The 58,755-nt window shown below is 42.1% G+C and overlaps 1 protein-coding gene across 1 annotated transcript; it reads right to left on the bottom strand.

The window, feature by feature from the left end:
* Nucleotides 1-17,425: 17,425 nt before the first annotated feature.
* Nucleotides 17,426-55,838, bottom strand: CILP2 (cartilage intermediate layer protein 2). Its single transcript, XM_058163336.1, has 9 exons — nt 55,348-55,838; nt 43,648-43,749; nt 41,858-42,121; nt 38,839-39,030; nt 34,010-34,168; nt 28,594-28,908; nt 25,438-25,546; nt 21,760-21,917; nt 17,426-20,864 (listed from the first exon to the last, which is right to left on the bottom strand). Exons 1-9 carry the CDS (start codon nt 55,409-55,411, stop codon nt 18,475-18,477), a joined length of 3,753 nt encoding a protein of 1,250 aa, XP_058019319.1. The 5' UTR covers nt 55,412-55,838; the 3' UTR covers nt 17,426-18,474.
* Between the last annotated feature and the right edge of the window lie 2,917 nt (nt 55,839-58,755).

Raw genomic sequence — 58,755 nt, 5'->3', positions numbered from 1 at the left:
TTTTTATACCGCCCTATCTCCCGAAGGACTCAGGGCGGTTTACAGCCCGATAAAAATACAAATATAATACAAGATAAAACACTAAATTAAAAAAACTTATTTAAATAGGCCAAAATTTAAAATTACAATTAAAATGATAAAAACCCCATTAAAATTAAATTTAAAATTAAAATTCTAGTCCAGAATTCTAATAGGGTTGGAGGTTTTCCAATCCAATACCCTGTTCAGGGAGACTATATCATTCTGGACAAATGACTGTCCAATTTATTCATGAAAACCTCCAGTGGTGGAGCATCTACAACAACTGGAAGTAAGCTATTCCATAGATTAATAGTTCTCACTGTCAGGAGATTTCTCCTTAATTCTAGGTTGGATCTCTCTTTAAAGATCTTCCTTCCATCCATTGCTTCTTGTTCTGCCTTCAGGTGCTTTGAAGTCTTATCCCCTAGGGACGACTTCCGGTATCCGGCGGCAACGGACATCTGGAGGTGCCTCTCCTGCCTCCAGTGTCCGAATCCGGCCGCCTCCGAGGCCCTTAGGGGCCAGGTGTTCCGAAAAGGACACCTGCCGCACGGACGGCTCGCCAGGGGTCTCCCAGCCGACATACAGGACTGGGGGGACCGATGCTGGCGAGTCCTAGGCTCGGAGGGGTTCGGAGGCCTCAGGCCGCGGCCATTATTTTGGTCGTCGCCTGGGCCGCTGTGCCCGGTGACACCGGGGCTTTGGATTTATAATTGCAGCAGCCTGGTGGCGAACAGGGAACGGAGAAGAATTGAGGAAGGAGAAGGAAGGAGATATCGGCAAATGTGAGTGGAGTGCTCCGGTGCGGGGGTTTCTCTCCTGCGACTGGAAGGAGCACGAATCACTGGAGAGAGGAGAACTTAAAATAACAAGATTACCGGTTTTGTGGAGCTCTGGAGAGAAGAGGTGATGGAGAAATTTAGGAGGGAGGGTTTGAGGCCCCCTCCTCTGGGGAACAATGGTGGCGTCCAGCTTCCGCCTTCACTATGAGAATCTTGATGACATCACTTCCTTCGGCTTCCTGGTTGACTAACTGTACTCTGGACTCGTTGCTCCTGTGAGTGCCCCTGGTGGATCCGGAGGAAATTACAAGGATACTGTGCTTGCCTGAGGATTTTAAAAATTTTTAAATGGCAAAGGTCAGAGACCAACTGCTGGAGAAATGGAGAATTTTGGAAAAGTTATCTAATATGGACAAGAAACTGGATGAAATAAGAGCAGAAATTGTGACTATCCAAAAGGATTTAAAGGACACTCAACAAGTCTCAGCAGAAAACAAGCAGAAAGTGGAAGGTCTGGAGGGAGAGATGCGGGCAGTGCAGAAAAGAGAGGAGACGACAGGCAATGCTGTGCTTGGACTACAGATGGATAAAATGTCTTATTTCCTTAGGTTTCAAAATCTGGAAGAAGTGGACCAAGAAGATTTGAGAGATGTTGTGACTAAACTGTTGGGAGAATTTCTTGGGAGAGGTGTTGACTTTATGAATTGGGATGTGGATCGAGCTTATAGAGTTAATTCAAAATATGCACGCACGCATGCAGTTCCTAGAGAGGTTCATGTCAAATTTGTGAGAAGAGGCGAGATGAAATTCTTAGAAAACATAGGAGTGGGGCACTGACTTATAGGGGCAGGGAGATAGCCATTCTGAGGCAGATTCCCAGACAGGTACGTGAAATGAGAAAGAAATATTACTTTTTGTCAAGCAAATTGTACCAGAAGGGAGTAGGCTTCAGATGGCTGATGCCAGAGGGATTGATGATTTTCCGGGAGGGCATTACGAAAAAAATTAGTACAATTGCGGAGGCTGCGGCCTACGTGGAGGAACACAAAGCCCTCCTGGAATTAGATGACCCAGGAGTTGAAGAAGGGGAGGTTATAGACCATGGGGAGGAGGCGGCTGCCGCTGTTGCGGCCCTGGAGTTGGGTCAGGCTGAACCCAGAGTTCTGAGATCCAAAACTAGGAAGTGACAATGATATTTGGTATTGTGTTGGTTTTCCTTATTCTCCTTTGTATGATATTCTGATTATTCTTGACCCTTCTTTATTGCGTATGTAAGATTGATAAACTTAGCTACTTCGTATCACCTGCTTGCCATATGGCTGTTGTATGTGTTTAAAATTTTGAGTAAAATTCTTATCTTGTATAAGAAAAATGAAAATTTACCATACCTGATATGTATTTGTATAAACCTTTTTTGACCAATAAAAACTTTTTGGATAAAAAAAAAAAAAAAAAAGAAGTCTTATCCCCTGTTCTCTGTGACAGCCCCTCAAATAGTGGAAGACTGTTATCCATTGTCCTTTTTTTCATTAGACTGGACATATCTAATTTCCTCAATCGTTCATTGTATGGTTTAGACTCCAGACCCCTTATCTTAATTGAAGTCTCATCAATCAATCAACCAATCAATCATAGAACTGGAAGGGACCTTGAAGGCCTTCTAGTCCAGCCTCCTGCACGTTGCAGTTCATATCTCGTGGCTGAACTAATCCAGTTTTTTTGAACTTGCACAGTATATTTAACTCTGTGTCAGTCAAAGATGCAGTTTGTATGACACCCTAAGCCACAAATAAAGTGACCAAGTTTAACGTGTTGAACAAAGGCAGGTAGCTAACACAGAATGCTTACCCAGGTCAAAGATCTTGCAATTGCAAGCTTGGTTAATGTTAACCATATAGTGCAGGTGATCTGTAACTTACCTTGAGTCAAACATCTCTATTGCTAAGCAAGGCAGTTGTTAATTTTGCTCCATTTTATAACCTTTCTTACCACAGTTGTTAAGTGAACTACTACAGTTGTTAATTGAGTAACATGGTTGTTAAGTGACTGGCTTCTCTATTGACTTTGCTTGTCAGAAGGTTGCAAAAGGTGATTGCATGACACCGCCGCCCAGTGCACTGCAACCAGCATAAATACATGCCAGTTTGCCAAGCATCCGAATTTTCATCACATGACTATGAGGATGCTTAAACGTATCATAAGTGTAAAAAATGGTCTTGAGTCAATTTTTTCAGTACTGTTTAACTTCAAAGGATCTCTAAACGAATTATTGTAAGTTGAGAACTATCTGTAGTTGAGATTTTTTTTACATCTTAGCATGCTATTCTAGCCTGGTTTGCAAATCCCTGCAAATATTATCTTAAAAGGACATTCATTCACTTCATTTATATAAATAACCTCTTCATAAAATTATTTAATAGCAGATATTGAAAAGGATTGCCCTGGCAGTTTCACAGTTTCCCTTTTTTTGGCAATGTAATCCGTATAAAACTGCCCCCCACCCACCATCACTTTCCCATACAGTACTATATTGTTAAAATAGGATTTGTATGCTGTAGTTGGGCTGCAAAATCACATTGTCCACTAGATGGCAGCCACAACATAATATTCTGCTATGTGTCTCTGGCCATCTAGTGGTCAGCTGGAGTTTTGCAGGAAGCATTAACCCTCTTTTAGAATGAGTTAAGCACTTTCTTTCTTTATTGGAGTTTTTTACTCTCTAGTGTGAGCTGAATTTGTCAAAAGAAACGCTGCAGGAGAGCCCATGTTAATCTGGGGTAACATTAGAAGAAGTTTCATCATACCTTTTCTGACTAACAGATTATATTAAACTGCATAAGCTTTTGTGAAGCGTAACATTGGATGAAGTGATTCCCCTGAATCTTTGGCATATAAAGTAGGGGCTCGGTTGGTTATTCCCCTCTTAGCAACTTCTACCTTCTTCTGGAACAATCCAACCAACGTTGTGCCAAAATAACGGCAACACAAATAGGCTTTAAATCACTTTGCTGATGGTTGGGTGATGCTACAAAAACACCAGCAAGTTTCTCTTAAGTCTAAATCCCTTCCTAGGAGAAACAAAGAAGGAAGAATGCAGAAGAAATATTTCTAAGCTCACTGGAGAAATATGCCTTCGTTCTTCATACTCAGTAATATTTTAGCCAGAGATGGACTTCACATCTGTTCAAATCAAAATACCAGCCTCAGGTTTATATTCCTGATTTTGCAATTTTCTGTGGGTGCATCGAAGGTCACTGAGGCGAGATGGAAGAGTTGCTTTTGGGAGCTAAAATGTCTTGCTGGTTCCTTCTGGAAAACTGCGATTGGATACAAAATTGATGATTCTGTCCCTATTTATATTAAGAATCTGATCTCTGGCTGATCTAACCAATGGTGGAATGAAAACAGTGTTATTTTTTTATTGAAGGACTAGAGAATGGAAGCGCCAACCTGAAATTCTGGAATAAATCATGACATTTTATTGTAATTCATTATTGTTGCTGTCTTGAATAAAATGTATTAAGCCATCTGCACTGACACATGTACAATGTCAACCCTGAAGCGAACCTGGCCGAGGCCCTCTTTGTGGCTTCAGGGTTGCCACAAGACAGGGAGGGGGGAATAGTTAGCTGGGATTATGCCGTCAAAACAAAAAGTTTTCCTATGGGAACCAAGATCATTCCAACAGGTGGCTGGGAAGAGGAAGAGTGGAGTAACCAAGCAACTGGCCAGCACCTCTATTGGACGATGTGACTGATGACTTGGGGAAGGGGGAAATTTTACTTTTTAATTACCGTATTTTTCGGAGTATAAGACGGACCGGAGTATAAGACACACCTTAGTTTTTGGGCAGGAAAATAAGAAAAAAGTCGATTGGCAGATGGATTGGCCTCCCGGAATACCCCAATCAGCTGTTCCCAAAGGTGAATTTTAGCAACAGGTTCCTTGGTTGTGAGCTCTGTGCCTTGCTTTTTTTGGCTTTTTTTTTCCTGCCTCTGAAACTTCTGAAACTCTGTTCCAGAAAAAACTTTTTTCTGCCTCTGAAAGCCTCCGAAACAGCTTCAGAAAAAAAGCCTCTGAAACTCCGTTTGGGAGCTTCTTTTCTGAAGCTTCATTTCTGATGCTTTTTTCAGCCTCTGAAACCTCCATTTGAGAAGCTGGGCAGGGCTACATTCGGAGTATAAGACGCACCCAGGTTTTCACCCTCTTTTTTGGGGGGAAAAGGTGTGTTTTATACTCAGAAAAATACGGTAGGTGAAAACCGTGGGGACCTTCAGAGTCGGTTTTTACCAGTTGTGCCAATATGAAGTATCCAATAAATTGTTCTTCGATGAATCTACCTGCCTCAGAGTTCTGTTCCTAATGGGTGCATTACTAGGAATGCTGACATACAGGTAGTCCTTGACTTACAACCACAATTGAGCCCAAAATTTCTGTTGTGAAGTGAGATATTCGTTAAGTGAGTTTTGCCCCATTTTACCACCTTTCTTGCTACAGTTGTTAAGTGAATCACTGCAGTCGATAAATTAGTAACCCGATTTTTAAAGTGAATCTGGCTTTCCAATTGACTTTGCTTGTCAGAAGACCTTGATGGAGATAGAGTAGGACTGTTTCCTAGACCAGGGGTCCCCAACCTTGGCAACTTTAAGCCTGGAGGACATCAACTCCCAGAATACCCCAGCCAGCTTTGCTGGCTGGGGAATTCTGGGAGTTGAAGTCCACCAGGCTTAAAGTTGCCAAGGTTAAAGACCCCTGTCCTAGACCAAAGGTGCTGAAGCATTTTTAAGTCCAGAACTATGCAATAATATTCAGAAGCAACTCAAGCAAATACCTCCCTGATTCACTGGGTTTTAAGAAGGAGGGGAAGGCACAATCAGAAGGGGAGGCTTGCAAGATTCGGTAATTATAGTTTTATCACAATAAAAGCAGTTTTGACCTTCTGTGGGTTGATTTCTTGGTCTGGTCTGGCCTAACTAAGGGATTGACATTATGTACTTAGACTGAGTAGCCGTTAGAATTCGTTGGTTATTTCGAATTCCTCTCTATAGAGAATTAATAGTATTGTCACAGAAAAGAACAGCATTGTGGGAGTAAAACATATAGTACATAAATCAGAAGCAAATGTCACTGGTTTCCTACCCCTGAACATCAAACAAAAAATGTACTTGAAGCTCTTTCCTTCCCTTGAAGCCCAATTCTTTAAGAAAACATCTGGAGAACCTGAAAGTTTACAAATGGCTGACCTGCTAACAACAAAGCGTTTTTGAAAGCAATGCCATTTTTAGTATTTATTATTCAAATATTGGGATGGTTAAAGATGCCAGGGAATCTTGAAAAAAATCAAGATAAGTCCTCTTTTCCTGGAACCAGACTTGTGGTTGTAAAATGATACACCCCCAGAGGGGTAATATGAGGCAGCCTGATTTATACACATCTTGAAAAGAACATCTAAAAACCAACTGTGAGAGGAATTTGCGCAGCCTTTTCTGCCTTGGTTGTCCTTGGAACAAGTCAGAATCAATTTTGGAACCTGAAGGGTGTTTGAGGCATGCCCAGTTGTTATTGTTAGAGTTGGGGGAGAAATTAGGTTTTCATTTTTAACACACACCCTGTTTCTCATTTTCCCCGAAGACGTAGATCGAAATGTAGCTATATTTCAAAATCAACATTTTTCTACATTTAATTGTTTCTCCAGTCCACTGAATATGCACCAGAGATATAAGAAAACATGTATACCCATGTGCAAATGAGCATATGTTAGGGAAAGTTCAAAGAAAATGTTATAAAAATAGGATAAATGTGAAGGAAAAAAAATGTATATGAATTTTGACAAGGATATTTAAATACAAGTAGTCCTCAAATTACAACCACAATTGAGCCCAAAATTTATGATGCTAAGTGAGACATTTGTTAAGCGAGTTTTGTCCCATTTTATGACCTTTCTTGCCATAGTTGTTAAGTGAATCAATGCAGTTGTTAAGTGAATGTGGCTTCCCATATTGACTCTGCTTGTCAGAAGGTCACAAAAAGTGACCCTGGGACACTGCAACCGTCATAAATATGAACCAGTTCCCAAGCATCTGAATTTTGATCATGTGACTATGGGGATACTGAAATAGTTGTAAGTGTGAAAAATGGTCAGAAGTCACTTTTTTCAGTGTCATCGTCACTAAATGAACTGTTGTATGTCGAGGACTGCCTGTACCTGCAAAGTGTTGCTCAAATGAAACTATTGTTTCCTGGGGTCTTTGAATTTTGTTTTACTGTCAAAACACTAGAGATTGAATAACATCAGTGACCAGATTTTCTATCCTTAAACTGAATTTTTTTAAAAAAGAGAGATTTTGTTTTGTCTATCCTGACTAATCTGATTTTCAGGGAAATGAGGGGGAATCTTGTCCTATGAATTCTCTTTATACTATATAGCAGGGGTCTCCAACCTTGGCAACTTTAAGCCTGGCGGACTTCGACTCCCAGAATTCCCCAGACAACTTTGCTTTAAGCCTGGCGAACTTCAACTCCCAGAATTCCCCAAACAGCTTTGCTTTAAGCCTGGTGGACTTCAACTCCCAGAATTCCCCAGACAACTTTGCTTTAAGCCTGGCGAACTTCAACTCCCAGAATTCCCCAGACAGCTTTGCTTTAAGCCTGGCGGACTTCAACTCCCAGAATTCCCCAGACAGCAAAGCTGGATGCAGAATTCTGGGAATTGAAGTCCGCCAGGCTTAAAGTTGCCAAGGTTGGAGACCCCTGCTGTATAGGACTCCTTTATAGGGGATTAAAAGCTCAGCATCTCCAGCAAGGCAGGCTAAATTTCAGAGTTGCCCCACCCCAATTTTAATAAAAATCCAGATCTACACAAGAAGAAACTTCACCTGAAGTAGACTTTTTCCAGTACTTTCCTGTACTTGTAAATCCTGAAGACTGCATCAACACTGCACCTATGAGACTTTTTCACCTCAGGAAGAAATGGGTAAGAAGAAAATTCTTCATAGGCTGACCCAGGACTGGTCCAAGAAGTCAAGATGGCAACCAGGCCCAAGGTTGACTCAGCCTTCCATCCTTCATAAGGTAGGTAAAATGAGGACCCAGATTGTTGGGGGGGGGCAATAAAAGTTGACTTTGTATATAATATACAAATGGATGAAGACTATTGCTTAACACTGTGTAAGCCGCCCTGAGTCTTCGGAGAAGGGCGGGATATAAATGCAAATTAAAAAAAAAACACAACAGTGTGACTGAAACTACAACTGTTTTAACGGGCAACTTAGTCTGTTTCCAGGCTCATATTAAAATAAGGGGAGGGGAGGGCTTAGATTATTATTCCACTATCTGATTGTTTTTTCACATCTTCCTGTGGATGCCTAACTGTGTCTCATTTGACCAATTGTTAGTTAAATGGGAGTGTATTTAAGAAGCAAAATCTTCTCTTTCTCCTCCTTCTCTTTCCCTTCTTTGTATTTAAGAGGAAAAAGGCCGCCACCTCTTCCTGATTTCTTCTCTTCAATATGAAATTTAAACAGAAGTGAGGCTTTTCAATCATATATTTCTTAAGAAATCTGGACTTCTGCTTCAAATACTTCAAATGGATGTGTTCTTGCTGATGGCCAGCTGGCCGTAGACCGTACTCCACATCCAAGACAATTATATTACAAGCTATTTTCTCTTTGACAGGATCTTCTGCTACCGAATTTTCCAGTGTTCTTCCACCACTCTGAATTTGATCAGGAGTATCTCCTCTAACAAAGCCGCTGCTGAATTCAGTCTTCCAGTAATGAGTACGGTAGCTGGAGAAATAATTGGAGATTCTGTGACTAATTGGATAACTGGACCATGAATTTCATAAACAGAGGGCAGGGGTTAGAGATGGTTTGGAAAATTCGAAAAGTTACACTCCTGATTGGAGGAAACAAGTCATTTAATTCAACTCCATTCCAAGCTTGGCAGCAAAGTAGATTGGTAGCCAGGGCTGGAAAAGGCATCTCTCCCCTAAAATTTATGAGACTCATTTTCAATTAAACCAGAGAACATTACACCAACTTGGAAAGACCAATCATCTGATGTAACCTTCCCCAGCGTACGGTATCCAGGTAGTTCTTGACTTAAAACCACAATTTTTTTAAAAAATTTACATTTATATCCCGCCCTTCTCCGAAGACTCAGGGCGGCTTACAGTGTGTAAGGCAATAGTCTCATTCTATTTGTATATTTACAAAGTCAACTTATTGCCCCCTCAACAATCTGGGTCCTCATTTTACCTACCTTATAAAGGATGGAAGGATGGAAGGCTGAGTCAACCTTGGGCCTGGTGGGACTAGAACCTGCAGTAATTGCAGGCAGCTGTGTTTTAATTACAGGCTATCTTACAGCCTGAGCCACCACGGTTGGCTTGGTTCCAGAACTTCAATTCCTAAGTGAGATGATCATTAAGAGATTTTATAAACTTGTTTTGCAATGGTTGTTAAGGGAATCACATGGTGTTCAGTAAATCTGGCTTCTCCCATCTGTCAGCTGGGAAATGGCAAATGGCAATCGCATTAGGTTGTGCTGTTGTGCAGTCAGGGATGTTGCCACCATCATAAACGTATGCTGATTGCCAAGCACCCAAATTCTGATAACATCACTGCAGGGATGCTGCAACCATTGTAAGTTGCACCTGAAGGCAGAAGAAGAACCAATAGATGGAAATGAATCAAGGAAAGACCCAATTTAGAACTAAGGAGAGATTTCGAACTACCTCCAACGTTGCGCCAACTCTCTGACCTCCGAACCTTCCGGCGTGAGCTGAAGACTCTTTTATTTCATCGAGCAGGATTAGCCTAATAGTTTTTTAAATAGTTTTAATCAGTTTTTAATGGGATTTAGCAAATTTTTACAATTTCGGCCAATTTAAAATTAGTTTTTTAAAATTATTCTTAACTTTTGTATTGTGGTTTTTTACTTGGCTGTAAACCACCCTGAGTCCTTCGGGAGAAGGGCGGTATAAAAGTCGAAATAATAAATAAATAAATAAATAAATAAATAAACAAACAAACAAACAAATAAATAAATAAATAATTTCCTGACAGTAAGAACAATTAATCAGTGGAATGGCTGGCCTCCAGAAATCGTGGAGGCTCCATCACTGGAGGTTTTTAAAAAGAGATTGGACAGCCATTTGTCTGAAATGACATAGGGTCTCCCACTTGGACTAGAAGACCTCCAAGGTCCCTTCCAGCTTCGTTTTTCTGTTAGTCTGTAACTGCAAGGACCAGTCATAAGTCACTGTTTTTGGTGCTATCGTAACTTTGAACACATACTAAACAAATGGTCGTAAATCGAGGACGACCTGTACAAAGCCACCAGATCAGGAAAGATACACAATTATAAGAAAAGACCAACATTGTTTTAAAGCCAAGTGATATGAGCCTTCTTTTTTGGCCATGTATGAATTGCTTCTCTTGGTCAGCGTTTTTCAACTTTGGCAACTTTAATAATAATAATAATAATAATAATAATATTTTAATTTGTATACCGCCCTTCTCCCGAAGGACTCAGGGCGGTGAACAGGCAGATAAAATATAAATACACACAATAATTTAAAAACAACCCTTAAAAAACTAATTTAAATGCCCAAAACGTTAAAAAACTTTAAGATACGTGGACTTCAGTTCCCAGAATTTCCCAGCCAGCAGGCAGACTAGGAAATTCTGGGAGTTGAAATCTACACAACTTAAAAATGCCAAGGTTGAGAAACATTGCTGTATGCCAGGGTGTCAAACTTGCAGTGTGTGGGCCAGATGCGTTATGCGCTAGCCATGCCCACCCCTGTTTTAGCGAAGGGGGGAAAGTCGCGATACATGACGTGATGACAATGTGACGCCGCGAGTTTGACATCCCTGCTCTATGCTATCCAGAAACGTTTTAGATTAAAGGAGAAATGCATTTGGTTGTTTCCTAGAGTTTTTAAAAGCCTCTTGACTAGATGAGGCCAGGATATTCGTTCGTACTCTGAAACTTTCTTCTAGTTTCCGTTTCTTTCCATTTAATTTTCTCTTGGGTTTTTCATCGTTAAATCAGAAATCCAGGAAATGGGAGTGCATGAAAAAAACACAATATCCTTTGACTCCAATGGCAATGTGTTTTCTCATATATTTTTTTCCTTCATTGAAACCCCTGGTCCAGGAAACCCAAATGTTTAAATAAATATTGAGATTCTGTTCCCACTGATTTGTTTTACTGCCTTGTTCTGATCCATGTAATCATTGCAACTGCAGAAACCTACTTCAGAAGGACTACACACACACACACACACACACACACACACACACACACAGACATACACACAGAGTGCCCGGACCAATTGCTTCCCCCCACACCCCCTGGGCCTGTTCTCTTCCCCCAAGGTCTTCCTCTTCTATTAAAAAGAAGCTGAATCACAAACTGAAATATCAGCGTGTCTGCACACCCATCCATTTAAACTCAAATCACGTCCCCCCGGGAGAAGAGAGAATGTTCAACGTTTCCCAGTTCATTTCATCCTGAAGGGCTTCTTTGTCTTTCGTTATGCCATCTTTTGTCCAGAGGTCAGAGATGGGTGTTTTACTGTCAGGCTTTGGCCAGACAACCACATGGAATTCACACGAAGCAGAGCAAAGGGTCTGCTGGGTCTATTTTAATGGTTGACTGGGGAAAGCAATGCATTCCCGAGGCAGGGTGATACAGCCCCATTCCAAATCTCCAGAGTAGCCTTCTCACTTCTGTTTGTTTTTATGTAATCTGGCTTTATTAAAATTAAAAATTAATCAAGGCGGCCAGAGAGAGAGTGATTGGCTCAAAGACACCCCGCCGATTTTCATCCCTAAGGCAGGACTAGGATTTGCAATCTGCTTTTGATTGACCCAAAGTCACCTAGTCTGCTTTCATGCTTAAGGCAGGACTAGAATTCACAATCTCCTGGTTTCTAGCCTGGTGCCTTAACCACGGGACCAAATCGGCTCTACCAAAAGTTCTATCAAGATTAAACCATGACAACACTGCATCCCAGAACATGGGGGAATTAAGGAAAGAAAGACAAACAATTCTGGAGGAACTTTTTGTGACAGGGCCTTCTGGAAATATCTGCTTTCAGGATAATGTGGTTTGTCTGAGCTTGGTTCAGTATTGGGTGAACATAGCCACTGTGGTATAATATGAATCATAATGCATGCCTTATTTATATTGATTCCTAAAGTTGCCCACCCACCTGCAACTATGGCCAGCTTATAAAGAAAAATCATAATATTTTTTGTGTGTTTGTGCCTTTGAGTTCAGTGTTGAATTTTACAGGACTCCCATAAGTCTTCAGATTGAAATCTTTCTCGGTGCTGGAGGTAATATGCAGTATTATATGAAGAACGGTTGCAGGAACTGGGTATGTCTAGTTTAATGGAAAGAAGGACTAGGGGAGACATGATAGCAGTGTTCCAATATCTCAGAGGCTGCCACAAAGAAGAGGGAGTCAAGCTATTCTCCAAAGCACCTGAGGACAAAACAATATATTCTCAATCAGAAAAATGTGGCTCCTTGTGCTGCCCATAATTAGCTGTGAATTGTGAGGCAAAGGGACACCATTATGTATTTACTGAGAAGGAAACAAGGGAGATGGTGGATGTACAGTTGTCTGCAGATGACAGCTGCCAAAGGAAATTGAATTGGGAATGAAGCAGCTTGCCTGGTGAATTTAACCCTTTCTGTCCAAACTTAAACCAGGTTTTTTTCTCTCTCTGCATTCCTTCCATTCATCTCTTCCGTCTCCATCCAATCAATCCTTTCATTTGCCAATGTAAATCCTGCTCTCTCTCTCTCTTTTTGCTGTTTCTCTTGGAAGGAAATTTGTATTTCAGCCTATAAGAATGGTTTTGTGTATGAGAAAGGGATCAATATGCTGTTGGTGAGGGAGGGGAAATTGGTGCTATAAAATGGATATTTTCATTTTCAGATAATTAGCACTAATGTATCACTATTAATTAAGTCAGCAGAATTTTGCCTTATCCTGGTCCTTCCACAGCTTTTGGGAGACTGTACGTGTGCATGTATGTACACACATACACCAGTGTGTCACTTGTATACATTTCTTCAATTTTGTGGGGGAAATTTCTAGAACTAGTTTCAGTTGTAGCTGGCCGTCGTTGATTGTGTTTTTATAATTTTATTTTTAGCATTTTTATTTTGAACTGGCTTATGACTGCATAAACTTTATCTGTGGAAGAAGATGAGCATTGCATGGGATTGTTACTGAGATAATAGTCGCCATCTGCTCACCACACTTCCCTGTTTACTGCTTCTTACATGATCTTGGAACATAATGTTTTGCTGGTAGCAGAATGTATTTGGAAGACTCTTCAAATAAACAGACAGTCCTCAACTTATGACCATAGTTCCATCGCTAAACAAGGCAGTTGTTACGGGAACGGTACCCAATTTTACAACCTGTTTTGCCACAGTTAAGAAAATCACTGCAGTTGTTAAGTGAATAGGTGGTCCTTAAACAAACCTGATTTCCCCCACCCACCCCTATTGATTTTGCTTGTCGGAAGCCAGCTGGGAAGGTCACAAATGGCAATCATGTGATCCAGGATGCCACAACTGTTGTGTACAAAGTTAGCAGTCACCCCTCTCCTAGAAGACTGAAATATTTTGAGAAATATTTTTTAAAAAGGCAGACTGTTATATTTCCCTAAAGGAGAAACATACTCTTGGAAAGCAGCCCCCACCTTTCTTAACAGCCCCAGTAGGACTGGGCCAGCCTATCTACAAGACAAAAGACCTTCAGCTCCAGAGTGATGGAATTAAGACATGACCCTCCAGGACATAATAGGATTATCTAGCAGCAGGGCTTACTGCATTACAAAATCTCCTAAGGACATTGCATCAGCCCAAGCTTCAACCAAACGTATCCCAGACAAAGTCCTAGGATTTGCATATGGCCCCATGGGAGTCTGACAACAGTCAATAGAGTACATGTTTTTATTTATTTATTTATTTATTTATTTTTGTCACAACAGTATACACAAACGTCATAGATAAAAGGAAACAATAGGACAGGAACGGTAGGCACATTTGTGCTCTTATGCACGCCCCTTATAGTCCTCTCAGGAATGGGGTGAGGTCAATAGTAGACAGTTTTTGGTTGAAGATTTTGGGATTTTGAGTAGAGACTATGGAGTCAGGTAATGAGTTCCAAGCATTAACAACTCTGTTACAGAAGTCATATTTTCTGCAATCAAGTTTGAAGCGATTGACATGTAGCTTGAATCTATTTTTTGCTCTTGTAATATTGCGATTGAAGCTGAAGTAGTCTTTTTTATATGTTCTTGCCCAGAAACAGGAAGCTCAAGGGCAAGGCCCAAGAGAAGGTATAAATAACCCTCATTCTCAACTCCATGCAGTCAACTGTCTAGAACCACCCATGTGCTTCTGCTTCATCAATAAATGGACCCTCTTTCCAATCAGCCTCCAGCCTCCATTTTGTCTCCAGTGTCTTTCTCCCGGCTTGGAACTGAACCAGGTGGATATGTCTTCCGATAGTTGTAAACACATGGCAGTTGCCGAGCACCCATGTGACCATGGATCATGTGACCGTGGGGATGCCGTGGTGGTTGTAAGTGCGAGGACTGGTTATAAACCCCTTTTTTCAGTGATGGTGTAACTTCGAATGGTCACTAAACACCTGGTTGTGAGTCAAGGACTATCTATTAAGAGAGACAAGGGCAGAAAGCACAGCAAACCCCTAAGGGAGGCATCCAAAAGCATCTTTGCACACCTGGGCATTGAAATATCTGCCCGTGCTACATAAAAGGGCAACATTTGCTCTGCTCTCAGCTAGCAAGCACCACCTGGCCTTCAGAAACCAGCAAGCACTGTCGGTATCTGGGTGAGCTGTTGTTCCTTTGTGGCAACGAAGAACGCCAGCAACCAAAGAAGGCAGCCAACAACTTGTACATTTGTATTGGATTTAGGCCATATGTCAAGGCAGGTAATAGCGGTTAGCATTTGGCAAGGACAATGGGGAAGCTGGAATGGAACTTTGGTCCTTTCTCCTCTTTTGTGCTATTGTAGGTACAAGAGCAGCTGAGGCCAACTCAAGAGCTTTCCAAGCACCAGGAATCTGCTGCCTTCTTCCTCTTAACACCCTGGCCTGCTTTTCCCATTACTGCTCCTGGATAAACAGAGCAGGATGGAGAAACGGAGGCACGAAGGATGCCAAACCACAGGCTCTGAGCTTAGAGGTGTCTTGTAAAGCTCGATTCCTTCCACCCGGCAAAGGTGGACAAGCAGGCACGTTCCTTGGTTTGGAGCTGGGGGTGTTCAGTTCTGCTGGATTTCCAGGGAGGAAAATGTCTAGCTGAAACCAATCCACGCTTACTTTTTTCCTCCAAATGTAGCCTAAACAGGTTTTTTGGAAGAGAGCAATTCTCTGTTGGGACTTCTTTCCATGAGTAATATTTTAAAAAGAAAAAAAACTCACAAAAAGAAACAAAACTCACAAAGCTAGGGGACCGACAATAGCTAGACGTATGCAGGTAGTTCTCGACTTACGACCAAAACTGAACCCTAATTTTCTGTTGCTAAGTGAGACAGCTGTTAAGTGAATTTTCTTGAGGAAATGAGGGAAAAAAATTAAACGCAGGTCTACTAAAGGTAAAGGTTCCCCTCGCACATACGTGCTAGTCGTTCCCGACTCTAGGGGGCAGTGCTCATCTCCATTTCAAAGCTGAAGAGCCAGTGCTGTCCGAAGATATCTCCGTTGTCATGTAGCTGGCATGACTCAATGCCAAATGTGCACGGAACATTGTTACCTTCCCACCAAACCTATTTTTCTACTTGCATTTTTTACGTGCTTTCGAACTGCTAGGTTGGCAGAAGCTGGGACAAGTAATGGGAGCTCACCCCGTTACACGGCAATAGGGATTCGAACCGCTGAACTGCCGATCTGACAAGTTCAGCGTTTTACCCACTAAGCCACCGCATCCCTGCAGGTTTACTAATAGTGGATAAAACAGAACCATATATTTGCAGTAAATAACTTGGAGCTCTAACGTAGCTTCCTGGCTGCAGAAAAGTAGGAACCTCTTGTGAAGGAAATGCTTATCATCCCATTGCTGTGGAAAAACTCTTCTTCTTTCCTCTTGCCCCTTCAATTCTCCATCTTGAATTCCAAACATGGACCCAAATTTTTGGTTCCAAATAAGATGGTCCAAAGATGAAATTTTATTAGCAACCCTCTCTTATTTTATTCATATCTAAAGACATAACAGAGCAGGATGGATAAGTATTGTAGCGTGTTTTTTCAATATTTTATTATACTTTCCCACATCCCCATCCATAATACCTATTATAGGTATACATTTGTTAATAAAACATTACAAAAATTTTGGCAATTTTGGTATCATTATGTGATGGCCCATATTAAGGTTCTTTTTTGTTTTTGTTGTGTTTTAGCTGTGTGATTAAACACCACACAAAAAAGATTCTTGCCATATAGCACATACATTGGTTTTTCTCAGCACGCGGTTATCTGAAAAGTGAACAAAGAACCTCAAAGAACAGAAAAATGGATAATTTCCAACACTTTTCTGTGGAGATTTTTTGTGCACTTTCCAGACACCCTCAGGCTGAGAAGATCAGTGTATGTGCTATGTGATAAGAATATTTTTTTGTGCGGCGTTTACCCACATTACTAAAACACAAGAACAACAAAAAAGAACCTTAGAAATGGTCCAACAATGCATACGTTCTGATATTAACTTAGACATTTTCTGAGAAATAGACATTTGAGTTTAATAACGGGAAAATGCCATGGTTTGTAAACGAACCCATTGGAGTGTTTGCAGGATCCTGGAAGTAAATTCTAGTTTCCTGGGGTGGGGATGTAAATTATGGTCATGTGACCACAGAACGCTGCAAATGGCCATAAATGCCAGCCAGTTGCAAAGGGCCCAAAATGCGGCCACATAATTGTGGTGGGTGCCCTGGATGTTAGAATTTTGAATCTGGGTCTTAATTCCCCTTTTCAGGGTCCATCGTGGTGGCGTGGTGTTCGTACGCTGACTCTGTAAACCGCTTAGAGAGGGCTGTAAAGCAGTGGTGAAATCTAAATTTCTTTCCTACCGGTTCTGTGGGCATGGCTTGGTGGGTGTGGCTTGGTGGAGGGGTCATGTGACTGGGTGGGCATGGCTATATGACTGGGGGATCAAAAGATAGAAACTCACTAACAATGTCCTGCTGGAGCAGGGTTGGACTAGATGACCTCCAGGTCCCTTCCAGTCCTGGATTATCCTCTGAAGCTGCGTCTAGTGCCAGGTTTGTAATCCTTCCTTCCCCTCCTTTTTCCTCCCTCCCTTTCTCCCTCCCTCCTTCCTTCCTTCCTTCTTTCTTTTCTTTCTTTCTTTCTGTCTCTCAAATGAACTCCCCATCCCCCCATTTTTTGCCTAGCAGGTTTCAGCTTTTTTACCTTTTAAAAAATGCTTTTAAAAGTTAAAAAAAAAGCGTCTGACGATCAGGCACCTCAGCTGGGATCGTCAGAGCCTTGTTTTAACCCTTTAAAATCATTTTTTTACAACCTCTTCAGCCAAAGAGGTTGTTAAAAAAATGCTTTTAAAAGTAAAAAAAAAAGCGTCTGACGATCAGGCACCTCAGCTGGGATCGTCAGAGCCTTGTTTTAACCCTTTAAAATCATTTTTTTACAGCCTCTTCAGCCAAAGAGGTTGTTAAAAAAATGCCTTTAAAAGTAAAAAAAAAAGGCTCTGACGATCGCGTGGCTCAGCTGGGCGTGGGGGAGGGCAGGGATTTTTGCTACCGGTTCTCTGAACCACCTGCTGCCATTGCTACCGGATCGGCCGATCTGGTGCGAACCGGGAGCATTTCACCCCTGCTGTAAAACATTGTGAAGCCGTATATAAGTCTAAATGCTATTGCTGTTGCTATTGCAACTTCAAACAATCGCTAAGCAGACAGTCATAAACTAGGGACTGCTTGTAGAGTGTTTCACTGCTGCTTTGTGTTGGTGACATGGGACTGACAGGAAGATTGTTAAACTGCAAAGGCAAGAGATGCTCCGTGTGTGTTAAATCTCTAGGGATGTCCGTTGAGCAGTGATGCAAAAGAAGGCAAAGAAATGAGCCAATAGTAGAAACAAAAGAGTACTTCGGTTCTGAATCAGGCTGCAGCTAAATTGTAATCCAGGAAAAATGGTGAGCAGAGCAGAAAAGGAATGTTATATGAGAAACCATTTTCCTGAGACAAATATAGAGTACAATAGCATAGAGGTCACCCGGGATGGTGAGTGGGACTGTCCAGTTGAAACTCCACCCTTTTTACAATATGAATAAAAGGGGCATGGCTTTAATTGCATAGGGGTGGGAGCCATCTTGACTTTGACCCTCTACGAATGCTCCTGCAGGTAGTATAGTAGTAGTGTAGAAGTCTCAGGACCCACAGGTCTACAATTGGGACCTGGAAGGGAGATTTACCACATTGGATTATGGAGGTTGGCAGAATGTACTTTATGATGTGGTACATTTTAAGATGAATTCTGAAGGTCGTGAGAATAAAACCTGCTGCAGTGAGTCTCGCCCACTGAGATACCCATCCTGAGGAGCTGCAGACTGCGGTTGGATCACAAAGAGTAACAGATGTTTCTTCATGCTGCTCACTGTTGGATCGGAGAAGTACCCACCCTTCTTCGGCGGCTGGGACGGCGCTGTGTCGAAAACACGGTCCGTAATCCAGTTGGGTAAGCCACCACTTGAGAAGGGCCCCGGCGTTGTTCGTTGGCACTCATCTCCCGACGCATCTCGGTCAGCGTCTGGGATGGGGATTCAAGGAGGCGTTGGAAAAAGCTCTTTGTCCCGACTGGCTTTTCATAACAGGTAAAAGTCAGAGCTGTGCCCTGATCGGACTTCATCTCACGCGAAAAGCCATCTGAGGCACCAGCAAAGCAGCGCCCAATTGCAATCTCCTTGGCGAGGTGTGGGTTCTGGTCAGTCACGGTATAGATGCCATAGTTGTGCCCCAAGGGATCCACTGGCGCCAACATGGTGAAAGCCATAGCGTCATTATTTTCCAATAGAGGCGGGTGACGGCTTAGATACTCCCTCAAGTAGCTATTGATAGCTGTACGGTGGCAGCTTCCTTGTGGGATGACAGATACTATAGTCCTGTCCACCATTCCTTGGTCAAACAACATCCCGCTGCATTTGAATTCAACGCAGGCTGCGGAGCTGTTATGTATCTCACTGTCCTGGATGCTACGGGAATCTCTTAGGCCATACAGTTGTCCCCGAGTCATTGGATGACTGCCACCCACATTCCGTGACCTCACCATGTATTCGTATGGCCCATTAATCTTCACTTTGATGTAGCAGGCCCGGAATTCTTGAGGGTTCGGCCACCAGGAGAGGTAGTCTCCCGTCCAAGTGGTCAGGTCAGTCTCTTTAAAAGGCACAACATTATATTCATACTTGTCCACCTCCACTCGGTAAAATCGGAAGTGGTTGGCTGTGACAGGAGCCTCATCACAGTCCTTTAGATTTCGATAGGCATAAATGGGCCCATTGGTCTCATCGATATTGTTCTGGTTGGGTTTGGCAAGATTGATCCTGAAAGCTGTCTTCTTTAGGGCAGGGTCCTCATGGTCGGTTCTCTGGTAGTCAAGCTTGTTGAGGTAAGGCTGAGAAACACCTATAGCTCGAGGGTTGAGCCTTGGGCTTGAAGGAACAGCCTCCAGCTCCTCTCCTCCCATGGTTGCTGTGACATAGGCTGTGTAGGCATCGGCCCTCTCGCTGTCGCAGAAAGCAGGTAAACATGCACCGTTGGGACCTGTCACCACACTGTCAAATCGACCCCAGGCCTGAGGGTTAGAAGGATAACCAGGTCTGGGCTCAAGATTGATGAGAGTCACAACCACTCCCTCCAGCTGCTCACTAGGGTAGAACTTTTCATTGATGTATGTTCTGACTTTGACGAAGCAGCGACGGCTTTCTGCAACGTCCAGATTGAATAGGCGCCTTTCCCGGACTTCCAAGTTACCAATCAAGAAATTTCTCTCTTCCCGTTTCTTGCGTTTCTTCTTGGCCAGCTTGAGAGATGCTTCTTCTTCCCACAGGCCTGTTATAGGATTGAGGGACCAGAGTTTCATTTTCTCTGTGTGTTCCGGAGTTTTGATGAGGTCGGTGTCCATCTTTATCTCCACCCGGCCGATTTCTAAGCCCCGGTGTGTTTCTTCTTCCCAGAAATCCATTGAGAACATGCCATACGTCCTGAGAGGGAAGAGATCTCCTTCGGCATTGATGAAATTCAGATCACTGGAGGCAGTGCTCACTGTACCAATGTCCCGTGGGTCCACAAAAGTAATGCTTGCCTTGACGGTCCCATTGTAGACCTGCCCATCAGATCTGAAGAAAGATCCAGGTGGGATGACTATCTCCCCAATGGGATTTTCTTCAGATACTTCTCCCAATGGAATAGTATTAGATTCCATTGATGCCAGGTCAACGGGCTTCTTCTTCCTCATCAGTTTGACTTCTTGATAAACAGCCCCGCCACGTTGGTCAAGTGGGAAAACCTTGACCGTGTCTACAAATTTCTGCAGCCGATCCACAAACCTGACCACAAGTCTCTCTGTGTCGGGGGGCACCTCTATGGTGAATGTGCCTTTATACCCTGTGAAGCCAATTTTCTCGGCACCCAGATAGATCTCACCAAAGCGGAGAGGTTCGCCATCATCAGCGGCTGATGCTTTGCCCCGAACTAGGACTTTAGGCCGAGTACAGGTGGTACAACCACACTCTGCCACCACTTTGACGGGAAGGATGTAACCAGTGCAATGGATCTCTCTCATTTCCATGCGTTGTGTCCCACAACAATGCTGAGTTGTTGCATCTTGGCACCGCAGCCCATCTGAAGAGTTTCCAGCACAGGGAGTACTGGGGCAATGACCAACATTGTAAAAGTGGGAACCTGTTGCCTCTTGAAAACAATCATCAGGGAGTTTTATGAGGTATTCCTCTGGCCGGGTTGCACATGCTGGAACATCTGGACCTGAAAGTAGAAAAAGAAGAGAGGATGAGATTAGGTGTCCTGCTAAGACCCAGATATACTAGATTCATGGCATTTAGCAGAAGATATGAATAACAGGCAAAAGGGGGCTGCTGCGATATCACAAAGAGGTAGGTGGCAAAGAAGAGAGGCTTCTCAGTCCATCTTTTGTTCCTGAGAAGGTAATTGAATAGAATAGAACAGAATAACAGAATTGGAAGGGACCTTGGAGGTCTTCTAGTCCAACCCCCTGCTTAGGCAGGAAACCCTACACCACTTCAGACAAATGGTTATCCAACATCTTCTTAAAAACTTCCAGTGTTGGAGCATTCACAACTTCTGGAGGCAAGTTGTTCCACTGATTAATTGTTCTAACTGTCAGGAAATTTCTCCTTAGTTCTAGGTTGCTTCTCTCCTTGATTAGTTTCCACCCATTGCTTCTTGTTCTACCCTCAGGTGCTTTGGAGAATAGTTTGACTCTCTCTTCTTTGTGGCAATCCCTGAGATATTGGAACACTGCTATCATGTCTCCCCTAGTCCTTCTTTCCATTAAACTAGACATACCCAGTTCCTGCAATCATTCTTCATATAATACTGCATATTACCCCCAGCACCGAGAAAGATTTCAATCTGAAGACTTATGGGAATCCTATAAAATTCAACCCTGAATTCAAAGGCACAAACACACAAAAATTATTATGAGTTTTCTTTATAAGCTGGCCATAGTTGCAGGTGGGTGGGCAACTTTAGGAATCAAAATAAATAAGGCACGCATTATGATTCATATTATACCACAATGACTATGTTCACCCAGTACTGAGCCAAGCTCAAACAAACCACATTATCCCGAAAGCAGATCTTTCCAGAAGGCCCTGTCACAAAAAAAGCAGCTACTTACTTATTACTGTCAAATGGGCAGCAGAGGATTTGATTGAACTGTGGTCATTGCTGGCTTTGCAGTGGTATAAGCCAGCTTGGTGAGTTCTCAAATCACGTAACACTAAGCTCCTGCTGTAATTGTATGTTTTCCAGTCCAGAAGCGTTCCATTGTGATACCTAGAGAAACAGAAGAAGGGGATGGAGAGAGGCAGAAAGAAAGAAAAAACACCACTTATATTTGAATTGGCAGCAATTACTTTCTTCCTTGGTCAGTTCCATTCACTGTTTCCATTCCCCAAACCTTCAAAAGTCAGTTTTCCTTAAACCATAACTTTTCTCACTGTTTTGTGCACGACACACTGAGATTTTAAAGGAAAAGGTTCCCCTCGCACATACGTGCTAGTCGTTGCCGACTCTAGGGGGCAGTGCTCATCTCCATTTCAAAACCGAAGAGCCAGCACTGTCTGAAGATGTCTATGTGGTCCTGTGACTGGCATGACTAAATGCCAAAGGCCCACGGAACGCTGTTACCTTCCCACCAAAGGTGGTTCCTATTTTTCTACTTGCATTTTTTATTTATTTATTTTATTTATAATCCAGTTTCTATACCGCCCTTCTCCCGAAGGACTCAGGGTGGTTTACAGCCATATTAAAAACCACAATAGTACACATAATATAAATAACAAATTTAAAAACATTTAAAACGAATATATTAATTGGCCAATTTACTAAAACGGTCAAAACCGACATAAAACCCTTTAAAATTTAAGAACTATAATTAAAATACATTTAAAATTTTTACGTGCTTTCGAACTGCTAGGTTGGCAGAAGCTGGGACAAGTAACGGCAGCTCACCCCGTTATGCAGCACTAGGGATTCGAACCGCTGAACTGCCGACCTTTCGATCGACAAGCTCAGCGTCTTAGCCACTGAGCCACTGTGTCTCCTACTGAGATTTTAGGATGAGGCAAATAAATGTAAGGATTGCCACAATCGAGTTCCTACTTAAGCAATTTTTCCTTTTTTTTTGGAGAAACTGATAATATTAGATTTAAGTTTAAAATGCAGTATGTTATTATTTCTGGTAAGTCTTAATAGACATTTGCAAATTAGGGCTGAATTATGGGTTTTTATGTCTATGGAGATTCTCAACCATCCCGATCATGGTTGTCCCCAAAGTGCTTTTTCAAAAAGCAAGTAGACTTCGTTTTTCCTTGAAGACATTTTGCTTCTCATCCAAGAAGCTTCTTCAGTTTCACTGAAGTCAGAACTGAAGAAGCTTCTTGGATGTGAAATGAAATGTCTTCAAGGAAAAACCAAGTCCAGTTGCCTTTTGAAAAAAGCATCTTTATGAGTTTTTATAATTTGATTTTTTTATTATAAAGGGTGATATGGGAAGAAGAGTCCTTATTGAAATATTAGAGAGGGTTTTTAAGTTTCTAAAGTTTATACTTGTCTAGAGGGCGTGGGCAGTCGTATTTTATATATATATTTTCTATATATTTGCACTTCTTTTTCTTCACTTTTTACAATTTTCTTAATTTGTATTAGCCTTTTATCTTTGCATTGGTAAACTCTAATAGAAAAAAAGCTCTGCTCCTACTGACTATATGAATATGTATATTCTTGGCAGTGAAAGCTGCTTGTGTCATTCGCTGCTCTCCGGGATGTTTTTCACTTCCCAAGTCCAAAATGGTCCTTGGACTCTAATGTTCTCCAGACTAAAAAAATATATCTAGATAAAGCCTCATTTCCACCCATCATCCTCACCTTTAGCTTACCCTGCCATTCGTTTTGATTAAAAAAAAAAAAGAGTCATCATTCAATTCAGAAAGCTTGCTGAAGTGGTGGTATATGGCAATAAGGCAGAGCAGGTTGAACAGAAAGGGAAGGGAGCCAAAGAACCTGGTGTTTCTCTCTTTTGTTATCCTGGCTTCGAAATTGCTTTTACCTCAGTTCAACCTACAACTTGGAATGTTCTGCAATCCTGTGTGTGTGTGTGTGTTTATGTGTATGTGTATGTGTCTACTTCAGTGGTGGGATGCCCAGTGGCCCAGTGGTGGGATTCAAAAAATTTTACTATGGTTCTGTGGGCGTGGTTTGGTGGGCATGGCAGGGGAAGGATACTGTAAAATCTCCATTTCCTCCTCACTCTAGGGGAAGGTTACTGCAAAATCCCCATTTCCTCCCGATCAGCTGCAGCTCTGGAGGCAGAGAATAGATGGGGACAGGGCCAATCAGAGGTGGTATTTACTGGTTCTCTGAATGACTCAAAATTTCCGCTACCGGTTCTCCCGAACTGGTCAGAACCTGCTGAAACCCACTTCTGGTCTGCTTGTATCCACAAACACACACATGAAGAGTTCCTTTATTTTTTACATGGGATATTTCAGTGACATTTTCAAAAAGGCTTTGATCTATGTTCCTCAATTGTATAATCGCAACTTTTTATGGCCTTGTTTTTCAAAGAAGTTTATATGGAATAGTTTAATGTATTTGGCCCTATAAAACTTAGCTGGGTTTTGGAGAAATAAAGGCCAGTTCTTACTGGCAGACTTTATTGGACTCAAAAGTGGCTGACGCCAGAGACAACAAAGGTAATGATTGATCAGGGTGTCCCAAGTTTCCACAAATGTCTTCTGGCATGTACTGAAAAGTTGTTTTAGACTAGAGCAGGGGTCTCCAAACTTGGCAACTTTAAGACTTGTGGACTTCAACTCCCAGAATTCCTCAGCCAGCAAAGATAGTATTAAAGTTGGCTGAGGAACTCTGGGAGTTGAAGTCCACAAGTCTTAAAGTTGCCAAGTTTGGAAACCCCTGAACTAGAGGGTCTCAGGTGAGTGACAGGTGCCAGGCTAGACTGACATTAATTTTTAATAGTTCGTTTTGGAGTTATGTTTAATTGACCTGATCTTACTCTATTTGCTTGTTTTCTAATCCGATGCTCTTAAACATCTGAGAGTCTCAATTAAGAATGGCAAGTTTAAATTTGAAAAAGAAATAAATTTGAATTTTGCATGAAACGTTAGACCTGCCAATCTTCCTCAGCCTGAAATCTGGGCTGCAGAAAAACAGCTGATCACCAGATGGCAGCAAAGAGATGCAGAAAACTCTTAACTTTGCTTCCACCTTGTCAGGGATCCAGTTTTTCCTGTCTGCCAGCATCAGCCCTCAGCCTTCTCATCTGCAAAATGGTGCACAGCATTGACTTATCATACAGGGATGTCTGTTGGGATTATTGCTGGATAATACACAAGAAGTTCCTGTTTAAAAACAAGAGCAAGTAATGCAAGTTCCAAGGTTGTGGTTGCAACTTCCTTTCACAAAGACAGGACTGTACAGCAAAAATGATAGTAGCAAGAGAAAGTGGTTGAGGACTCCTTTTGTTTTGTTCCCTTCATCACTTTTTACCCGTGTTTTCCCCAAAATAAGACCAGGTCTTATATTAATTTTTGCTCCAAAAGACGCATTATGGCTGATTTTCCAGTTAGATCTTATTTTGCGGGAAATACAGCACTAAATGCCTCCCTCTACTGACGATCTTAACTGGGGCTTATTTTTGGGATAATATTACGAGCATCCTGAAAAATCATGCTAGGGTTTATTTTTGGGGAAACCGGTTATTCCCAGAGAATGAGTCAGACATTGGTTCAGGTTCCACTATGAGTTTTTCCTTAATGCCTTCAGCATGACTCACCAGTAATATTTTTGAGGTTCAGGGGTGCCTTGAGCACTGCAGCACAACCTCACTTTTTCTCCAACCATCCTCACTTTTGATTCAGGGCTGGTCACCATGTAAAGTTGTTCTGCCATGGATGGGAAAGGAAAGGAAAGGAATGGGAGGGAAGGGAAGGGAAGGGAAAGGAAGGAAGGAAGGAAGGAAGGAAAGGAAGGAAGGAAGGAAGGAAGGAAAGGAAGGAAGAAAGGAAGGAAGGAAGGAAGGAAAGGAAGGAAGGAAAGGAAGGAAGGAAGGGAAGGAAGGAAGGAAGGAAGGAAAGAAAGGAAGGAAGGAAGGAAGGAAGGAAAGGAAGGAAGGAAGGAAGGAAGGGAAGGGAAGACAGAAGGGAATGAAAGCGGGAAGGGAAAGGACAAACAAAAATATTAATCTGACAAAAGTACATTTGTCTCACCAAAACAGACGATTTATGGATGATGAGTTTTCCCTTCATCATCCTTCAGTGTTTTATGGGTTTGCTATGCCTCCAAATTGGCTAGCTGACTTCCAATTTAGATGGGACATTTCCAACATTAATTCCAGAATTGAACCATGTGTAATTTGTCAGTTTTTATGACTTTCAAGGAAGCGTTACACAACAAAGTTTACATCTAGCAGATGCGGTCACACGATATACTGTTTCACAAGGTCAGGAAGTACAAACTCCGCTGGCTTTTAGGCTTGCCTCACTGGCCAATCTATTGAAAAAATGGGTTAATTCAGTAGCCGGGTTCAGTGTCTTTGACCCAGGGTTCAACTGAAATGCCTTCTACCCAACTCTGAACATAAACTCTGCTGCCTTCAGTACCAGTTCCAGTCAGTGGTGGGTTTCAAAAATTTTTACTACTGGTTCTGTAGGCGTGGCTTGGTGGGCGTGACGTGGCTTGGTGGGCGTGGCAGGGGAAGGATACTGTAAAATCTCCATTTCCTCCCGATCAGCTGGGACTTGGGAGGCAGCAAATAGATGGGGGGGGGGCAGTCAGAATTTTTACTACCGGTTCTCCGAACTACTCAAAATGTCCGCTACCAGTTGTCCAGAACTGGTCAGAACCTGCTGAAACCCACCTCTGGTTCCAGTGCTGCCTCTATTGTCTCTATTCCAGCTTTCTGCCAGATTGTGGTGTCTTGATTTTTTGTATTCAGAGAATATTAGTGGTTAAGAAGATGCTGGCCTGGGACCCAGGAGACTGTGAGTTCTAGTCCTGCCTTAGACACGAAAAAACAACTGAGTGACTTTGGGCCAGTCGCGTTCTCTCAGCCCAGCCTGACCCCCAGGGTTGTTGTTATGGGGAAAATAAGAGGAGGAAGGAGTATTAGGTATGTTTGCTGCCTTGAATTATTTATAAATCATAACAGATAAGATAAAAATAATTCAAATAAATAATCATTAATTAGACCCATAGGTTTAGCCCAGGGGTGAAATGCTCCCAGTTCGGACCAGATCACCTGATCCGGTAGCAATGGCGGTGGTGGTTTGGAGAAGCGGTAGCAAAAATCCCTGCCTCTCCACATGCCTAGCTGAGCTGCGCGATCATCAGAGGTTTCTTTTTACTTTACTTTTTTACTTTTACTTCTTCAGACAAAGAAGTTGTAAAAAAATGCTTTTAAAAGGTTCCTCTGTCCATCCCAGCTGAGTTGCCTGATCATCAGGGGCTTTTTTTCTTTTAAAGGCAAAAAAAAAATGCTTTTAAAAGAAAAGCCTCTGACGATCAGGCAACTCAGCTGGGATCGCCAGAGGAGCCTTTTAAAAGCATTTTTTTTATAACCTCTTTGGACGAAGAGGTTGTAAGAAAAATACTTTTAAAAGTAAAAAAAAAAAGTTGGCTGCACCCACCCAGTCAGATTAACCTCCCCAGCCACACCCACAGAACCAGTAGTAACAAATGTTACATTTCATCACTGATTTAGCCCTTTATCAAAATCTGGAACCAATTAATATAAATTGTAAATGCAATTGTGAATTCTCCAACACTGGAAGATTTTAAGAAGAGATTGGATAACCATTTGTCTGAAATGGTATAGGGCCGTGATGGCGAACCTATGGCACACGTGCCTGAAGTGGCACATGGAGCCATGTTGCCTGGGCATGCACAGTGGTGCCTGTTCCTCTTCCGTGTTCCTGGCATGCATGCGCACGTGACGATCAGCTGGCCTTTGTGCTTGCGTCAGTGCCAGAAACCAGAAGAGCTGGTCTTCCATTTTCCAACATAAGCATGTGCACTAGCCAGCTGATTGGTGCGTGCCAATGCGCAAAGTGTTCCCCTTTTGGCACTTGGTGCCGAAAAGGTTTGCCATCACTGGTATAGGGTTTCCTGCCTAAGCAGAACCTCCAAGATGTTGTGGTCCGCCAGCAGCCTGCAGAGCTGGCAATGGAGTCAGACAGTGATGAGGCTGAGGAAGAACATGGGCCAGTCCTGGAGGCTGGGGAAGGCCCAGATGAGGACTCTGCGTCAGAGGCAGAAGTGGGGCCAGGGCCATCAGGGAGTGTGGTGCGGACTCCAGAGCTTCGAGAGACTGATAGTAGTGAGGCAGAGGAACAGGAGGAGCCTGTTCCTAATGCACGCATGAGAAGAGCTGCCAGAAGGCAAGAGCAGCTGAAGCAAAGAGGACGACTCAGGAGTAGGGCCAAGAGATGATTGGCCCCTCCCATAAGGCTTAAAACAGACCAGCAATGGCGTTTGGGCTCTTTGCCGGAAGACAACAAGCTTTGTCTTGTTGAATTTGTTTCTTATTGGTGTCTTCTGAACTTTTGCCACGAAAGGCCTTTGGCAGTTTGCCTAATTGGACCAAGGCTGGTGATAGGACTGAGGAATTTGTGTTGGGAGGAATTTGCTTTGGTTTAGTTGGACTATGCTGAGAATGAATTAATTCTCAGCTGTTCTAATAAACTTTTTTTGTTTTTACACTGACTGAGTTTCCTATTACCTACTTGGGCCTGGGTCACAACACAAGGTCCCTTCCAACTCTGTTATTCTATTCTATTCTAATCTATAGGGTGGGTGGAAGCTGCACAGTAAAGCAATCTTCCCATATATTATTGGGAGAGGCTTCCATCAGCCTGCAGATCAGGGACTGGGAGTCCTCGACTTATGACCACAATTTTCCCACCCACCCAGCCTGGCTCCATATTGCACTTACCCAGTCTGTGGAGTATGATCTCCACCAAAGAGGTCCCAGAGCCATTGACAACAGCTGAGGCACTACCTGGTGCAAAGCGCTCAAGCTTAGCACTGACGTTGGTGCTATTGCCAACACAGATGCCATGGATGGCGAACTGACCCCAACGATCACTTTGGGCCAAGGGGGCGAGAGGCTGGCCCGCAAAGGATATCTGGGCATCGGCAAGGGGCATCCCATCGGCTCTCCGTACAGTGCCCAAGAGTGTGTAGTTGGGACAGATGCAGGCAGCGCAGTCCTTGTTGGGAATGCCGATGGCACAGTTAAGCTGGCAAGCTAGGAAGACAGAATGTAAAAAGTTAGCACCCATCCATCTCCTAGAACCATGAAATATTTTGAGAAATATTAAAAAAAGCAGAATATTATATTTCCCTGGATGAGAAATGAAGAAACGTGCTCTTGGAAAGCAGCCTACCTACCTTTCTTAATAGCCCTCAGCAGATGTCAGCACTTAAGAGATAAAGAGCTTATTGAGATCTAGGTAGCTCTATTCATAGGCAAAAATTCCCTGCAGCAAGGTCTGAATAAAGGTAGGATTAGCCCTCAGACACAATAGGAATTGCCCAACAAGCCCCTTCATTGCATCTATCAAATTTCAACCAAGCTTAGCTCAGACAAACTCCTAGGATTTGCACATGGACCCATGAGAGTCTGACAACAGCCAATAGAATACACGTTCTTGCACAGAAACAGGAAGTTGAAGTGCAAAGCCCAAGAGAAGGTATAAATACCCCCCACCACTTTCAACCACCCATGTGGTTCTGCTTCTTCATTAAACCATCTTTCCAATCAGCCTCCATATTTCCAGTGTCTTTCACCAAGCTTGGAACTGAATCAGATGGATATTTCTTCCAACAAGGATTTATAAGGAATTTTTTATTTATTTTTTATTTATTTTTATTTGTTACACAGTATGTATAAGCATAAGCATGTAATAACTATACAATATATAACCATATATATAAGTATGAGTATGTAATAACTATATTAATTGGATATAACGAAAGGAAAAAATAGGACAGGAACGGTAGGCACGTTTGTGCTCTTATGCACACCCCTTACAGACCTCTTGGAAATGGGGTGAGGTCAATAGTAGACAGTTTTTGGTTGAAGCTTTGGGGATTTTGGGAAGAGACCACAGAGTCAGGTAGTTTATTCCAAGCATTAACAACTCTGTTACTGAAGTCATATTTTCTGCAATCAAGATTGGAGCGGTTAACATTAAGCTTAAATCTATTGTGTGCTCGTGTATTGTTGCAATTGAAGCTGAAGTAGTCTTAGACATGAAGGACATTGTAATAGACAATTCTATCAGTTAAACACAGGTCATATCAAAGGCGGAGTAGTTCTAAATTTTCTAAACCCAGGAATTCAAGTCTGGTGCATAAGTATTTTGTTGTATTCAGAGGAGTGGAGAACTCTTCTTGTAAAATATTTCTGGATATGCTCAATTGTATTGATGTCAGAAATGTGGTATGGGTTCCAGACAGTCGAGCTGTATTCAAGAATTGGTCTAGCAAATGTTTTATATGCTCTGGTTAGTAGTGTAGTGTTTTTGGAAAAAAAGCTACGCAAGATTAGGTTTACAACTCTTAAAGCCTTTTTTGCGATGTAGTTACAGTGGGCTTTGGCACTTAAATCATTTGATATGAAAACTCCAAGGTCTTTAACAGGATGGGGGTCATCTGTAAGGTAATGTCCATCAAGTTGTACTTAGTGTTTAGGTTCTTTTTTCCAATATGTAAGACTGAGCATCTGCTGGTTGAGATTTGGAGTTGCCAAGTTTTAGATCATTCAGATACAAAGTCAAGGTCTTTTTGAAGGATAGTTGTATTGTTGGTGGTGTTAAATAGTTTGACATCATCAGCAAAAAGAACACAATTACTTGTAATATGGTCACAGAGATCATTAATGTATAATATGAAGAGTGTTGGTCCAAGAACGCTGCCTTGGGGAACGCCACTTGACAGGAACAGGATCTGACAGAGCATTGCCAATTTTGACCACTTGTTGTCTGTTTGACAGGCAAGCTGTTATCCAATTGTGGAGGGGTCCTGAAATGCCATAGGATTTTAGTTTCAGGAGAAGTTTATCATTTACTACTGAGGCAAAAGCTTTGCAGAAGTCTATGTAGATTGCATCTATTGCTTTGCCCTGATCAAGATTTGTAGTCCATACGTTTTTGCAGTGAAGAAGTTGTAAGTTACATGATAATTTTTTCCTGAAACCAAATTGTTTATTAGAGAGTAGGTTGTTTGTTTCTAGGTGGAGGGTAATGGATTCCATTACTTTGCAGGTGACGCAGCATAGACAGATTGGACTGTAATTTTCAACTAGGCTGGGGTCTCCTTTTTTGAAGACAGGGATGACCATGGCTAGTGACCAAAGTTTGGGAAGAGAACTGGTCGTGAAAGCTTTTTCAAAGATTATGGTTAGGGGTTCTGCTATATTAGTGGAATTGAGGTCTGCTATGTTTTTACAAGAGATGCAAGCAATTTTGAGGGAGGGGCTTCCAAAAAGTATGGATGATAGCAAAGGCAAAAGAACTTAGGTTTATATACCACTTCACAGTGCTTTTACAGCCCTCTCTAAGCAGTTTTACAGAGTCAACATTATTGCCCCGAACAATCTGGCTCCTCATTTTATCCATCTCGGAAGGATGGAAAGCTGAGTCACCCTTGAGTCCCTATCAGATTCGAGCTCCTGGAGTGAGCAGTGAGTTAGCAAATGCTGCAAAATAGAGAATGCTGGGACCCAGAGGTGGGTTTCAGCAGGTTCTGACCAGTTCTGGACAACTGGTAGGGTACATTTTGAGTAGTTCGGACAACTGGTAGTAAAAATTCTGACTGGCCCTGCCCCCATCTATTCTCTGCCTCCCAGGTCCCAGCTGATCAGGAGGAAATGGGGATTTTGCAATTACCTTCCCCTGGATTGGAGTGGGAATGGAGATTTTACAGTATCCTTCCCCTGCCACGAGCACCAAGCCAGGCCCACAGAACCGGTAGTAAAAAAACTTGAAACCCACCACTGGCTGGGGTACCTTTCTTCAGCCAAAGCTGAAAGCTGCCTATCATGCCTAACTCGTATTTTTTGTATTTTTTTCCTCCCGTTGAGGGGGGAAAAACTGTTCAGGGAGGAAAAACCGTTCAGGGAGGAAAAACTCTTCCCAAATTGCTTTTCTTTTGCGTACAGGCTATGCTTCCCTGAAAGCTGTAAATCAGCTCAGCTGTGTAATCATGATTAGTTCATTAGCATCCAGGCCCAGCTTGTGCTGCTATCTGAAATTGCCATGATCCTCCTTTTGTATCCTAAGCAGCCAGGAGGACCTAAGCTTGCTGGCCCCAAGGCAGGCCTTTCAAGGTGTATTTGCCATTGTGTGCTTGTAATCTCTTCCTTCGCAATGAGCAGAAATATAAACACTGATTTCCCCTTGCTAATTATTCCCCGGAATCAAGGTGAGAATTCCGAAGGGTGGGGGAGTGGAAAAAAGGCCTTTAAGAGTTGCCCTCTTTTCCCAGCTTTCTGGTGAACTGAATTTGGGACCCGTGAACCTTCCCTGCTGTTAGGACTCCTCTGGCTAATTGGGCCTGTATCCTCATGAGTTGTTAAGCAACTTCTTAATCTCTTCTAAGATTTATTAGAAAAGTCCTCGCTTCCAGGGGTGAAATCCAGCAGGTTCTGAAGGGTTCTGGAGAACCAGTAGTGTAAATTTTGAGCAGTTTGGAGAACTGGTAGCGGAAATTTTGAGTAGTTCGGAGAACCGGCTAATACCACCTATGGTTGGCCCTAGAGTGGGGAGGGAATGGAGAATTTGCAATATCCTTCCCCCAGGAGTTGAGTGGGAATGGAGATTTTGCAGTATCCTTCCCCTGCTACGCCCACCAAGCCACACCTACCATGCCCACCAAACCACACCCACAGAACCGGTAGTAAAAAAATTTGGATTTCACCACTGCTCACTTCCCTCCTTTGGTATTGTAGGAAGTTAGCACCCACCCCTCTCCTAGAAGAATGAAATATTCTAGGAAATATTAAAAAGGCAGAATATTATACCTCCCTGGATGAAAAATGGAGAAACATGGTTTTTTTAGGCAGGAAGCAGACTCACTCTTAATAGCCCCCACACTTTCAATAGCCCACAGCAGATGTCAGCACTTAAGAGATAAAGAGATAGCTAGGTCTATTCATAAGCAAATGCCCTCACCCAAGATTCAACAAAGATAGGATTAGCCCTCCACCCATCTAGCAACAGAACTCACCACATGGCACCTGGGGAGATTGCATCACCCAGCAAGGCTCAACTAAGTCTGGGACTCAAAAGACAACCTACAAAGTTACCCCTGCATTGCCCCATGGGAGTCTGACAACCAATCAGAATACAAGCTCAGATTCAAAGCCCAACAGAGGATATAAATCTCTCTCTCTCTCTCTCACCCATGTGCCTTTTTTGCCCAGGACCTGAAAACCATGTGGTCCTGTCCAGTGGTGGGATTAAAATCATTTAACAACTGGTTCTCTGCCCTAATGATTTCTTCCAATAACCAGTTTGCCAAACTGCTCAGAAAGTTAACAACCGGTTCTCCCGAAGTGGTGCGAACTGGCTGAATCCCACCACTGGTCCTGTCCACCATTAAACTATCTTTTCAAGCAGTCTCCATGTTTCCAGTGTCTTTCTCCCTACCTGGAACTGAACCCAGATGGACATTTCTTCCAACAGTCTTCATCCTCCAAATTCTAAATTCAGTGTTCGACATGCAGATTAACAGAAATGTTGCCTTTAAGAATTTGTGGCAGGGACAGCGAGGGCCACAAAAATATGCATTGTTGTTGTTGTTAGTTGCAAAGTCGTGTCCAATCCATCGCGACCATATGGACAATGTTCCTCCAGGCCTTCCTGTCCTCTACCATCCTCTGGAGTCCATTTAAGCTCACACCTACTGCTTCAGTGGCTCCATCCAGCCACCTTGTTCTCTGTCATCCCCTTCTTTTTTTGCCCTCAATCTTTCCCAGCATTAGGCTCTTCTCCAGGGAGTCCTTCCTCCTCATTAGGTGGCCAAAGTATTTGAGTTTCATCTTCAGGATCTGGCCTTCTAAAGAGCAGTCACAGTTGATCTCCTTTAGGACTGACTGGTTTGATCACCTTGCAGTCCAAGGGACTCGCAGGAGTCTTCTCCAGCACCAGAGTTCAAAGGCCTCAATTCTTTGGCGCTCAGCCTTTCTTATGGTCCAACTTTCACAGCCATACATTGCAACTGGGAAAACCATAGCCTTGACTATACACACTTTTGCTGGCAGGGTGATGTCTCTGCTTTTTAGTACGCATACGAGTCACATAACTATTGAAGAAAGGTTAAACACAGCCAGAGTGGTTCATTACCTGGACAAGGTATGTTGGCGCATAGCTTCACCTCCAAGGGACGCCCCACACAATACGAGTGCTTAGTTTTTTGACAACTTCGACGCCGCACTTGCTTCCCGCCACTGCCGCATGTTTTTGAGCAAGGACTCCAGGCACTCCACTGGCTCCATTTGAGTTCTGAGGGCGAGAGAAGCCACTGGCATGAATAATCAATTGTGCATTTGCCTTCATGGAACAACCTATCTAAGAGTTTCTGAAACTGGCATAGCTGACATCAGCCCTACGTATTTTTACTTGGACTGTGGCCTCTGGAAATCAACAGCTTTGGTGCTCTCTGAGCAGGGTTGTTTTCTTGCAAACGTTTTATTACCCTACTAGGTAACATCATCAGTGGTGGCAGTGGTGATGTTACCTAGTTGGGTAATGAAACCTCAGCAAGAAGCAACCCAACTAGGGTTCAACCTTGAGCTGCATATGTCTCTTCTATTGCCAATCAATACAGGTAGTTCTCCACTTGCATCAGTTCATTTAATGACCGTTCAAAGTTACAACAGCGATGAAAAAAGTGACATATGACCATTTTTCACACTTACAACCATTGTAGCAGCCCCATGGTCACCTGATTAACATTCGGATGCTTGACAACTGATTCACATTTATGACGGTTGCAGTGTCCCAGGGTCATGTGATCCCCTTGTGCGACTTTCTGACAAGCAAAGTCAATGGGGAAGCCAGATTCATTTAACAACCGGGTTACTAATTTAACAACAGCAGTGATTCACTTAACAAATGTGGCAACAAAAGTCATAAAATGGGGCAAAACTCACTTAACAAATTTCTCACTTAGCAGTTGAGCATTTTGGGATCAATTGTGGTCATAAGTTAAGGACTACTTGTAGCTTGTATGCCTGTGAAGACATGCATATGTTTATGCTTCAAAATCTGTGAACAAAAAAACTCGGGAATCACCTTTGTGCCCATTTATTTAGTAATCCCATGAAAGAGTTTTGGTTGAGGTGTGTCTTCGTATAATACCATGCTATTTTTGTGTATACGTGTACTTCTCTTAAACAAAACAGAGGTCCATGGGTACCCATCACTAAAAAAAACCTGTTTATTATAATTTTTGCGAATGCATATTATACTGATGTTCTTCAGATTTTAATCCCAACCTCAAGGAAGGAGGTGAGGATTATTTTGGAAGGTCAGATCTCTTGGCACAAGGAACAGTTGCCTCTTAAAGCATGAACATTAAGGTGCTTTTAGGCACCCTGCCCTGACTTGCATTGGCAAAGCTCTTTTGGAACTGTTAACAAAAATCCAGTTTTTTTCTTCTCCTTCCTCTCCAGCCTCTGCTCCCAAACCACAAACACTTCTTCTGGTTTCTTTTTTTTGTTAGGAATTTATTCTATAACTTATGCAAAAATAAAATAAAATCATGTGCGTTAAACCAGGTAAAAGTTCAACGTCTCTTCCAACCAATTTTAGAACAGCAATTCTTGCGCCTGAGAAGGTAAGCAAAAAGAGACGAGCAGTTGGCCTGCTTCTCCAGTCCAAAGCCCCAGTCCCATATTTTGAACAGAGAAAATGCTGGAGTTTTTCCCTAAAAGAATGTCTGCCTGCCCATCAAGTTATTAAATGCCACTGGAGAGTTGTACCCGCTTTTCAATCAATCAGAATAGAGCTGGAAGGGACCTTGGAGGTCTTCTAGTCCAGCTCCCTGCTCAAGCAGGAGACCCTATACCATTTCAGACAAGTATCTGTCCAGTCTCTTCTTAAAAGCCTCCAGTGATGGAGCACCTACAACTTGTAAAGGCAAGCTTGTTTCACTGGTTAATTGTTCTCACTATTAGGAAGTTTCTCCTTAATTCCAGGTTGCTTCTCTACTTGATTAGTTTCCATCCATTGTTTCTCGTCTTGCCTTCTGGTGCTTTGGAAAATAAGTTGACACCCCCCCTCCTCTTTGTGGCAGCCCTTCAAATACTGGAATATATCATGTCACCCCTAGTCCTTCTTTTCTCTAGATTGGCCATACCCAATTCCTGCAACTGTTCTTCGTATGCTTTTGTCTCCAGGCCCTTAATCATCTTAGTTAGCTCCTCTTTGTCCTTTTTCCAAAGTGTTTATTTATATAATTTTTTTTTATTTATATAGTTTTGTCCCTTTATAGATATACATTGGAGAGATAAATTGGAATAGCAAAAGAGAGGAACATTTAGCACCAACTTTTGAGTAGAGAAGAAGCAGGAGTACAAAATCGTAATGAGGAATGAGTGCTCGACTCTGTTTCTTTTTTCTTCTATCCTCCCTATTCCATTTCCTTTTGAGTTGGGAGTTTTCTTGAATAAGTCTAAAAGCAGGAGGTACTTTAATCATGGCTTTTGCATGCCCCTCTGGCAGGCTTTTTTTAAGGCTGAAGAGCAAGATTATAATGTAGTAGCAAAAATGACGGCGACTGTAGGAAAAGAGGAAGGGACGAGCTCTTAAGTCCACAAAACACAGCACGTAAGAAGAATGTAAGATACGTTAGGTATTTTTAAAAAACCATTTAAAATAAATTTAGGAAGAGGAAGCAAATAAATAGGAATAAATACATTTTGGCAAAATGATACTTCTTTATTCATTAGATCCATATACCATTTTAGCTCTAGGAACTGCAGGGTTAATTAATATTCTTTCTAATTTTTACCTTTAAAGGTAAAGGTAAAGGTTCCCCTCGCACATATGTGCTAGTCGTTCCTGACTCCAGGGGGCAGTGCTCATCTCCATTTCAAAGCCGAAGAGCCAGCGCTGTCCGAAGACGTTTCTGTGGTCATGTGGCCAGCATGACTAAACACCAAAAGCGCACGGATCGCTGTTACCTTCCCACCAAAGGTGGTCCCTATTTTTCTACTTGCATTTTTTATGTGCTTTCAAACAGCTAGGTTGGCAGAAGCTGGGACAAGTAACGGGAGCTCACCCCATTACGCGGCACTAGGGATTCGAACAGATGAAGTGTCTTAGCCACTGAGCCACTGTGTCCCTCATTTAATCCAATAATGTAGATTAGTCTCGGAGAGAGAGAGAGACTGGCCTCAAATCACCTCAAATCAGTCTAGTAGCACCTTTTCTGAGCACCACATTTTATTAAAAAGCGTCCGCTATATAACTACTCCGTCATTTTTGATTAACACAGCTGTTTTTTGCAATGTTGTTGTGCTGCAAATCCACTTCCGTACTGGCTACATTACAGAAATATAGCAGGATTTTGGTTAGTCACTCTCTTTTAGCCCAACCCATCACACAGGGTTGTTGTTGAGGAAAAAAGAAGTAGTAGGTATGGTTGCTTTCTTGGGCAAATTAAAATTGATAAAGTAATAAAAGTGAGATAAAAATCTAATAAACTAAAATAAACACACTGGCAGGATTAAACCCCTCGTCCTCCAGAGGTTTAGAAGGAAGAAAGACTGAGTAGTAAATCATACAGGGCAGCAATGGGAAAAACTTTTATTTGTTCAATTTTTTATTGTTAGTGGCACATGCTTTTCTCACTTGGAACACCTCATTGGGCATCACAAGTCAGCTGCCATCCCTGGAATTCCCATCACCAACCTCAAAAAACACAACAACACTGTGCCGGGCTGATATTTTGAATCATTATTTTTTATTTTTCTTTTATGTACACTGAGAGCATATGCACCAAGACAAATTCCTTGTGTGTCCAATCACACAATAAAATTCTATTCTATTTTTTTTGACAAAGAATTTAGACAAAGTTGATAGATGTGTATGTACTTAGGGTCAAATTCACCTCTTAGCCCCATCAGAACAAAGGATCGAGTGTCAGACCTTCTGGACAAAAATGTTTAATACTTGCCCAAAAACGTACTTGGCAAAAAACCTTGGTAGGGATGATGTTCATTAAAAAGGAATTGCTTTGCCCATAAAAACAGAAGCTCTCTGGCCCTTTGGAGACCGCAAGGCCATTGCTAACATTCCTTGCAGGTGATGTCTTGACCCCAGGCCCGGGCGTGGTACAGCTGTGTTCACTGCCCAGGCAAGGAGCGAGTTCTCCTGTCTTGAAAAATGTCAGCGGCTTCACAGAGAAAAAAATAATCTAGATGGCATTTCAGACCTTGAGAGCTAATTTGGTGTCGTGGTTAATGCATCAGGTTAGAAACTTGGAGTCTGTGAATTCTAGTCCTGCCCTAGGCCCAAAGCCGGCTGGGTGACCTTGGGCCAGTCATTCTCTCTTGGCCTTAGCAACGAGACAATGGCAAACCCCTTGCAAAATCTTGCCAAGAAAACTCCAGGGACTTGTCCAGGCAGTCGCCAGGAGTCAAAACTGACCAGAGGGCACAAAAGAAAGTATTGGGATTCAGAGACAGGATGAGGGTCAGAAAATGTCTAGGGGGTGAAATAAAAAGGAGGGGAGGGAAGAGTCTTTAATGAAATATTTCTTCATTTTGGCAATAAAAAAAAACAACCATACAAACTTGGTCTAAATGTCTGCGGAGATCCTCAGTCATCTAGGTCATGGTTGTCCCAAAGATGCTTTTTTCAAGAGGCGGCTGTCTAGAACAGGGGTCTCCAACCTTGGTCCCTTTAAGACTTGTGGACTTCAACTCCCAGAGTTCCTCAGCCAGCTTTGCTGGCTGAGGGACTCTGGGAGTTGAAGTCCACAAGTCTTAAAGGGACCAAGGTTGGAGACCCCGTTCTAAAAAGTCTTCAAAAAAGCACCTTTTGGACAAACTTTGTCTAAATTCTTTGTCCGAAATGAGCCGAAATATCTTAATTGCCACCAGATCCCCATGTTCTCCACCCTGACCCCAGTAAGAAATTAAAGTAGGTTGAGGGCCAAAACGAACCTTGGCAGGGCTCAGATCTGCAGGTCCGACGTTCCAAGGATTTCCCAGGGCATTTTGACAGCTGTCCCGGCACTGGTGCAGAGTTCTTCAGACAGGTCCGGTGTCTGGTTTGGGTGCCGCTGAGGCCACATGCTGTCTGGGAACAGGGACTCCAGGGAGACCAACTTGACCATCCCGGCTTCTGCACAGGATCTGTTGGGTAGAACAGAAAATTAAGCGGAAAAGAAACTCAGGAAGTGAATTGTGTCTAGAAATCTGATGGTTTGGGCATCAAACCATCACATTTACAAGTGATGACCAAGGTTTTTCTTTTGAGATTATGTTATGTTGAAGATGTCTTCTTTCGTGGAGACCTAGAATCCAATTGCATTATTTTATTTTATCTTATTTATCTTATCATTTTTTAATTTAATTTTATTTATTTTATCATTTATTTGTTTTATTATATTATTATATTATTTTGTTATTTTGTTTATTATTTTTATTTTATCGTGTTTTATTTTTTGTTTTTATTTTATTTTTTATTTTATTTATTTTATTGTTTTTATTTTTATTTTTACTTTATCTATTATTTATTTTATTATTTTATTATTATTCTTGCTGTCTATCTGACTGCTATATCTCTGGATGGCTTACAAAGTTAAAAGTCCCAACCTCTCTCCCCCCATCAAAAATCACTCAATACAAAAAATAACAATAAAAAAAAATCACGGGTATCATTAAGAGCATCAAAAAATAAAATTGCTAAAAACCGTATTGATTTAGCTTCTATTTTTGGCTCTGAAGGCAATGTGAGCTTTACAAAGAAGTATGAAGGAGAACTATTTATTGAAAGGAATGCAGGCTAGATATATTGTTTGTTTCTTTGGGTACAAATAAAAAACTAAGAGGTCTTCACCCATATTTCTTTGTTTATTTTGGGGGCAACTACCTAACTACCATTAGGAAGGAGGTACATTTGGCTGTCATCATGGATCCAAGAAAAAGTGGGATGCTTGTAGGTAATTTAATGTTCAAAAACTGCTTTTAAAAATGTCTGTACCTTCAGATCTCTCTGAGTTGCCAGAATTTGGGGAACTAATAACAAGACTAATTAAATGACTGTCATCAGTTGACTTGTCAATATCATGGGCTGGTCAAGAAAGCCTAGATTTTTTCATACTTTTTATACCATGGCCATACAAACCAAACAGAATGACAGAATAACAGAGTTAACATAACATAATAACAGAGTTGGAAGGGACCTTGGAGGTCTTCTACTCCAACCCCCTGCCCAGGCAGAAAACTCTACACCATTTCAGACAAATGGCTATCCAACATTTTCTTAAAAATTTCCAGTGTTGGAGCATTCACAACTTCTGGAGGCAAGCTGTTCCACTCATTAATTGTTCTAACTGTCAGGAAATTTCTACTTAGTTCTAAGTTGCTTCTCTCCTTGATTAGTTTCCACCCTCTTGTTCTACCCTCAGGTGCTTTGGAGAATATTTTGACTCCCTCTTCTTTGTGGCAACCCCTGAGATATTGGAACACTGTTATCATGTCTTCCCTAGTTCTTCTTTTCATTAAACTAGACGTACCCAGTTCCTGCAACCGTTCTTCATATGTTTTAGCCTCCAGTCCCCTAATCATCTTTGTTGCTCTTCTTTGCACTCCTTCTAGAGTCTCAACATCTTTTTTACATCGTGGCGACCAAAATTGAATGCAGTATTCCAAGTGTGGCCTTACCAAGGCATTATAAAGTGGCACTAACACTTCACGTGAGCTTTTTCTATCCCTCTGTTTATGCAGCCCAGAACTGTGTTGGCTTTTTTAGCAGCTGGAGCACACTGCTGGCTCATATCTAAATGGTTGTCCACTAGGACTCCAAGATCCATCTCACAGTTACTACTATTGAGCAAGGTACCACATATACGGTACTGGTGCATTTTGGGGGGTTTTGCCCAAATGTAGAACCTTACTTTTTTCACTGTTGAATTTCATTTTGTTAGATAGCACCCAATGTTCAAGTCTGTCAAGATCCTTCTGTATCTTGAGCCTATCTTCTGGAGTGTTGGCTATTCGTGCCAGCTTGGTGTCATCTGCAAATTTGATGAGTTCCCCATCTATCCTCTTGTCCAAGTGAATGATGAAGATGTTGAAGACTACTGGGCCTAAAACAGAGCCTTGGGGTACTCCACTGCATACTTCCCTCCATGTGGATGTAGTTCCATTGAGGACTACACGCTGAGTGCAGTTGGTCAGCCAGTTACGAAACCATCTGGTGGTGGTGCTGTCTAACCCACATTTTTCTACTTCAAATTGAAAGGGACCTTGGAGGTCTTCTAGTCCAACCCTCTGCTCCAGCAGGAGATCTTTAATAACAGAATAGGAAGGGACCAGAGGTGGTTTTCAACAGGATCTGACCAGTTCTAGAGAACCGGTAGCGGAAATTTTGAGGAGTTCGGAGAACTGGCAAGTATCATCTCTGACTGGCCCCACCCCCATCTATTCGCTGCCTCCCAAGTCCCAGCTGATCGAGTCCCAGCTGATTGGCTGGATCTTCTTTTGTTGCCCTGCACAGGGAGCTGGAAAGCAGGTTAGTGGGGTAGGGCGGGAATGGAGATTTTACAGTGTCCTTTCCTTCCCCTAGAGTGGGTTGGGGTTGAAATGGAGATTTTGCAGTATCCTTCCCCTGGAGTGGGGTGAAAATGGAGATTTTACAATATCCTTTCCCTGCCACGCCCACCAAGCCACGCCCACCGACCCGGTAGTAAAAAATTTTGAATCCCACCATCTGAAGGGACCTTGGAGGTCTTCTAGTCCAACCTCCTGCACAAGCAGAAACCCTATAGCATTTCAGACAAATAATTGTCCAGTCTGTTCTTAAAAATCTCCAGCGTTGGAGCTCCCACAACGTTTGGAGGTTCCTATACCATTTCAGACAAATGGTTGTCCAGTTAAGGAGAAACTTCCAGTATTGGAGCACACACAACTTCTGGAGGCAAGTAGTTCCACCGATAAATTGTTATTTCACACTTACCCACAGGGCAGAGGAATCGAACATGATAGTTAGAGCAGGTCCTATTGCTGGGCTGCTCTTTGTTGAGGCAATGGAAGCCTTCTTGGGGACTGAAGCGCACGACTTCCCCCACTTCCTTGGGCAGCTCCCACTTAGTGGTGCGGGCTTGGATAGAGAGGGGCCGGGCACAAATGCGCTCGGGGTAGTAGAACCGGATGGCCTCCAGCGTCTCGAAATCCCCTTCGCCTCCAGGATGGTCAACATTGAACCAAGAGGTCCATTCCCCTGCAAGTAGGAGATGAAGAAAAAAGACTCCAATGGCTGCTACTCTACAACAGGGCTTTCCACACTGGGCCATCCAGAAAGAGGATATACCCATTTCACAGATGGGTACATCAAGAAATCAGGAATCCCCATTTATTAGGACATGGATTTCAAGACACCAAAACAAAGGAGGAAAAAAATAGATCCATAATGTGCACTGAGAAGGGCAGAAGAGGTAGTTTCCAAATGAGCATTCTCCACTTTATTTCTGTTTCAAATTTATATGATGCTCAGCTACCCATAACTTGGGTGTCTCACAACAACTAAAATAAAGAAAATGGAATTATGAGCAATGATGTCAAAAGAAATCTGTTGTTATATCAATTGTTTAAGCAAAGGGCACTTGTGGTTCAGTCATATATTATGCAAACAAAGCAATTGTTAACCCAGATTCTTACTGTACAGGTAGTCCTCGATTTAACAATCATCCATTTAGTGACTGTTCAAAGTTATAAAAGTCACTGAAAAAAATTGACTTATGACCGTTTTTCACACAGCCACTGCTGCATCCCCATGGCCATTTGTTCAAAATTCAGACACTTGACAACTGGCTCATATTTATGACGGTTGTAGTCATGTGATCACCTTTTGTGGCTTTTTGACAACCAAAGTCAATGGGGAAGCCAGATATATTAACAACCATATTAGTAACTTAACAACTGGAGTCATTCATTTAACAACTGTGACAAGAAGGGTCATAAAATGGGGCAAATCTCACTTACTTACTCAATTGTCTTACTTAGCAACATAAATTTTGGGCTCAATTGATATTGTAAATTGAGGATTACCTATAATGAAATTTTTCCTAATCCTAAAACTTCAGCGGTAAAAGTTTTGTTGAAAATAAAGCTTCATCTTTTTGCAATTTCAGAGCTATGTTTTATAAGAGGAGAAGGAGAGTTGTAAAAAAAAAAAGAAACCCAGAAAGCTATTACTTCCAATTTTGGAATTATCTATATTCATTTCTTGTCTAAGCACAATTAAAAAGGTTCCAAGGTTGACTCAGCCTTCTATCCTTTATAAGGTAGGTAAAATGAGGACCCAGATTGTTGGGGGGGCAATAAGTTGACTTTGTATATAAATATACAAATAGGATGAGACTATTGCCTTACACAATGTAAGCCACCCTGAGTCTTCGGAGAAGGGCGGGATATAAATGTAAAAAAAAAAAGAAAGAAATCAAAGCAGAATTAAGAAGAACTAAACAAAAGACAGAAGTCAATAGAATGGAATGCTGGGGATGAAGCGTAGCTTGCAACACTAGGAGTGCCCACCTGGGTGGTCAAAAAAGTCAAGATGGTACCCACAACTGCAATCAACTGCCCCTTTACATACATATGACATCACACACATTAAAAAGGGGTGGGGCTTTGCTTGGCCGGTCACAGCCACCATATTGACTCTTTGCCGTCCTTGCGGTCAGCCCTGTGCATCCTTATGTCTTCAAATCATGAATTAGCCTTCATATTTTTAAGAACATGACCCACCAACTGTTTTTTCATCAAGACGTGTCCTGGCTTTTATCCTTTTTTTATGTTTATTCAGTCGTTTTGTCTTGGCTGCCTCAGAGTCATTTTTCATCTCTGGATCTGTGAAGAAAACCACAAGTACAAATAAAAAAGAATATTTTTATACCTTGTGGTTATTACTGAATAATATATACCTCACTGGCTCTAGAAAACACTCCTAGGCAAAGTACAGTATATTCTGACTGGGTTTATCCAGGGGGTATAATGCTCCCGGATCGGATTGGATCACGCAATCTGTTAGCGATCGTGGCCGGTAGTTTGACGATCCAGTAGCGATGGTAGAGCAAAGCTCCGCCCATCCACCCGGGTGTCATTACTTCCTGGTTTTAACCAAGAAGTAATGTGTTTTTTTACCTTCTGCACATGCCCAGAAGGTTTTGCGCATGTGCAGGTCTGCGCACGCATGTGACATGTGTGTGTGAGAAGCGCACGTGGGGCGCATGCACTTCTGAACCAGTAAGGAAGATAAGTATTTCACCCCTGAGTTTATCTATTCAGCTAACCCATCTAGTCCTGGTTGGAAATCCAGCTGCATTATTTATTAAATAGCTTTACAGGTTTTTTTTGTTTTGTTTTTTAATTGAAAAAGTTTTACAAAGCTTTCCCCTCCCCTCCCCTCCCTTCAAACCCCCTTTCTCCCCCCGACTTCCCGGAACAAATACAAGGTATAGTTAAAAATAAAACAAATATATGCTAAAAATTTTCCCTCCTAACTCAATTATACTCCTACAACTCTCATCAATTCCTAACTTCCCCCAAAACAATCAGAAATAATACATCCTAATCATTCAAAGGCAGTCTGATAACTCTTAGTCTGATATCTGCTTTGAATATAAACAATCCATTTTTTCCATTCATTTAAGTATCTTTCTTGTTTATTGTCTTTCAAAAAGGCTGAGATTTTTGCCATCTCAGCCAAATTGGCAACTTTCAATATCCATTCTTCTATTGTGGGTACTTCTTTTTTCTTCCAATACTGTCCTATCAGTAATCTTGCCGCTGTTATTAGATTTAAAATCAGTTTAGTCTCAATTACTGTACAGTCCGTAATAATTCCCAGCAAAAAAAATTGCGGCAGGAACTTTATCTTCTTTTTCAGAACATTTTGTAAAATCAACCAAATTTTTATCCAAAAGGCCTTAATATTCTTACAAGTCCACCAAATATGAAAATATGTAGCGCCATCACAATTACATCTCCAACATTTTGCTTGCATATCTGGATACATACTCGATAATTTCTTAGGATCTAAATGCCATCTATAAAACATTTTATAAAAATTTTCCTTAAATTCTGTGCCTGCATAAATTTAACATTTCTAACCCAAATCTTTTCCCAAGTTTCCAATAATATTGGCTCCTGAAAATTTTGTGCCCACTTTATCATACAGTCCTTTACCAAATCCCTTTCAGAATCTATTTCAAGTAACACATTATACAATCTCTTTATATGCTCCTGAGAACTGATTTCTAATTTGCTTTACCAAATTTTCCTCATTCTGAACTATATCAATTTTCTGATCTTCCTTCCATCTAGCACGTAGTTGCCCATATTGAAACCAAGTATAATTTTCCCCTTCTTCTTTTAATACGTGCAAAGATTTTAATTGCAAACTACCTCTTTCAGTATATAAAAGATCTTTATATGTAATCATTTCCTGTTTCTGTTCTAAATTTATATTCTCTATTGTATGTCTAGGACTTGCCCACATAGGAACCTTATAATTTAATTTATAAAAATATTTCTTCCAGACACACAAGAGAACAATTCTTAACACATGATTCTTAAAAGCCTTATCCACCTTTTTGTCATAAATATGCATGCCATCCATATAGCAAATCATAACCTTCTATATTCAGGATTCTTTTCTCCATTAAATTAAACCAATCACTTATTGTAGAGAGAGCAGCTGCTTCATAATATAATTTAAAATTGGGCATTTTTAGGCCTCCCCTTTCCCGAGAATCTTGAATTATTTTCATTTTAACCCTCGCTTTTTTACCTTCCCATATAAATTTATTAATTCCAGTCTGCCATTCCTCCAAATTTTTATCCTTCTTAATTATTGGTATCATCTGAAAGAGGAATAAAAATCTAGGTAAAACATTCATTTTGATAGCAGCTATTCTCCCCAACAACTAATTGCATTTTTTTTCCAAACAATCAACTCCTTCTGAACTTTTTGCCATAAAACCTCATAATTATTCTTATACAATTTCACAATTGATGATGTAATATAAACCCCTAGATATTTAACCTTTTTTACAATTTCAAATCCTGTTATTTCCTCTAATTTTTTTTTCTGTTGTCTGGGCATATTTTTTAATAGCTTTACAGTTTTTGACTGGCAGATATGGTAGATGAGGAGCTGTAATCCTCAAGTGGAGATGGAATTAAAAGGAGTTCTACGAAGGCTCCTTATTCGTCCTCAGGATAATAACCAAAGCTGATAATAGGACCACAAATTTATGTATGTATGTATGTATGTATGTATGTATGTATGTATGTATTATTTATAAAATTTATTGGCTGCCAATTTTACTATAGGGTAACTCTTGGTGGCTTACAGTCATAGAAATATGTTTATACATATACATTTAAAACAAATTGGGCCCCCTTTGGCAGGCTGTCTGCTCCATCAGTGAAGTCACAGGAAGTCTTGATTTATTAAACCAGAAGGCTCTCTTGCTAACAAACAGAGCTCTCAAGGGATCAGTCGGGTAAATCGAAGACCATAAAACTCAGATGTTTAAGATTCATTACATCAAAGCACTGCCATTAAAAATAATAACAGCGCCCACTGGCCAGACTGAAATGGAATTTTACCAGCTGTATGGAGGAAGACGCTGGATAAGAAGCAGAGAAACTCAGATGCTAGTGTCCCTCCCCCCCACCCCACCCCCGCACTCAGCTGTGGAAATTCATTGGCTGTCTTTCGGCTAGTCCCTCCCTCTCAGTCCAAGTGTCAATCAGGTGTAGCGGCAAAAGTGCCAGGGCTGTCTTAACGCATGGGCCTGATGGGCACCTGTCCGTGGGCCCCACAAGCATAGGGGCCCCATACTAATCTGTGTATGTTAATCCTTCAATGCATCTTGTATCATATAAATACAGCAACATATTTATTACATTTTACTGCATTTTTTTATTAATGCTAACATGCAAATATATATTTAATTTTATCGACCATTTACATTTTTATTCCTGTGAGTAGTTGTCGTAGGGGCCCCAGTACAGTGCTTTGCCCGGGGCCCATAATGCTGTTAAAACGGCCCTGGAAAGTGCTGGGCTAGAAGCAGATTCTAATCGCCCCTCCATTGTGACAGTTCATTGGCTGATTTTGGCCCATTCCCTCCCTCTCTGCTCAGGAGCCATCAGATTATTATTATTATTATTATTATTTAGATTTTTATACCGCCCTTCTCCCGAAGGACTCAGGGCGGTGTACAGCCAGATTAAAACAGAACAATATACAGATTAAAACCATAGTTAAAATAACATATTCTTTGAATGGCCGAAAATAAAACCGTCAAATTTGACCCATCAATAAAATACACCCATTAAAATTATTAAAATTTAAAAATTTAGAATATTAAAATTAAGCCAGTCCCGCTTGAATAAACAAGTACATTTTCAATTCATGGCAAAAGGTCCGAAGGTCAGGTAGTTGACGCAAACCAGGGGGAAGTTCGTTCCAGAGGGTAGGAGCTCCAACAGAGAAGGCCCTTCCCCTGGGGGCCGCCAACCGACATTGCTTGGCGGACGGCACCCTGAGAAGACCCTCTCTGTGTGAGCGTACGGGTCGGTGGGAGGCATAAGGTAACAGCAGGCGGTCCCGTAAGTACCCGGGCCCTAAGCCATGGAGCGCTTTAAAGGTGGTAACCAACACCTTGAAGCGCACCCGAAAGACCACAGGTAGCCAGTGCAGACTGCGCAGGAGCGGTGTTACCCGGGAGCAACATGTGGCTCCCTCAATCACCCGCGCAGCTGCATTCTGGACTAACCGAAGCCTCCGAGCCATCAGATGTAGTGGGGAAGATCCTGCCCTAGGGAGCAGTGGTGAAATGTAAAATTTGTTACTACCGGTTCTGTGGGTGTGGCTTGGTGGGGGGGGGGTAATGTGACTGGGGGGGGCAACTTTTTTTTTTTTTACTTTTAAAAGCATTTTTTCTACAACCTCTTCAGCCGAATAGTTTTTTAAAAATGCTTTTAAAAGTTTTTAAAAAAACCCTCTGATGATCGCGCAGCTCAGCTGGGCAAGCGGGGGGGGGGGCAGAGATTTTTGCTACCAGTTCTCTGAACCACCCGCCACCATCGCTACCGGAGCGGGTGATCCGGTCCGAACTGAGAGCATTTCACCCCTGCTAGAGAGGCAAGGGAGAGCCAGGTATTAATCCTCGCTCAGCCATGAAAGCTCATTGGCTGAATTAGGGCCTGTCTTTCTCTCCCAGCACAACTTACCCTACAAGGTTGTTGTGGAGAGGGAGTACCAGTGGTGGGATTCAGCCAGTTCGCACACTTCGGGAGAACCGGTTGTCAACTTTCTGAGCAGTTTGTTGAACTGGTTGTTGGAAGAAATCATTAGGCCAGAGAACAGGTTATTAAATTATTTGAATCCCACCACTGGGGAGTACTACGTACACTGCTGATAAAGGCAGGGTGTAGTAGTTCTAATAAATAAGCTCAGTCTGCTACGTCTGATAAATAAGAAAAAAAAAAGACCTGAAGTCTGCTTAAAGGATGCCCACTGGCATCCAAAAGCTGCCTCAATGGCATATCCTTTCTTCCTGCACCTGGCAAATCAGACATTGCTACTGGGCCTGCTGCCCTCCATCTCAGCAAGTTGCTCTATTTCAGACACATCAAATTCAAGGCCCAAGGGCCTGATCTGGCTCATGGGGTGCTTAGATCTGGCCCGCAGGGCCACCCTGGAAACAGCAAAGGACAGGCCCACAGTGCCTCTGCCAGCAAGTGGCCCTACCAAGCTCCATTTTCTCTGGCAGTGGGTTGCAGGAGACCGTCCCAGCCGAAAACGGAGCTCTAGAGCCTGTTTTTGCTGGCAGAGCGCTCGGGCCGCCACAGGCACCCCCGACACAAGTGACGTCGAGCTGGCCATGCCCACCCTGGTCCCCTGAAGTCAAACATAAACCTGATGCGGCCCTCAATGAAATCAAGTTTGACAACCCTGCTCTATTTACTCCAGCGTCTGGTTTCCAACTACAGCCCACAAAGAAGCTTCTGAAAAACCCACTAGCCTGGCATTTGGGCTTCATTTCTGCAGTGCTTGTTTTGTAGTGCCATATAAATCGGAAGACAGCTACTATGGCTTATGCAGTTATCCTATGTATATCTCTATTCTCTGCCCTTGTCCCCTTCAATACTATTGGACTACAATTCCCATCAGCTGAAATCACAGAGCCTAATTACAAAGTCAAAATGTCCATTGATATGACCCAGCTACTGTGTACTGTATATACTTTAGTTTACAGCAAATTATAATCTATCTTTTTACAAAGACATAACATACCCACCAGTGGAAATGTTTGGATAATGTCGTACTAAAAAAAACCTTGATAATCTTGATGAAAACATCTCTGACAAAATCCACTCGCTCAAAAAGAAAGAAATAATTATTCTATTTAGATTGACAGGACAATATCTATTTCATAACAGATTAAAATGAAACTCTGCAGGATATATTGAAATTTTAAAGGGCTTGTTATAAGAAGGTTTTAATGTAGAAATTATTTATGAAATGTTATTTTTTAAATCTTTAATTTAATTTTTTTTAAAAGAATATCATGGTAAATAGTTATTTCAGCAAAAATATCTGTCATTTAAACTTTACTAACTAAATGGTTGAGGAAAGTTACTTCTTTTAAATAATTCCATAATTATTTAAAACTGTGTTTCTCTCATGCTGGCTGGGGAATTCTTAAGAATTGAAATCCGCACATTTTAAAATTGCAAGCTTGAGAAACGCTGCTTTAATGGCTATATGTATTTTGGTTCCTTTTATATTCCTTTCCCAGACATTATTGATTATTAATAGGAAGAAGGAAAGGACATGACTCCGGTGGCAGGGACCGCAGGACTGCCGAGCAAAGCAACAGAGCCCCTGCCCTACACATATCAGACAGCTTTTCCCTGCTGTGCAGCCATGCTGGGAATCTTCCGGAACCAGCTAAACCTCATGCTGGGAATTTGAAATTTATCTCACCTTGAAGGTCACACAATTCAGAGATGTAAACTGAGCAAATGTCAGCAGAGGGAAGAAAGAATACAATAAAAAACCTCTCTAGGGAGAGTAAAGCGCCCAAAAGAAAAAGCAAACGTCTCTTTTCCCCCTCAATGTCCTATATTTTTATATTTTGCCCTCTCTACTTGCATCCCCAGAGAGTTCAGGAAAGTCACAATGGTGGCTGGGACCACATTTTTAAAGCTGTTGTTTTGTCTTTTTTGGACTCCCGTGGGTGCTGCTGTGGTTCCAACTGCTATTTAAAAAAACAAAAGCTTTGATATTGATATGATCATATCTTCATGCAAAGTAGGAAACAGATGGCTCTTTGGAGAAATGTTTGCAAGACAGATACTTAAACATGTTGCTGTTTCTCAGACAACCATCTGTGTGGAGGAATGGACAAGCATCCCTATGAGGAATGGTCAAAAGATCATTCTAGAATTACAAGGTTCAAAAAGGCCCTTGAAGGCCTTAGGATCAACTGCAAAAATCTAGATGCTGATGGCTGTCCAACTTCATTTCAGAAAGAGGATTCTGCTTGAGGGGAAACCAGTTTGGGGTAGTGGTTAAGGTACCAGGCTAAGTCCTAGACTCCTACCCAAGGCATGAAGTCAACTGGGCGACCTTGTGCCAGTCACTCTCTCTCAGTCTTAGAAAGGCGGCAATGGCAAACTGCTTCTAAAATCCCACCCCCCTCTCTCTCTCACACACATATATATACACACCAGTGGTGGGTTGCCCCCGGTTCAGACTGGTTCTATAGAACCGGTAGTAAAACTGGCGGGAGGCTCCACCTACTGACCCGAATGTCATCAAAAGTGATCTGCGCATGCGGAGAAGCTTCTCCGCATGCGCAGAACAGTGCATGCATGCATGAGCAGAGCATGCGTGCGCGGGCACGATGCGAACCGGTAGTAAAGGTAAGTAGAACCCACCCCGATGTACACGCAGAGATAGTCCAGCCATTTCCTTCCCTGGTATGATGAGATACACGTCCTTGACTCGCAACCAAAATTGGGACCAGGATTTTCGTTGCTAACCTAGGTGGTTGTTAGTGAGTCACGCACAGTTTTATGACCTTTTCTCCCCAAGGTTAAGCGAATCACTACAGTTCTTAAGTGAATCACGCAGTTGTTAAATGTGTCCAACTTCCCCCATTGTCTTTGCTTGTGGGAAGGTTGCAAATGGCAATGATATGTACCTGAAACACGGCAACTGTAGTAAATACGTACTGGTTGCCAGGTGCCCAAATTTTGAGCATGTGACTGTGGGGATGCTATGACAGTTATGAGTGCAAGGACTGGTCGTAAGTCTCTTTTTTCTCTGCCATTGTAAATTTGAATGGTCTCTAAATAAAAAGTTCTAAGTTTATGTTATATTCAAAATTATACTGCCATATGAAGAACCTTAGTGGAACAGGCCTTGGATCCATCTAATCCAGTAGTGGGTTTCAATTTAGTTTGTTACCGGTTCACTTGTGTATGTGCGCTCGTGCGCACACGTGACACTTCTGCGCATGTGCAGAAACGTCCGGGCAGGTGGGCGGAGCCTGCCGCTGCTGCTACTAGTTCGCTCAACCCTGGGTGAATCGATAGCAACCCACCACTCATCTAATCTGCCATTCTCTGCCATCACACACTGGTCAAGTGGATAGAAACAGCACTTATATATCGCTTCAAAGTGCTTTACAGCCCTCTCTAAGCCGTTTACAGTGTCAGCATATTGCCCCCAACAATCTTGAGTCCTGCATCGTCAGGGATGCATTAGGGAAACTTGCCAACCCAGGTTGGAGGCCAAGAACCCCCTTGAAATGTTGCTTCCCAGCAACCAATATTTAAGCCTTGCTGCCTCTGCGTCAGAAGGCAATAAACTGTCATTATTAAGAGCATTCATAGCCTGACCTTCCATGAACTTAACCAGATCTCTCCAGATGCTACCTTTAGCATACTGGCTGATAGCAAATCCTATCGTATATCATTTGCTTTTCTGTGTGCTGAATCTCCTTCCACTGTTCTCTCTGTTTTGCTCTTGCTTTGGGTGTATGTGTGTGTGTGCCTGCGATATCTTCCTTTCTTTTGGAGGTGGAAGACAATCTGTACAATGCCACCCAATATATTAACAAGTGGAGCCCTACTCTAGAGAGCAGCACTTACAAATCTTGGCAGAATCCAACATCACAAATTACCTGGATTTTATTCAGAGAAAGCCGGGGCTTCAGGATCTTTCATGGTTTTATAATTTATTCTGACAAATATGGAACACAATGCAGTTTTTTTACCATCCCAGCTTAGGGTTTCTTTCAGTCCTTAGTGGCTGTTTTTGGCAGATGGGCCTTGATTAATTAATTAGCTCAGCTCCTCCTACCCCTCCCTTCTGCCCATTGGGCTCACAACATCTGGTTCTGCAGAGGGATCATCTGTGCCTTTTTACCATTTTCAGAAGGGGCCGTCAAGACACGTGCTGGCTCTTTCTATACTCAGACATAGTGCTCTTTGGATAGAACTCTAAAGTAGTTTTAAAATCAGAATTTAGTGGGAGTGTGTTTTAAAAACAAAAATAAGGCTCCTGAGAGAGTGCAAACCCACTGCTGCATAGAAGGTCAATTTAAGACGGTAAAGAAAATTGAATTTCTGCCAGTTGCATATTGCTGATTCTGGTACCAATGATCATTTATCATTTTCATACAGCTTTTCCTGACCAAAGCATTGCCCTTTCTTCACTGGTTTTATTTCTTTGGGCAGTGTAGCTGTCAAGCACAAGAAATCAGAAAATCCAGGCAGTTCAAATGAATATAAAGGTTTATTGCAAGCTTAAGGTCTCTACAAAAATCTAAACTACTAACTGTCAAAACATATTGGTGGTAGATAAGAGTCAATGGAATTCAAGACGGGCTGGAGTTAGATCTCCCTTCGTGGGCACGAAGGGAGTCGAGACTGAGACCCCTCTTTCGGGCTCAGCTTGGTCATCATCTCCTACACTAGCACTACAGCTATGGAAGCCACATCAGTCTTTCAAGGTAGGTCAGGTCGAGAAACAAACACCAGAGGGATTCCAGGCATGCTACTTTATTATAGAAAGATATCCTATCTTCAAAGCCTGTCACTTTGCTAAAGACCATATTGGCCAGAGTTATTTTAACACTCTTTCTGCTTTCCTAGGGTTCAGCAACTTTTCGCCTCTTCCTTCCAAAAGCCAGAGCTAAATGCCTCTACAGCTGGGCTAGTTTTAGAGATGGTTTTTTTTTGGAAGAGCATTAGACCCAGATTACTTAGGCAACTTGATTGGTGGCTAAAGCAGTCCATCTAAATACCTGCTTCCATTTGCCTGACCGACCGCATGTTAAAGAGATTGACTGGTGGTTGTTTTTCCTGTCAGCAAATGACACTCAGCGGGAGAAGGAAAGCCTGAAATATCCACCAATTGTTTCCTTAACATCTTCCATATTAAAACAGAAAAGGCTCAGCCATGATTCTAGGGATAGAAGAGGGATCAGATATCAGGAAGTGCAATTTATGCCAGCATAGTTCTCTGCTGTCTCATGGATTGGAGCTCAGCAGTTTAAGATGTCATCTGCCTCTGCCTCTCCATTGCTTAGCTTTACTAAACAATCACTTGCATTAAAATCATGATGGGAAAGCTACATGTAAAAACATTCAAAGTGACTGGATCAGATTATGGGTTTGTCTGAACTACTCAGTTCTCTGGACCAGGATATCTGTGGTTGATTTTCCCCACCACAGTATTTAAAATTTGGAACTAGACACCATGGAGGGTGCACCTGACTTTTGGTATCCAGGGACTGAAATATGCAAATTGGGAAGTAATCTGTAGAATGAATACGGTTCTCTCCCTTTCTTTATAATAAATAGATCTAAATATGGATAGATCTGAGTAGAGTAGAATAGAATAGAATAGAATAGAATAGAATAGAATAGAATAGAATAGAATAGAATAGAATAGAATAGAATAGTCGGAAGGGACCTTAGAGATCTTCTAGTCCAACCCCCTGCTTAGGCAGGAAACCCTACACCACTTCAGACAAATGGTTATCCAACATCTTCTTAAAAGCTTCCAGTGTTGGAGCATTTACAACTTCTGGAAGCAAGTTGTTCCACTCATTAATTGTTTTGACTGTCAGGAAATTCCTCCTTATTTCTAAGTTGCTTCTCTCCTTGATTAGTTGCCACCCATTGCTTCTTGTCCTGCCTTCAGGTGCTTTGGAGAATAGTTTGACTCCCACTTCTTTGTGGCAACCCCTGAGATATTGGAACACTGCTATCATGTCCCCTCTAGTCCTTCTTTTCATTAAATTAGACATACCGAGTTCCTGCAACTGTTCTTCATATGTTTTAGCCTCCAGTCCCTTAATCATCTTTGTTGCTCTTTTCTGCACTCTTACTAGAGTCTCAACAACTTTTTTAATATAAGAGGTGATCTGCATAGAAGAGACCAGGAGATTTGTCCAGTCTAGCAATCTTTGTTCACAGACTGGGCAACAAGATGCCTTTTCAAAGTTCAGTAGAACATTCCCCCTCATCCCACCTTCAATAATTATCTGACTCTATCAAGGCCATGTTTCATTGTTGTGTTATTAGATCTTTCTCCACCATAGATAAGGCCAGTCACCATTTCAAAAGTTAGCTACAACTTGCCTTAACAGCATATTTGTCTTTTTGTGAACACAACAGCTCACTCGCATTATTCTCTTACCATAGTGCAAGTGTTCTGGTCACAAACTATAGGAAGAGGCCCCTTCCTTATTCTTCCCTAAACCCCCAAAACTTTAAGCTTAAACTGTCTACTGTTGACCTCACCCCATTCCTAAGAGGTCTGTAAGGGGCGTGCATAAGTGCACCTGCGTGCCTACCGTCCCTGTCCTAATATTCCTTTTTACTTACTCTTTTCATGTATCCAAATTATGTTTATACTTTTACCTGTTATCTTATATGTGATTGACAAATAAATAAATAAAAATAAATAACATAAATAAATTCTGATCTCACTAGAAAGGAAGAAAATATTCCCTCTCTCTCTCTCTCTCTCTCTTTCTTCTTGGATCTCGGTAGCATATCGTCTAGCAATTATGGACAATTATCAACTCTCCATTAATTGCAGCTGCATGGTAAATTAGCTTCTTGCAAGCCCAACTTACGTCACAGAGATTGTTGCTGTGGGGAAAAATAGGAGCAAGATGAGGGTGAGGTATGCTGCCTTGGGGACAGAAGACAATGAAATTAATTAAGCCTGTCCTCCTCCTTGTTGTTGAAGATTTGTGGATCTTGTTGCCATTTTAATTCCTAGGTAGCTATGCAATCTATAAAAAGGCTGTCATGTGATATGGGGAGGGGCAGGAAAAAAATCTCTCTCTTTCTCTGTCCACATATACACAAATACATGCACACATCTAGATGTACCAATACCTTGAGCCAAGACGCCGATGAAGACAAAAGAAATGAAGACAAGGGCCAGTTTGAATCCTGTCATTGCTCCAGGTCTTTTTTTGGGGTGTGTGGGAGTCAGAAAGCTGCTCTCTGCACCTCTGGGGAGGGACTTCTAGGCTGAGATCCTGAGCTGAGTTGGAAAGATCCTAGGCTGAGCAGAACAGCAGGTTTTTATAGGACTCAGCCTTCAGCCTTCATTGGTTGGGAGTCCTTCTTGGATCGACTGCCTGGACGGGAGAAATTAGAGAGACGCAAGAACCCAGAGCGTTTCAACCTGAGCAGCACTTGGAAGAATATCAGGGGATTTTTCTGTTGTTATTATTGTTTTTGGGAAGGCTTCAACAGAAGCTATTCTAGTGTGGGCTGCTAAAATTGGACAGAAGCTGGAAGGCAACGAAACCACAAATGAGCTAATGTGAAGCGAGGTCATGCTAAAGAGGTGGCTTTTAAATTGTGTGCGGGGCAGGAGGAGGGAATATAGACCTTTGGATTCCTGCAACATTTGAAGTTGCAGTTAAAAGCTGTCATTATACAAATCTGCCCACCAATATTTTTTGGGGGGTGGGGGAACGGAACAGTTTTTGAAAAGTTTGTGTCAGAATATCTGAACAGCACAGCCTCTTTGAAAAGAAGCAGGACAATAAATGCTAGTTCTATGTTTATTGTAAGGTCACATTAACAGCATCTTGAAAGTCTGAAAGTTTTTTCCCCCTCTGCTCTTTTTACTTTCTGGAAAAATAAGGAATGATCCCTTCTGAAACGCTTTTCACAAGTCCCTTGTCTCTTTCTGTGGACCAAGATAACTTTATCTCAGGGGTTGCCACGAAGAAGAGGGAGTCAAGCTGTTCTCCAAAGCACCTGAGGGCAGGACAAGACGCAATGGGTGGAAACTAATCAAGGAGAGAAGCAACCTAGCACTAAAGAAAAATTTCCTGACAGTTAGAACAATTAATCAGTGGAACGACTTACTTCCAGAAGTTGTGAATGCTCCAACACTGGAAGTTTTTAAGAAGAGATTGGATAACCATTTGTCTGAAGTGGTGTAGGGTTTCCTGCCTGGGCAGGGGGTTGGACTAGAAGACCTCCAAGGTCCCTTCCAACTCTGTTATTCTATGATTCTGTGATTCTATATAACTTGAAAGTTGACTAGTGTTGGAAGAAAAGTCCATCTGGGTTCAGTTCCAAGTGGGGATAAAGACACTGGAAATATGGAGACTGCTTGGAAAGATGGTTTAATGGTGGTCAGGATCACATGGATTGAGTTCCTGAACAGAAAAGAACGAGGTGCTGTGCGCGCCCTGGCTTTATGCTCTCTCTAAGCTTTCCTGGGGCACAGGAAGAGTGTCCCGATTGGTTGTCAGACTCCCAGGGGGTGGGGGTCTTTGCTAGCCTTGCTGGCTGATGTAAACTTCCCAGGTGCCATGTGGTGAGTTTCTGTTGCTAGATGGGTCCTATTGTGTTGCAGATGATGGTCCCATTGACAAAGGTGGGAGGGAATGAGTTTCTGCCTCTGACCCATTGACAAAGGGGAGGCAGGAAGCTGCAGGGAGCTGCTTTGTCCTTAAAACATGTTCTCCATTTCTCATCCAGGGAAATATAATATTCTGCCCTTTTTAATATTTCCTAAGATATTTCATTCTTCTAGGAGGGCGGTGGGTGCTGACTTCCTACATTAGTCTGCAGCTCGTCCTACATCTTCCAAGGTCATTCCCACATACTATTAGGCTCATCCTGCTGGACCACCTGGACAGGCAGAGACAATTAGAGATAAGCTGTCCCTCAAATAGCAACTCCCCCCCTCTCTTAACCACTGGACTCATCACTGCTGCAGCTATTCGCAGAGTTGCAGCCGCCATCTTGATTTTCTTTTCCCCACCACCAGGATTTCCCTCCTTCCATATTTAGTCTCATAATTGCATCTTCTGAGTCTTCTTTAGGTTGGCTAGCCTGCCTCTCTACAATTATTCCAGTGGAAGAAAGTATGTGTAGATCAAGCTTGAATTATTGGTTCCTTGATGCCCTCCGAGCTTGGTTGTTTTCTTGCAAATCTTTCATTACCAGGCTAGGCAACATCATCAGCGCCCCTCAAGAAAACTTCCTTGCTATGATAAGATATAAGTATCAACTACAAGTGGGATCGGAATTTCTGTTCTTAAGCAAAGCAGTTGTTGAGTTACACTTGATTTTACAACTAAGCAAATCAGTAACAGTAACAGAGTTGGAAGGGACCTTGGAAGTCATCTAGTCCAACCCCCTGCTCACGCAAGAGACCTGTATTAGGGATTCAAACCACCGAATTGCTGACCTTTTGACTGACAAGCTCAGAGTCTTAGCCATTGAGGCACCTAGTCAGGCTCTATTATTAAGAGAATCAGATGGTCATTAAGCAAATCTGGCTTCCCACATTGACTTTGCTTGTTGGAAGCAGGCCGGGGAGGTCACAAATGGTGATCATGTGACCCCAAGATGCTGCATAAATGCCGGTTGCCAAGCTCCTGAATTCTGAGCACATGATTTGGGGGGAAGCTGTGAGGGTCATAAGTTCAAAGAGTGATTGCAAACCACTTTTTTTCAGTGTTGTAATTTTGGTCACTAAATGAATGGTTGTAATTTGAGGACTACTTCAAATTAAAGAGACAGGGGGACACCACGAATCCTTATTTCACTCCTTGCTTGTTGTAAACTAGTCAAATTCTCCAAATTCACTTTTTACAATAGCTTCTTGTTCATTATCCCTCAGGAGAATAAGTGTTCTGTTACATCTATTAGACTTACTATATTCCTCATTCTGGCATGAACTACACACAGATTTTGCACTAGTCTATTTATTAGGTCCATATACTCCAACTTTATTATTTGTACAACTCAAGAAAGCACACATAACACTCGCTCCAACAACAGCCCTTGTAAACCCTTGAGGAAAATTTACAGTCACTGGCTCATTTTTGGCAGCAGCTACTCAAACTTGACAAAGTTGCATCTAGACAAGAATCTCTATTGAATACCAAAATAAGCGGTTGGTTGCCCCTGTCTATGGGATAATGCAGTTTCTCTCTCATACTTATTACAATTTAAATCCAGAGCTTCCTTTTCCCACTTTTTGCACAGTTTAATGGCTTCTTGCATTGCTCAACTCGACTTGGTGCTGGATGTTTTGTTGGTTGTTGTCTTAATTAGCCTTCCCACAGTTAAACTTCCAAATGTGTAATTCAGTAAATGCTATACAAAAAGGGCTTTTGTTTTGTCTAAAAAAACAAGAAGAGAAGAGCTCACATCTGTGATATTTATGTTTTAAAAGCTTGTATTGGGAAAAGTTTACAAATATGACATCAGGAACATTTGTGTTAACAAAGTGTTTCTCTGGGAAATTCCATTACAAACCATGCA

The sequence above is a fragment of the Ahaetulla prasina genome, chromosome 1, assembly GCF_028640845.1.
Source record: "Ahaetulla prasina isolate Xishuangbanna chromosome 1, ASM2864084v1, whole genome shotgun sequence".
Classification (NCBI taxonomy): Eukaryota; Metazoa; Chordata; class Lepidosauria; order Squamata; family Colubridae; genus Ahaetulla; species Ahaetulla prasina.
The sequence above is the reverse complement of the archived record's forward strand: the minus strand, read 5'-3'. Positions and strand labels throughout refer to the sequence as shown.

Excerpts from the sequence above, each read along its gene's own strand:
- CILP2 (XM_058163336.1), bottom strand. The coding sequence starts at position 55,411 with ATGACAGGATTCAAACTGGCCCTTGTCTTCATTTCTTTTGTCTTCATC. Across the intron at positions 43,750-55,347 it reads CATCGGCGTCTTGGCTCAAG|ATCCAGAGATGAAAAATGAC; the intron begins GTATTGGTACAT and ends TTTTCTTCACAG. Across the intron at positions 39,031-41,857 it reads TCGATTCCTCTGCCCTGTGG|ATCCTGTGCAGAAGCCGGGA; the intron begins GTAAGTGTGAAA and ends TCTACCCAACAG.